Source organism: Malus sylvestris, chromosome 7 (genome assembly GCF_916048215.2).
Source record: "Malus sylvestris chromosome 7, drMalSylv7.2, whole genome shotgun sequence".
NCBI classification, from domain to species: domain Eukaryota; kingdom Viridiplantae; phylum Streptophyta; class Magnoliopsida; order Rosales; family Rosaceae; genus Malus; species Malus sylvestris.
Window position 1 is genome coordinate 7,940,989 of NC_062266.1, and position 71,211 is coordinate 8,012,199.

At 36.7% G+C, this 71,211-nt stretch overlaps 4 protein-coding genes, 2 long non-coding RNA genes and 1 pseudogene across 11 annotated transcripts in view; 4 read left to right on the plus strand and 3 right to left on the minus strand.

Annotated features, from left to right (window-relative positions):
- Nucleotides 1-718, plus strand: part of LOC126630032 (uncharacterized) — a 2,180-nt gene extending 1,462 nt beyond the window's left edge. The window contains exon 3 of the long non-coding RNA XR_007625928.1: nt 373-718. This is a non-coding gene — a long non-coding RNA (uncharacterized LOC126630032). The remainder of the gene's footprint in view (nt 1-372) is intronic.
- Nucleotides 719-3,500: 2,782 nt separating this feature from the next.
- On the minus strand, nt 3,501-8,995 carry LOC126630746 (AUGMIN subunit 7-like). The gene is made up of 9 exons (XM_050300909.1): nt 8,738-8,995; nt 8,567-8,643; nt 7,718-7,779; nt 7,258-7,349; nt 6,997-7,122; nt 6,597-6,687; nt 5,784-5,891; nt 5,270-5,368; nt 3,501-3,856 (listed from the first exon to the last, which is right to left on the minus strand). The coding sequence occupies exons 1-9, from the start codon at nt 8,869-8,871 to the stop codon at nt 3,659-3,661; spliced, it is 987 nt and encodes a 328-aa protein (XP_050156866.1). The 5' UTR covers nt 8,872-8,995; the 3' UTR covers nt 3,501-3,658.
- Nucleotides 8,996-20,255: 11,260 nt separating this feature from the next.
- Nucleotides 20,256-21,643, minus strand: LOC126630574 (uncharacterized). The gene is made up of 3 exons (XR_007626041.1): nt 21,231-21,643; nt 21,053-21,149; nt 20,256-20,951 (listed from the first exon to the last, which is right to left on the minus strand). It is a non-coding gene; the product is annotated as an uncharacterized LOC126630574 (long non-coding RNA).
- Nucleotides 21,644-28,365: 6,722 nt separating this feature from the next.
- LOC126630523 (xylulose 5-phosphate/phosphate translocator, chloroplastic-like) lies at nt 28,366-29,955 on the plus strand. The gene has a single exon (XM_050300641.1). It carries the CDS (start codon nt 28,445-28,447, stop codon nt 29,861-29,863), a length of 1,419 nt encoding a protein of 472 aa, XP_050156598.1. The 5' UTR covers nt 28,366-28,444; the 3' UTR covers nt 29,864-29,955.
- Nucleotides 29,956-35,165: 5,210 nt separating this feature from the next.
- On the plus strand, nt 35,166-37,564 carry LOC126627706 (B3 domain-containing protein Os04g0386900-like). 4 transcript variants are annotated; one of them, XM_050297218.1, is made up of 4 exons: nt 35,181-35,307; nt 35,908-35,994; nt 36,450-36,613; nt 36,864-37,564. In XM_050297218.1, exons 2-4 carry the CDS (start codon nt 35,919-35,921, stop codon nt 37,167-37,169), a joined length of 546 nt encoding a protein of 181 aa, XP_050153175.1. In that variant the 5' UTR covers nt 35,181-35,307; nt 35,908-35,918; the 3' UTR covers nt 37,170-37,564. The 4 variants fall into 4 exon arrangements, with proteins under 4 accessions (XP_050153178.1, XP_050153175.1, XP_050153176.1 ...); XM_050297219.1 differs by having other exon boundaries at nt 36,456-36,613; XM_050297221.1 differs by lacking the exon at nt 35,908-35,994 and having other exon boundaries at nt 35,166-35,307; nt 36,456-36,613.
- An 853-nt stretch (nt 37,565-38,417) lies between these two features.
- On the minus strand, nt 38,418-42,448 carry LOC126627705 (protein NUCLEAR FUSION DEFECTIVE 4-like; annotated as a pseudogene).
- Nucleotides 42,449-44,441: 1,993 nt separating this feature from the next.
- LOC126629022 (uncharacterized) lies at nt 44,442-60,741 on the plus strand. 3 transcript variants are annotated; one of them, XM_050298916.1, is made up of 26 exons: nt 44,447-44,869; nt 45,014-45,094; nt 45,411-45,548; nt 46,259-46,369; nt 46,462-46,512; nt 46,679-46,779; nt 47,006-47,099; nt 47,689-47,820; nt 47,903-48,160; nt 48,280-48,358; nt 49,367-49,458; nt 49,565-49,648; nt 50,050-50,124; nt 50,244-50,291; nt 50,568-50,663; nt 50,783-51,012; nt 51,437-54,933; nt 55,068-55,147; nt 55,299-55,379; nt 56,375-56,446; nt 56,525-56,630; nt 56,735-56,789; nt 57,626-57,754; nt 57,840-57,957; nt 59,510-59,589; nt 59,958-60,741. In XM_050298916.1, the coding sequence occupies exons 1-26, from the start codon at nt 44,705-44,707 to the stop codon at nt 60,376-60,378; spliced, it is 6,474 nt and encodes a 2,157-aa protein (XP_050154873.1). In that variant the 5' UTR covers nt 44,447-44,704; the 3' UTR covers nt 60,379-60,741. The 3 variants fall into 3 exon arrangements, with proteins under 3 accessions (XP_050154875.1, XP_050154873.1, XP_050154874.1); XM_050298917.1 differs by lacking the exons at nt 44,447-44,869; nt 45,014-45,094; nt 45,411-45,548 and having other exon boundaries at nt 46,472-46,512; XM_050298918.1 differs by lacking the exons at nt 57,626-57,754; nt 57,840-57,957; nt 59,510-59,589; nt 59,958-60,741 and having other exon boundaries at nt 44,442-44,869; nt 56,710-56,789.
- Nucleotides 60,742-71,211: the final 10,470 nt, after the last annotated feature.

Consider the following 71,211-nt stretch of genomic DNA (forward strand, 5'->3'; position numbering starts at 1 on the left):
ATTCCGTTGAGTGGTGGTCCGGGATCGTACTCACCTTGGGATTTATTGAATTTGAATTGTGATGACTTCAAAGGTGTAGGCTTCGGCCAAACTGTGTCGCTCTAACTCTACTTTTCATTGTGTTGTATGAGAAGATGGTTGTGAGATGTTGTGATTGGTTTTAGACGAACCGTTGGATGTCTAGGTGACTCCTTCGGGGTTTACAAAAGTTGGTATTGATTTCTTATGAATGATTTATATTCAAGATATGTAAATTGTGTTTGATGGTTGTCATTAGCATTATTCTCACATACTTGATGTTATTGTCACTCTCCTAAGCTTCGCAATTTATCTAGGTTGTTGTTTGCCCGGTGCACCATTCCGATGGTGTAGGCACTGATCGTACAGGTGACAGGTTTGAGTAGACTCTGAGAAGTTTGTAGGTGGGGGTAGCAGTGCAGTTATTAGAGACTTGGAGCATTAGGTTACCCTTGTTTCACTCTTGTACTTTATCTTTTGGGACTTTGTTTTGAGCACCTCATACTTGTTCTTAGTAAAGCAAAGTTTATGCTTCTTTTTGGGATGTAGATATTTGTAAATATTTTGTGGAGAACTTAGCCACCTTCACATTATTTTGGGTTATCAGTTAAAGTATTTCATTCCGTAACTTATACCGTATTCAACGAACGTTATTTTCCTTGTCACGTGTCGATTCTCGACGTATGTTGGGATCGGGACGTGACAATCATTGTATACAATTATATTACTTTTATATTAAAATTTACCAAACACCTTTACACTGTTTTTCTTACTCACAACACTTTTAAATTACAGTTAACCAAACACTCATCTACTATATTTTATAGTTGATTATTCTTAAAGCACAGCAAAAGCAGTTTTTTTTTTTTTAAAACACAACAATGCCAAACTGGCCCTAATAAATCCTTTATCCTCTGCTCCCTTCCATTCTCACTTTCCATTTTGTCTTTCTCTCTCTATAAAGAAGTCAACACAAGATGTTGACATGGCTTAATTATGATAGATTAAATAAGAGGGGACCAAAAGGGAGAGAATCTTACTCCCAAGTTTCCAAGGGTGCAGTAAGGCGAATTGAAATATGCGTCCGCCAGAAATCCGACCATGAACTCAACAGCTCCAATCAAATTGAGCTGCTTAAACAAACCAATGCTACCACATCCTGCTGTACCCAGTACGGTAGGCAAAGTCTGCAAACTTTGCTGAGATCGACCATTTCGTAAGTAATCACCCTCCTAAGGAAACAATATCTAATCCTATATATTCTCTTAGATTCTCCCAATTTGATACAAATTCCATTTTCTGAAGGGTCTCTCACTCGACTAGTATAAACACCCTCATCTAGGGCATAACTTTGGTAACACATATAGCACAATCTACACATACTCTTTGCTTATTATCTTGCCCACTGCTTAAGTCTTAATATTGCTTATTAACTTAACCTTTGGAGACCCTTTGGCCGATATCACATCGATGCCCAAGATTTGAATATGGTTGTTTGGTTTCTTCTAGGTGGTCGGACTTGCGTAGTTCCTCCGTCAATGGTGATGTGAGAATTTGGTTCCAACAGTCTTTAAATTAAATTCAATAGACCTAACATTAGTAGCCCGCCCCAACCCTGGCGATGATAACCCTTCCCTTCTTCTCTATCTCCACCTCCATTTATCTTCCTCCATCCAAGTAGATTAAATCACTTTTTTGGGGCCATATTCATTTGATGTATCAATTTTGTTAAGATTTTTGTTAATAAATAAAAAAAATATTATGAAGCATCAGCCTGCAGCCGCACCAGCCTACTCGTACCATCGAATCATCCACTCTACACCACCACTGTTCTTCCACTGCACCTCTGCACATCTGCACCCCTGCACCACTCGCAAGACCCAGGAGATCCCAACCCACAATCTGCTTGACTCGAACCCACTTGCTCATTCCCCACCACCACCGCGATTTGACCCACCACCAATCACTAGACTATCACCATCTGTCACCCGCTTGAAAGTCACTGAAGTCGCTGCTGCACCCCCAGACCAGGATCCTATCTCCATGAAATAGCAGCAGCACAACCTGATGCCAAACTCGGTTTACCGCCACGAATTCAATACCATTTTCGTAATTTCAGAATTTTTTTGGTTGTTTGTACACATGGAACAAATTTGACATCACATCAGTAAAATATGGTGACCTATAGTGGGCAAACCATCATTTACTGGTCAAATTAACTGATTGACTAATGGAGCTATGACATTGGAACAAGTGCGTAAGTTTTTGTAGAGAAAATTGTAGCAATGGTTCATTAACTTTAACCCAATTGGAGCAAATGTCCTTTAACTAATCAAAACGTACAACTATGGTCCATTTTGTCAACTTCGTTAGAATTCCTTCCAACATGACTCATTTTGACGGATCTGACGAAGTTGACAAAAGGGACCATAGATGTACGTTTTGATGAGTTATGGAACCTTACTCCAATTGGATTAAAGTTGAAGGATTATTGCTCCAATTGGATTAAAGTTAAGGGTTATTGCTCCAATTCAATTAAAATTGAGGGCCCATTGCTACAATTTTTCTCATTTGGTTTTCCATATTTGTCCATTGATTCAGTCTCACGTGTGTGGCACGTGACTTATTTTGACGAAAGTTCAAACGGAGTTGACAAAAATGACCATAATTGCGCATGTTAATGAGTTAAGGGGACTAATGGTCACAGATGTTTAGTTGAGGACCATTACTACAGTTGGGGTAAAGTTGAGAGACTATTACTACAATTTCCAAGTTTATCTATGACATCATAATGTTCAAAAGATGAGGTATGAATTTATTATGTGGGCTAAAGTTAATTTGATAAAATATAATTTAATTACAAAGTTGATTATTATTTAGTCAGATTGACCAGATTATTAGTTCATGATCGGTTTGGTAAGGTTGTCATAATCTGGAGTCTCGACCAAATGCTACCTAGGAAAAGTTGTATATGAAGGAAAATCAGTTTTGCCAACAGGTATCATAACTTTCACAATTACCGGTAGGAAGCATTTTTCCTCACCACTATAATTATGGTGTATGCTCACCATACACTTAATCATCTGTTACGTGTCATTTCACCTAAATCTAATTAACTTTCACATTAAATGTTACTTTTTTAATTTTGTAAAAAATTAACCAAAGTTAAGTAAAAAAAACACGAGTCAGATAATTAGGAGTATTATGAGCATACAACATAGTTTATGGTGAAGAACAAAAATACTTTCAATTACCATATGAAGTCTTGGTCATCAAAGAGAACTTTCTCAATTAACTTCTCTCTTTTATCCATGCCTTAGCTAATCAAGTTTAAAGTAATCGTTTTCCAAACTTGCTAGTATATTTGTTTATAGGAAGCAGATTAATGAAGATTTCCATAATTTTATGTCGAAGCTTCTAAAACTAAACCTAGGGTTAAATCCTAGGTACTTAAAAAGAAAGGTCTAGTCATGTAATCAGTCTGCAAGCCAAACGAACAAGGATGCGTGATAAGAACACAGAATCAGTATTACATTGTACTTCGCTTTCATTCGACATGAAGAAACTACATTTTCCAAACATACATCTGCAGTCCCGAAAGAAGGGGAAGAGACTGAATTCATGGCCCTCAACAATTTCATCATAAACTCACCTCCTCACCTTGCTCGCGAGCAATGGAAGCTGAGAGAATCCCCAGGTCGCGATTTAGGAACGTCAACGCAGATTCACACTCAGAGATTATTCTTGTGACAGATGAGGGCTCGCCAGCAACTGAGTCAGACGATCCAACAGCAAGAGCTGCGTATGAGTCTCTAAGATTCCTCAAGTTCCCCAGGAACTGCAATAAATGTAAGAATTATAAGAAGAAAACACCTTGTTACAAAATTCATGGTCATACGAATAGTTCTGGTTAAAATATGGTATTATTCAGTAATTTGAGCTACACTGCTCCATGCCCAAGTAATCCCACCTTGCATATTTAACTCCTAACCCAACTAGACCTACAGCAACATGAACACACTTACAAAATGCAATGGGGGAAGTAATACCATGTTTGGGAGCAAGAGAGAATGGGAGAATCCCACCAGACGATTTTGGTTATGGTTCTCTCCTACTGTTCAGTTGAAGAACATGGATTTTCCTCGTCTGATGAAAAGAGAAGGGAAGCAAAGAAATCCAGAAATGGTTGAAGTACACTATTTCCCTTTGCATTCTGTACAAACATTTTGGTACCCATTTTGTTTTTTTAAGATCACAAGGTAAAAATAAGTAACCAGACATTCAGTCTTCCCATTTTTTCTCCCCATGTTGGAGGATAATGCTTGACCGAGCTCGAGAAGAATGCTTTCATAGCTTAAGGATATACGGCCTTTCCCACTTCTTTCCTTCACCTTTTCTCCAAAACAAAAGGTAAAAGGTGAAGTTGACCAAGTGAGCACTGAGTAAGTGCTACAAGAAAACGGCTACTCTTTTACTTAATTTTCCATGCTAACTTAACAGGCCACTATGGACGTTTGAACCAGGGATAGTCCGTGTAAACAAGTGGTGGATTAGCCACCACAGCATTTCCATATGGGCAGCAAACACAAGGCACAAATGTGAAGGGAGAGAAGAGATGGGACAGCATTAAATTTAGAAGATCAAGGTTTCAGAATAAAAAGGCCAATGAAAAATGTGGGGATATGCAGAAGAACGTTCAATTGTTCCCCCCAGCCAGCTTCAACTAAAGCCCATCATGCGTGCCCCACTGTGCTACCAAGATACTTATTATGTGTGATACTTCAAAAGAATAACCAAAGATCAAGATTATATGTAAAACCAAATGAACCATGATAAAAGACAATATCCCCATGAAACCTCGGTAGAGAACAAGCCAAATGTGGCATGTAGCTTACTTTGAACAATTTCAATCCAGACCCCTTCCAACCAATTAACCCCAGATACATATGTTCATCACCTTAAATAAATGAAAACACACTTGTGACATTCAATAGTAAATGAAATTTAGTATAGATTGAATATTGATGAACTGCAGTAGAGATATACTTCACCAGTACATAATTACGTATAACAAGAAAATATGTCACTTTCTAGACAGGTAGTAACACCTGTTGAATAAGTGGAAAATGAGTTCTCCATGAGGTCTTAATACTATATAAAAATCATCACTACACTAGCGGTATATGAACTAGTGAATTGGCATTCAGACTAATGTGCTAGGAAAAAATGTATAGATTAGCAAAAGATATACCTTCAAAAGCATCTTGTATGCCTCCAACAATCGATTGGCAGCCGGCCCAAATCCATGGAGCTGGGGTACCTCCATCATATGTGTCCAGGGACGTATTTCCTACGAAAGGCACAACATTTCAAGGTTACAGAGCATAGATACCTCATACACATGCACACAAAGCAAATCAAATAACAGATGGGTATTTTGGATTCAAGCACATAAATAAATGTCAACATTCCAACTGGAGTAGTAGCTAAAAAGTGAACTTCAATATAAGCAAGGAGCTGAAACGGAAGCATAAATTTCTCCCACGCCAACCAAGCCAGATATGTGACTATGGAATCCATCAAAAAGCACATAGTTCATCATGGTGCACATGTACCAACCGCGCCTCATTTTTTTTTAGCAGATATAAAATTCTAAGTAACATGTCAAAATATTTAAAAGTGGTACAACAAACAGGAAAAGAAAAGAAGAAAAGGGACATCAGATTGTCAGAAGGCAGAGTATAAAAAGACAGAGCAGCTCCAACCTTAGTGTAAATCGTATTGAATGATTTTGCAGTTTCCAGAAAAGACTCCAAATGTGCACGCAATCTTGATTCCACCTCTGCATAATCCTCATCTGGGTTGTAAGCATGCTACATGCAATAGCACATAGAGTGAGAAAAAGAAGGAATTAACTGGGACGAGAGGAACTTTATAAATGGTAAATACATAAGATGGAGATTGACAACCCAAATTCGAGGGAGAACTCATTGCCAGAAGAAATATAGTTGACTTATAGGCATTGGGAAAGATTATTAAAAAAAAAACAGAAAAAAAAAATCCAAAATGCATACGACAATAAGGGAATGTTAATATACCATACTAAATTATATATATATATTAAGAACAACCCTATGAACATATAAATGAATCTTTCAGCAATCTTTGGCACTAGAGAGGGCATTACTATGCATCTGTTCTCTGCATATCAGCATAGGATAGGTCAAGCTCAAAGAGAAATGGAAAAGTAAGGAGGTGGTGTCTTTTGGTGTCAGAGGCAGTCAGAGAAACTGAGAACTTTCATAAACACAATGTTAGAGGGTAATGACAGTAGAATGGCTGTAAAAGAAAAGGAGTAGTGTACTTTTTTTTTTTTTTTTTTTTAAAGAAGAGGTTATTTTCTGGTTTAAGTTGGACGATTTAGTTATTATGCTGAAATAAACAATTGGCATAATTATATAGCACAAAGAGAGCTAGGTGAAGCTGATCAAATAGCTGAATAGTTCCAGGATACAAATCATAAGAAAATATAAGCAACTTCTGTATAAGGCCAGAAGGTCTAAGTAAAGGAATAGAACCTTTGAAGCCAAATCGTCAACCTTCTGTTGAAGACTTAAGAATATCTTTGATTGTTCTGAAAGCTTTTTCTCCAGTTCAGAAACATCAGGCCTGCGAATGAACTTTGATTAAACCAACAGGATGTTATTGTATCTAATGGAATAAGTTGTTCAAATTTACATGATGTGATCATCTCATTTAAGCATTTTATCCTAATTAATTGGGTTGGTTTTCAACGAGGTTTCTTCTTTTTGACAATAAAATTTCAGGGAAGCGGTTATTCTTTTTAATTCAGGGGAGTAGAAACAAAAATGAGGGCTTTTCTTTTTTTGTTAAACAGTACAAGGATAGATTTTCAATGAAGCAATTATCTTTCATTGTGTTACTTCATGGGCGGTGTTGAAAAATAGATAGCCTTACAATGGATATATGGACTGAATCTGAACATCTGCAGGGAACAATTTGCACTCCTCGGAGAATATTTGAGCTTGTTTTTCAGCTATGGAATCAATTAGTTGTATGTCCTTTGCTACCTGCTCATCGGTACTGCAGAAATTACAGGTCTCAGCCTAAAATGATTTTCGAAATCAGAAAACAAATCACATGTTGTAGAAGATGTAAAAGTTATTTTATCAAACAATAACACCTTGCCAAGCCATGTAATACTTAGTACCATCCTACCTCCATTCTTGATTATCAGCATAAATACTCGCCTCCACAAGATCTACAATTAGACGAAGCATTTCAGTGCGATCTTCATAGCTTCCTCGACCCTACAACAAAATTTCTTTGCATTCAACAAAAGTGGAGAAAACTCACACAGTAAAGAGTTGCTACCCAAAGCACTTCAAATAAACAGCAATGAAAAAAGATCGACATGATTTAAGGAGTATCAATTACTAAATTTTACTTAATGGAAACTCAATAGAAATATGAATATATCGATTCGACTCTTGATGCAATTGTCATAAAGATTGGTTGCCTGAGAAACCAACCAAACAATGACTTCCAAATGGGATATGAAATGAAAAGACAACACAAGTAAAAGTGCACTCAATTTGTAAAGCTTGCTAAAGAAAAAAAGAAATTTCCCATATCAGCAGAAAAAATACTCCTAAATCAACACAAATCCACAACTAACTTGGATGGCTTCTGTGTCAATAGTAGTAGTAATACCCAAAAACTTTGCAATCTCTGCCAAATCTGCAAAACAAAAGAATATATGTTATGAGAAACAATAAAAGAGAATATTGTTGCATCAATGACCGAAAACAGGGAAACATAGCAGGTGCATCATATAGAATATCACATACTCAGAAACTTGGAATTCGGAAAGGAAAAAACAATCAACGCCAGATGGCTTTAGAAGAAGGATTAAACAAAATGGAAGCAGCAAGAGAAGGATGATCCCCAAAGTTATCTTAAAAAGTCCATAAGGAGAGAATTTGGGTGCATACAGTACCAAGTTGGATAATTTATAAACTCCCAAGCACAAGGAATATCCTACCCGTGCTTGCTTCGTTAAGGTGACACTGGGTTGAGATTGTGCAATAATAGCTGCAGCAAGCATCCATCTTTTATATAGTAGGATTGATACGTATTCTTATCTTCGTACACTAAATCGTCTTATTCTAGATTTGAGAGATTGGCGATTTTGCCATATCAGTTTGGCATGGCCATGTAGAACATATATGTAGTGCTGATACCAAAAGGTTGTTTTTTGTTAGTGGTCGGAAACTACTGCAGAAGTTCTTTAAAGTCATAATTTTTGTCAATCTTCAATATCATCACGAAAATTTAAGAAGTCTGCAGACGAGTTAAACAAACATAGCGGCCCACATTTCCGTTTATAATTAACATTACAACACATTAATAAACTTTAGATCAACCATACGATAAAATTCAAAAACCAATATAAAGTCTACATTTTCATCAAAATCTCAACAAATTCGGCACGACCCAATTCAACATTCTACAAAAGAGGGCTTACACTGGATTCGAGCGGTCTCTTCGTTGGCGTCCCCTTGAAGCTTTTGTTGAGAGAATGGCGACTTGTCCCCCAGCAAGCTGAAATTACACCACACAATCAGGGCAATCAAAATTGTTACACAGTGAGAACCAGAAAAGGTCAAAGAAGTAGAGGTAACGACATGTGGTGTACCGGAAGAAGAGCCACTCGAGAAGGGCGTAGCGCTCCATGCCGGCGAAGAGGAGGGACTGAGCAGCCGCAGTGGCTCTAGGATAATTCAGAAGCGCCAGCTTCCTCTGTATCTCTTCCATTTGTCTTGCTGCCATTTTCGAACTCGAACACTAAATCAAACACTTGGACTGAGATCCGAAATCGTCACAAAAACTGAAAAATGTTTTGGTGAATTTTGAGGTTTTAGTTGGGGCGTTTGAATCAATCAACAATTTGAGATGTTGGCTTTTGATTTGATAAATTACTTTTGAATTTTGTTTAGAGTAAATTGTAGCAATGGTCCCTGAACTTTAATCAAATTAGAGCAATGGTCCCTCAACTAAAAATCCATTACCATTGGTCCCTCAACTTATCAAAATGTGTAGCTATAGTCCTTTTCAACAATTTCTTCAAAATTTTGTCAAAATATGTTATGTTGGAATAACCATTTATATAATTAGGGTCCCTCAACTCATCAAAGTATGTAATTATGGTCATTTTCGCCAACTACATAAAAAATTTTGTCAAAACGAGTTATGTTGGAATGACCATTGCTACAATTGGGTTAAAGTTAAGGGATCATTTCTCCAGTTGAATTAAAGTTGAGGGACCAAATGTAATGGATTTTTAGTTGAGGGACCATAGCTACACGTTTTGATGAGTTGAAGGACCAATGGTAATGGATTTTTAGTTGAGGGACCATTGCTCCAATTTGATTAAAGTTCAGGGACCATAGCTATAATTTACTCTTTTGTTTAATTAGCGAATGATGGAGGGACTTCTTTTGCCACCGAATTCTCAGAACCAAAATGATTGGGCCAAGATAAAATAAACTGAAAACATATGAGGCCCAAAGCCCAATCTATTAAATCCACATGGGGAACGATTTCTTTAAGCGCTAATTTGATATTGTTGTACTTTAAAAAAAAAAACTTTCTATTGTACTGTAAGAATAAACAGTTGTAAAATCAAGTTGTTAAGTGTTTGGTAAACCTTTTTTTGTAAAAGTGTTTTTAATAAAAAAAAATTCTGATTGTTTGATAAACTTTTTATATGAATTGCTTTGAATATGTTAAATGACTAAAAATAATATAGTATTTACTGTTATATAACAATTATCAAAGACAATAATGTAGCGGTAAAAATTGTAATTTTGTAAAACGTGTAGGGGTATACTTGACATTTGAAAAGTTCATTAAATGAGCATTGATTACTATGTTTTGAAAAAAAAAACATTTTTTTAGAAACATGGTAGACTCTACTTCTGTTTTTCTATGTTTTTCTACTTTCATTGACATCAATTTTATATAAAAAAAAACATTTGTATTTTATTTTACCAAACACATTTAGGGGGGTGTAATTGAATACACCCCTCTTAATGTTCCAAATTTTTTAATAAGCTACTTTTTTTAAAAGCACTACAATCTCAAACCAAACCTAAATCAAGTGCTATTCACAAATCTATCTTTTCTTTCCCCATATGCCCTTATTAATTTTTTTGTCATTGATCTTCTTCAATTCGCTCGATTTGATGACCGAGAATTGAGAGAGGTATGTGTGAAGTAAAAATAAGTGTGACGATAGCATTACTCTTGATTAATTCAACACAAAAGTTCAAAATAAATAGGAGTATGCGTGATTAGAAAATAAATGTGTGAACATCACTTTTCATTTAATATGAAAAAATGAAAGTAATTTTCGCACTTATTTTTCACCCATGCCCTCATTTATTTATTTTTTTAACCTTTGAATTGAATAAAAGGAATAAAAAAGAAACTGAGTAACAAATAAAAGGAATAAAAAAAAATATTCATGTATGCACTAGTTAATAGGGAGGATTCCCCATAAGGACCAAAACTTTGGTCAATTGCCTCTTAAGGATATTTTTTATGCAAAATGACTATAAGGAACAAAGATTTTTCTTTTAACTTTTCTACCATTATTTCCTCATCATAGTAGGTTCTGTAATGATGTTTACATATTTTTTTGTTGATGCTCAAACTCATAATGCATGTCAGTGGAAAGTAGTCTTGATTTGGCATTTAGGATTTCTTCTCTCAGGATTTCATTAGTTACATATCAATTGTTACAGTCCTAAGACAAGTTTTATATTGTTGTTGTATTGTGCTAATTCTAAATATTTGAAACTGGTGTTGCTCCATATCAATATATTTTATTGGCTCAATAGTAATCTCACTTTCTTCTATGAAATTTGGCTTTATTCTTTATCTTTTTTTTTCAACAATAATTTGTGTAAATTGTGATAAAAAGAATATCAATCGGATTTTATTGGGCGACTAGTAAGCTATTATCATTTGGTTTTCAACAGGTGCAAGGATGCACTGGTGGCACATCCCAAGTAGTGTCACCACAATCACAATCTACCAATAAAAGGTACAAATCACCAGCAAAGAGATGCAAGTCATAAAAGCCTTGAGTATGAAGGGAGTTTATAGTTTGGATGTCACTGCACAAATGCAAGAACACAGCCTGTAACCATTTTTGTTCTTTTTTTTTTTAATTTGAACTGCTGGATATTGATTATGCAGTTGAACATTTTTTTTTTAACAAACGATATTATCTATACTAAGGGGTGATGGAGTGGGCTAATTCTCACAATGGGCTAGCAATAATGTGGTTCAAATTCGTCTTTGGTGAGAATCGAACGTAAGATCTCTCACTTACAAGTAAAGAGGCATACCACTAGATCGTAGTATTACGTGGCTGCAATTGAACATTTAAATATTGTGTTTAAATTAGAGCCTAGTGGAGTTGCCATCAAGGTGGGTGGCGCACTTAATTTTAATCTTGATTTCAAATTTTTGTTGGGTCTTATATGGTAAATTAATGAGATAAACCTGGTATTTGTGTCGTGTTTTTTGTGTTTAGGTCGTTTTCGTGATATACCCGATAGCTTAGCGGGTCGTGTCACGTAACACTTATTAAAGTAAATGGCAAATATGATTTGACCCGAAATTGATCAGTTAATATTATCAAGTAATATGACCGACCCGTTACCCATTAAAGAAATTATACTTTAAATCAATAAATAATGAAAATCTAAAAAATGAAATTCAGTTAGTAGAATAAAGTGTAAACAACAATTAACGATTAAATTTAAATATGAGGTTTATGGATTATGGTGTTGGATTTCGGAGTTGATCCCTTCACAAAAGTTGTAAAGCTTGTCATCACGAGTGATTGTGTTTTTTTTTTTTTTTTTTTTTACATTTTCCACAATCCTACAATAATTGTCACAGCCCGTCCTGAAATATTTAGTTTCGACGGTGTGAAATGACGGTTTTATCCTTGGACGTTGAGATTGTGATGTGTGTGACATGCTTTTGGGATGTAGACCAATATGTTGAGTTCCTAAGTTTTGGACTCAGTTAAAAGTTAAACTTTTGTTTGTTTTGGTTGATGACCAAGTGAAGACACACACACACACACAAAAACACCTCGTGCACTCTCTCTCTCTCTCCCTCTCTCTCCTTCTCTCGGCCTTCCTGCCATTTCCACACAAAACGTACGGACGAACACCAAACTCACATTTCAAGCAAGGATCGACGTCAAGAAGGTAAGATTCAAACTCCTTGCAAGTATTTGAGTTCATATATGCCATTTTTAGATCGTGGAACCCTCAAAAACCTGAGAAACCATCACCCCGATTTGAGTATTGTTCATGTGGTCGTAATTATGGATGTTTCAGGCGATTTTAAGCTCATAGGAAGCTTTAGGACGTTCTTACGAAGCTCGGAGAAGAAAAACCAAGCAAATTAGACGTCGAGTTTGGCGAGTTTGAAAGTTGGCCGGAATTATCGTACATTCTCCGATGAGATCCCGTGATTTTTTGAGCTTGAAATTGGTAAGAATGTGTTCAGCTCATTGTAAGCTTCAATTCAGTATAAGTTTCCTGAATTTTGGTGCAAAAATGAAAAAGTTTGAAGGATTTTTAGATTTTCCAGTTTCCGGCGACTACAACGGTCGTCGGAGTTCGAAGGTAGAAGATGACGGAATATTCCTAACTGTTGAAAATGTGCCCTAAAACCAATCATATGATGATACTTTACGGACATTTCACATGTTAAACTAATCTAGTTTAATAGAAAGGGCAAAGATTATTGTTTGAGCCGTCTCATATAAATGTTATATGCTTAAACGATAAAGTCCAAGGAATATGTGATTGGGAGAATGCTATCTAATGAAGTTAGATTCATGAGACCATTCTTTCGTAGACACATCCTAAATGTTCCTGATCATAGGATTGTCAATTAGGCATTGACAGTCCGTTAAGATCGGTACGTGTTGTGTCTTCTCTCAGGGAGAGTGACTAGTCTCGAGTCATTGGTGTGTGTGACATCAAGACAAGTACGTAGGTGCTCAATAGAGAATGAGTTCACTGAACACGATCAACGAAGAGTTCTCATATTCATGTCACATGAGAACTCATGGTTGGGATAATGCAAAGTAGTCCTTTGACCTGAGGCATCGTCGTTGTCTTGTGGTTAAGTCTTGATCTTTGATTATGTCAAACGTCATTCCATTGGAGTGTCCACGGCATCGTTGAGGTTAAGCCACTTAGCCATGGAGGCAAGTGAATGCGCAACAAGGGATCTCTAACCTTCAAACTGTTTGAGGGAGAATACTCTATGATATGATTTAGAATCTCTGGCCAGAGTATGAATGAGATTTAGGAATGCGTTCCAAATCACATTCAAGGTAATCATATAAGCACACGAATCACATTGGATAGTAGACATGAATAAATAAACTATCAAACCAAACAATGTGGTCAAGAGTATTGTATTAGAGAAAGACCGTATTGCATTTGTAATCCTAAACTGAATAGGTTCTCTACCTCTTCTGATTAGCTTGGGTAACCATGATATGCTGCTATGTGTCACTCTTGGTTTGTGGAAGCCCTAAACGTGTATAATCACTAAAGGGAGAATTGAAAGTAAGTTTCGATTCACAATCGATTTGAAAGAGTCCACTGCCTCGCTAAAAGGAACCTAATGGATCGTACACCGTGTAAGGTGGAGATTGAAGAAACAATGGAGATGAGTAAGAATAATTAAATGGTTTAATTATTTATGGCAATGATTAATTAATATGTTAATTAATCAAACGAATAAGTTCGTTAAAGACCTCGGGATAGTTTTGGACCTTAAGGCCCAATGGGCTTCGAACGTCAAGCCCATTGACTTAAGTTGTATGACAACTTAATGACTAAATATTCACAAAGGCCCAAACAACCCAAATACACCCTAAGGCCGGCCATATTGTTAAGGGTAGTGAACTTGGACTTATTTACAAGTTTGCCACTCAAATGAATAAAGGTATAAATATGACTTTATAGCCAAAATTCATTAAGGGTTTCATTAGAGGAAATTGGTGAGAACATTTCTCTCCATTTCTCTCTAAAGAGGCCGGCCCCTTGGAGGGTGCATCTAGCAATCCCACTACTCCAAGGTCACTCATTTCTTCTCCAATCTAACCTTGGTGAAGATACTTAGAGGTTCTCTATTTTGGGAACTTGGAGAATCCTATTCTTCCATCCAAATCCATAGATTTAATATGCAAGGAATGAAGGCCCTCTCTTTGGGTGATTAGCCTTTGCTTATGCAAAGAGGAATCTACAAAGGTACAATTGCAACTCACTTTGTTTTGAGTGGAGTTTTGGTTCACCAATCTACTAGGCTTTGAATTTCATGGTTAATGTTTTGTTTTTAAGTGCATGCAAACATGATTCCGTCTTTAATTGTTAATTGCATGCTTATATATGTTGCTTAAATGAACATGTTTTCACAAAATTATCCTTCACTAACGGTGACTAACGGCGTTAGTTAATTTTAACGAAATATTCCTTACATTTAACGGACTATTCCTAACGGCCGTTAGGCCTCAGTTAAGGTTTGGGGGCGCATAGGGCCGTGCCCTTGCCGGCGCGTGAGGGCTCCCAAAAATTATTTTAAAATTTTGGGCATGTTCATGGAGTTGTGTAGGTCACGTTGGTATATTTACACACCCCATTTGAGCAATATAGAAGAAGTTATTAGCCAGTATTGGTTATGTGCTTTAAATTAACATTTTTATAGTTGTTTCGCATATAGGGGAGACTTATCCCGAGGACGAGCGCAGTCAAGGTCGACTCGGGGGCTACGACCCTTCGACATACCAGTGAGTGGGATTTTGGTTTTAAATATATATGTATATGCTTGGTATCTTTCCCAGAAAATGCATTTAAATGAGTTATGACTTAAATTGTCATGCCAAATGTTTTACATTATATGCATATGATGTTTACATATATATATATATATATATATATATATATATATATATATATATATATATAATTGTGGTGATGTGGACGCTCGCCCCAGGTGAGTTATGAATTATGAATGTGAATAACGGTTGTGATTAATTGAGAAACATAGAGCTTATAAACCTACACCTCGGTGTTAGTGAGTTAGCCAAAGATATGGCATAGGCATGTATATAATGTCACCTCCCACACCATATGCTCACATTAGATCCAATTTAGGTGCACAGTCTTGTCGTACAGACCATTATATGTGGTTCCGACTCGTAGGTGACTAGCGATTTATCTCATAGTTATAATGAGAAAGTAGTAAGGAGCATAGTTATATTACACCCAGTCATGTCGTACAAACCATTACAGTGGTTCCGACTCATGTGCAGTGTAGTGTTGTATAGGTCACTTGCAATCACTCAGGTTAGATTGACTAATGAGCTATGAATTCAGCCGTATAGACCTCTGCAGGGGTTCCGGCTAATATGTTATTTTTTCATGAATTTATTATCACCTGAGTTACTTATTCTATTTTATATTTTGACATGGCATACTTATGAAAATGGATATGTGAAGCATGAATTGAAATATATGTATATATATATATATATATATATATATATATATTTATATATTATATTCCATTTCTGGATAAATTATACATGTTTTACGGCGAGTGATTAGAGCATTTGATAATGAAATGGTTTTGAAAAGCTTTGTTTTTGCCTACTCACACTTTCTGTTTTGCGCCCCTCCAAGTTTTAGATAAGCTTGTTCATTGGTGGCTCACGAGAATTAACTAGAGGTTCTGACAGACTATCACAAATGTAAGGCATCTTTGGGTGTCGTTTAATTAGTGCTTGTTTTCTGGACTGAACTTAGGTTATGCTCTGATTGTGTATTCACACATTTTCTAGCACTTACCTTAGCTAGTACTCTTATGAATTCGTTTTTAATTATTCGTATTCTCTATTATCATTATTGCTTCCGCATTATGCACATGGCTACATCATCCTCACGTGACGGCCAACATGCCTGATTCGGGTCGGGGTGTGTCAATAATTATTATTAAATTTAGCACTCAAATAAAATATACTATTCATGAGATTTGGAGAGTTTCAAAAATCTAAACAACCATGTAATCATCGTCTAAGCGTAGAGGATCCAACCATGAGCATTTTTATATGCTTTCACATTTTTCAAACTTGTACATCAATAATTACGAATTTTATTTATTTTGAAATCCTTGAAAAAATATTATTCATGAGGGTTTGTATGGTTTTAAACATTCAAACAACGATGTGCAATCCTCAGAACGTAGAGGATGCATCACGAGCGTTTGCATATTTTCTTCACATATTTTCGCACTTGTAAATTAATTATTATAATTTTTTCAATTTGTTTGATATTTTTAAATTACTTGATATTTTTAATTTTAGTGTGCTTGATAGTTTTTTAATCCCTCTCTTTACCTATAGTATATTATAAAATAAATAAATAAAACTTAAATCTTTTAAATTTATATAGAACTAGCCTCTTGCCACACGCATACGCGTGTGGAAATTGACCTTTTTTAAATTTTTTTATTTAAATAATTAATTTACATATTTTTAAAAAATTATTTTAAAAAAAAAAGAAATAAATTAAAGACGTGAAACCACCCACTAACGCGGGAATTTTTTTCTTTCTATAATTTTAAATATTAATATCTTTCAAGATGATGCTGCTCCATATCAATATCTTTTATTGGCTCAATAGTAATCTCTCTTTCTTCTATGAAATTTGGCTTTATTCTTTATCTTTTTTTTTCAACAATAATTTGTGTAAATTGTGATAAAAAGAATATCAATTGGATTTTATAAGGTGACTAATTGTAAGTTATCATCATTTAGTTTTCAACAAGTGCAAGGATGCACTGGTGGCACTTCCCAAGTAGTGTCATCACAATCACAATCTACCAACAAAAGTTACAAATCACTAGCAAAGAGAGGCAAGTCATAGAAGCCTTGAGTATGAAGGGAGTTTATATGTCAAGGTGACACTCTACCGTTGAGTTATAACTCTTCCCTTGCCTTGTCTTGCCCCTCATCGAGAAATAGAACTAACTAATCCTAAGGCAAATGGTCGAGAAATTCAACGCCACTATTCTTGAACAACTTGGAGTCGAGCCTTCTTTTCACACTAGTACGGATACAAAAATAATGGGAAAAATTGGATTCAATTGTCAACTGTTCCTATCGGACGACCTTTAATATACTTCACCAAAAGTAAAAGAGAGTCTTTTTGCTAAGACTTTCTCTGTAGCAAGGTCGACACAAAGAAAACAATTCATTCTACTAAAAAGGAATAACCAGAGGAACACCTGGCTATAGCTATACCTCTCCAGCGTGAGGAAGGGACAAAGTAACTCAACTAGAGCAAGGAGCTACAGAACAAAGTATGAACATCCAGGAAGTTGCAAAGGAATTTCCGAACAACCTTGCAATCATACAAGACGTCAAGATAACTGGTAAGGGATTCCATGATTATAGATTATAAGTTTATAACCCTAGCCCATTCCCATTTTGGGCGGAACAAATCTACAAATTCTTTGGACCTAAAAAAGCCATTCAAGTTCTTTATCGATTAGGTATCAGTGGGAACATAAAGATAAAAGAGTTACATAAGTATCAGATCGACCAAATTGAACAAATGATAGGTCAAGATCATGTTGTTCATTGGGAATTGAATAGGGGAGAATGGGCAAAGGGACCTACGACAATCACAGAATGCCCCGAATAATCGACCCGTTTGCCAAGCAGAGTCTCATGAAATCTTCCCTTTTTTCCTTCAATTACATCTGAAAACGACTTGTAAACCTTATTATGATCGTCCCTCATTGGTTGTCTACGGATTCCATTATCAAGAAGTGTATCCACAACCTCTTGTACCAATAAGGGGAAAAATGCGCTCAAGCATGCGAAGAAAGCTCTTCGAGCTTCCCTTATATTATAGAAAGGTTTGTTTTGTAGAAAGGACTTCAAAATATCGCATAAAATAAATAAAATAAGTAGGGGCTTTAAAGCTTGTTGTAGTTTAGGGGTGCGCAGGTTTGGAAACCTATACAGGGAGGCTAGCTCGCAATGACTTTCTCTGAAAGGGGCTCGCTTCAGACTAAGCCCTAAATGAGTAAGGCAACCAGGAAATAAACCTAGTTGATCAAAAAGAATTTTCATTTTTGACGCTGATTGAAGCAGGGATAGCCTCCACGTAACTAACATGGCCGTCTTTAGCAAAACAAACTTAGCTCTACTTAGCCCTACCTAATACGGAGCAGCACCGTTTCTTAAGCACGATCAGAAAAGAAAGGCTTAAATGCATGCTCGATCGAATAGAGGACAAGAACCGGGCCATTACTGGTTAAGTTACACGACCAGTCGGCCTTCTGCTTTCCCGGGATTTCCTTGCGCCCCGGGTAGATAATAATGACCGCACTCCAAACCTAACATGGTAGTGTTATTTTTCATTAAAATACAGTTTTTACAAAAAGACTCTTCTATTCCTATGCCATACCGGGCTTGGACGATGTCTCCCGAACAATCTCAGTACATATGGCGCAAGACGATTCCACATATCGAGGTCGGAATGAGATCGTGTGTTTTCACGTCTATCTTTAAAGAAATGCCCCAAAATCTTACAATCAAAGTTAAGAAACCCGCATGAATTGGCATTTTCCGCTGCTTTCTTGGTTGACCTTTGCGGATCCAACTCCTCTCTGAGGAAGAGAACTTTGGCTGGGACTGGTAACGATAGCCACAGTTCATTTTCATGTTGCTGATGCGAGTCGTGTAATAGGTGAATCAATTCTAGACCGTTCTAATGTCACTACATAAATGGAAGAACACAGCTTGTAACCATTTTTGTTCTTTTCTTTTGTTTTTCTTTTTTTTTTAATTTGAACCGTTGGATATTGATTCTATAGTTGAACATTTTTTTTTTGGGACAAACGATATTATCTATACTAAGGGGTGATGGAGTGGGCTAAGTCTCACAATGGGTTATCAATAATGTGGTTCAAATTTATCTTTGCCGAGAATCAAATGTAAGATTTCTCACTTACAAGTGAAGAGGCATACCACTAGACCGTAGTATTAAGGCCATCTCCAACCGAATGGTCCAGAGGGCAGAAAATAGCCCGAAAACTATCTCCAACCGAGGGCCAGTGACACACCCCGATCCCGATATTCCCCGAATACCAAGAAAGACACGTGCTAGCCGACACCCGAGGGTGACGAAAACGATTTATTGAGTGCAATTGCTGAAAATAAAGGATAAGTAAGACTTATAAATATAAAAGAATAAAGAATAAGCATTTAATGAACGTGTTCAGAGCATACAACTAACTAGAACACTAAAGGAAATAATATAAAATTAGATGAACAAAGGAGTGGGTCCTACACTGAGAGGACTCGAAGATGCCGAAGCAGAAGTGCCTGGATGCCGGGATTGTATACCTTAATTCTAAGTCCTGAATGAGGCGCAAAATAAACATGAGTGGACCAAGTTGATATATATGTATATAGTAAAACAGTTATCAACGTACTAACCCCCAGGTTTTATGAAAACACATATACAATGATAAACATAGGTTTTCTGAAACCTAGCATGTCGTGCAATGTCTCAAATCATAACTTATATATATAATAATCACTAGTGAATTGTCCGATAACCCCCAGGCCTATGCCGGCTCCCCGTCTCTAAGCAGACAGTTAGAGAAAAATACACTTCAGGCCCTATGCCAGCTCCCCATCCTTGTGCTAAATAGTCAGAGGAAACACACTCCAGGCCATATGCCAACACCAAACCGTCGCCCATGATGGACCGGAATCTATCCCTACGTCCCGTAGCAGAAAAGACCACTAGGTAAGTGCAAAACCACTGAACATATATATATTGAAAAGCAACTTCATAGTATAAAGTCAACATCATCTATACTATAAAGATGTGTTCGAAACATGTTCTAAATATCATATCATCATCCATCGGATATTCTATAAGAACATGGGTTATAGGAAAAATAGTAATAATTCAAACTAGCCTTAATAAGCATGTTATTTCAAAGCGTTTCATAAAACGTAATCATTAAATCATGCCTTTCATGTATGCACTTCTACTATTAAAACATGCATTTTTAGAAGGGGTCCACTCACAGTACTTCGGCCGAAGAGCCATGCAACTAGGGAAGACAAAAACGCCACTATAATTGCCCCTAAGCACATAAATGGCTTAATTAATAAAACTATATAATAGCAATTGAATTGGGAAAACGGACATTGGAAACGAATTCAAAACGTCGAATTACTCTAAGAAGGGTCTCGTTTAAACTTCGTAAACGTCAATAGAATATTCCTTGAATATTCCCTGACGGAATATTTCCTAACGAAATATTCCCCAAAAAGGGTTTGGACCAGTTAAGGTTAAGTTCTAGAAGAATGGGTTAATGGGTTAATGGGTTTAGGCTAAGGGCTAAGGGGTTTGGGTTTTTAGATAAAAAGGCTTAGGGCTTTAGCTAATTTGGCCCAAAGGCCTTTAACTTAAAACAATTAATAAAAAATACATAATAAAAACTGAAATGGGTTTTGGGTTGGGCTTGGCAGGAAAGGCCCAAAGGCCTTGGGATTTTTGGGTTGCAGAATTCAAAGGAAGGAGAAGGCCGGATTCGGCCGGAAAACTACACCAACTTTAAACGGCCATAACTTTATCAAAACTCAACAAAAGCGAGTGATTCAAAAATAGAAATTGTATCCCTAGAAGAGACGAAGAGAATGGTACCTTGCACGATGTCTAACTCACCATGGTTTGGCTAGAAAACGCCTCGAAAGCCGTCGGACTCGTTGGAAACTGGGTAAGATTCAAATGAGTATAACTTCTTCAATACTCAACGAAATTAGTTGAAACAAAAAGGAAAGTTGTAGTACTCAGTGAGACGAAGAGATTGATACCTTGTACATGAGCCAAATCATGGTAGTTTGGTAGGAAATTGCCTGGAAAGTGGCGGTGCTTGCCGGAAAATTTGGAAAAGCTTTCCCAAGCTATTTTCTGTGATTCAAATGTACACACAACTTAAAACAAGCTTCGATCTAACCCTAAAACACATCCCAAGGGTTTTTAGAAGCTTACCAACGTTGAAAAATCCAGAAACTCATCGAGGAAGACGATAAACAGTATCAGCCGAATGGAAAAGAGGGGTTTGGGGTGTCCTTTCTTCGATTCTAAGCTCACTAGGGTGCTAATGGAGATGTTGATTTTGTTGTGGTGATGTTTGTTGGTAAGAAAATCCCTTGGAGGGGCTGAGATAGAGAGAGCCGAGAGAGTGTAAGGGAGAGTGAGGGAGGAGAGAGAAAGAGAGACTTTTCAAAAGAAAGAAGAAAGAAAAAAAATAAAAGAAAGGGAAAGGGAACGGGGGACAAAACAGGGGGTGGGCCCTTTGGGCACATCATTTAAGATCCAAAAACAATTTTAAAAGCAAGATAATCTCAAACTTAGTGAAAATACAATTTAAATTAGGGGTGGGTGTAACAATCTACCCCCCTTAAAAGAATTTCGTCCCCAAAATTTAAAATCACTTACTAAACTGAAATACTCGAAAATAGTAAGAAGAATATATGTATAAAGAGAAATTAAGTCAGAGTGGATGCATCAAAGAGAATATGTCACACCGTCGCGAGTGGGTTACAAAATCCTCTATCATGCATCCAAGCTCTTACTTTCTTCCCCATCAGTGTAAAAGTAGAAAACATACTTTAATAAGATATAAAGTCAAAAACATATATTGACGTAAGGTCAAAAATAAGTACACAAAATACTATAGCGTCAAAAATAGATATGTACTAACATATAGGTCGAAAACTCGTGCTGAACTTAAAACTGAAAACGGAAAATACTTCCCCCAAAACATTTGTAATGTCAAAAACAAATAACTAAAGTAAATGAAGTTAAAATACTTATACTGAAAACCAAAACTGAAAAATGAGAGTGGGTCTCGCCTACGCATACGAAACGTCACGCAATTCAAGAACATGAATCTTTGGTTAGAGTCCCAAGAATAACAATTCCGCACAACTGCTAAAGACGGATCTTCCTGCCCACTTGCTTAACGAACTCAACAAATAAGTTATCGATACAACGGTCTGCAGCTCGCAATACTTACAACACATTGTTGTCTCGATAAGCAAGCAGTAATTTCCTGAGGGTGCATAATTTCACACGTCGTAAATTCGATCATCCGAATACTAGTTCACAATACTCCCCGGCCAACTAGTGTTGCATGTAGAAACCCTTGTACCATGTCGCAAAAGTGCCATACTCAAACCGAACAAAATAAGAATTGTCGTCGTAATGATTCCATCTAGCACCAAGTACACCATCCTCCTCGGTTCTTCCAAATGTGACTAACTACTCCAAAATTTTGTCAACAAAGAACCCATTTTAAAATTGTACCTTGGGATTCAAGAGAAACGGCTACCATGTTAGTAGTAGACCCAAAAGCTCGAGCCAAGCAAGTAGAAAACGAGATTCACCTTTCCTAATAAGCAGTATCTCTTGGGAGTTGTTGTAATGCTCAATCCACCTCTCCATTTTTGCTTAGTTGCAGATCTCTAGTAAAATAGGGTCAAAGTTGGTAGAAAGAAGAAGGACTTTTTTGTTGTGAGTATGTTGATGTCGAAACAGTTCTAGCAGGTTTGTTGGTGCACTCTGGAATGGCACCACAGCATGATCGAGTCTTGTACTTTGGATTTAATGGACTTGTTTTGACCCTCAATTTCTTGAGTGTTCTTTCAGCCTTCTCGACATGGTTTCTCGCTCAATCAGTGAGAAATTCACGATTGATCGTTTCCGCGAAAGTGTGCACCCAATTCGTGTCGATTCGGACAGGAACGATAAGAGCATAACCTTTTCACAAGCTTACCAGACTTACCAGAAAGAGTTCCTCGTGGGTGTGAAGTTTGAGTCGTCTTTTGGTAAGAAACCGGTGAAGATTGGGGTACAGATGATTAGCAGATTGCATCACTATCTTCACGCTGAATTGAATGGACACCACTCATTATATATCTTACTTTGGTAGACTTTTTCAATGATGTGATGTGTTCGTCTCAACGCAGCTTTCTACTACCTCTCACCAGGATCCTTTGGTTCGAGAGCACGTGGGCGTGAGGTTTAAGCGGTCTTTTAGTAAGAGTTGGTTGAAGGTTTTAGTACAGAAGGTCAGCAGATTGTATCACCATCTTACTAGAAATCATAGGCATCACATCTGTTATTTTCCAACGATATGTGTTCGTCTCAACACATATTTCCACTGCTTCACTTCTGAACCTTATTGTTGATTGTTACACCCACCCCTAATTTAAATTATATTTTCACTAAGTTTGAGATTATCTTGTTTTTAAAATTGTTTTTGGGTCTTAAATGGTGTGCCCAAAGGGCCCACCCCCTATTTTGTCCCCCGTTCCCTTTCCCTTTCTTTTATTTTTTTTTCTTTCTTCTTTCTTCTGAAAAGTCTCTCTTTCTCTCTTCTCCCTCACTCTCCCTTACACTCTCTCGGCTCTCTCTATCTCAGCCCCTCCAAAGGATTTTCTTACCAACAAACATCACCACAAAAACATCAACATCTCCATTAACACCCCAGTGAGCTTAGAATCGAAGAAAGGATACCCCAAACCCCTCTCTTCCATTCGGTCGGTACTGTTCATCGTCTTCCCCGATGAGTTTCTGGATTTTTCAACGTTGGTAAGCTTCTAAAAACCCTTGGGATGTGTTTTAGGGTTAGATTGAAGCTTGTTTTAAGTTATGTATACGTTTGAATCACAGAAAATAGCTCGGGAAAGCTTTTCCAAATTTTTTGGCGAGCACCACCACTTTCAAGGCAATTTCCGGTCAAACTATGGCGAGTTAGCCGGCGTATGAAGTATCAATCTATTCGCCTCGCTGAGTACTACAACTTTCCTTTTTGTTTCAACCAATTTTGTTGAGTATTGAAGAAGTTATACTCATTTGAATCTTACTCAGTTTCCGGCGAGTCCGACGGCTTTCGAGGCGTTTTCCGGCCAAATCATGACGAGTTAGACATCGTGCGAGGTACCATTCTCTTTGTCTCTTCGAGGGATACAAAGTACCGTTTTCAAATGGGTTTTCGGTTGGGCTCGGCAGGAAAGGTCCAAAGGCCTTGGGATTTTTGGGTTGCAGAATTCAAAGGAAGGAGAAGGTCGGATTCAACTGGAAAACTACACCAACTTTAAACGGCCATAACTTTGTCAAACTCAACGAAATCGAGTGATTCAAAAATGGAAATTGAGTGATTCAAAACTCAACTATTTTTCTAGTGGGCTCGTGGGCCCCACTAGAAAAAAAAGGCCAAAGGACCAACCGACTGGCCCAACCAAGCCATCCAGCCAACCTCGGGGTGGGCCATATGCTGACATCATATTTTATTTATTTTTTCAATTTTTTTTAATTTAAAATTTCTATTTTTTTTCCTATAACTTCCTTAAGTAATTAAATAACATGAAGTAACATGAAACAACATTAAACAATATTAAACAACATTAAATAACATTAAGTAACGTTAAACAAAAAAAAATGTTAACATGAAACTTAAACAACATTTTAAAAAACATTTAACAACATGAAAATTATTGACAATCCATAACATAAAATTATTGAGGTAATTTAATTTAAGTAACCATAGCAATTCAATTAAAATAATAAATTATTTTTGGCCCTTTGGCCCTTGGTTGGAGATGGTAAGAAATATGGTTCTGCATTGTTCATTAAAATATTAATTTCTTGGAGGGCCAGAGGGCTAAAACGAGCTCTCTGACCCTCCTTCGGTTGGAGATGACCTAAGTGGCTGCAATTGAACATTTAAATATTGTGTTTAAATTAGAGCTTAGTGGAGTTGACGTGGAGGTGGGGTGGCGCACGTAATTTTAATCTTGATTTCAAATCGTTGTTAGGTCTTATATGGTAAATTAATGAGGCCATATAAACCTGGCATTTGTGTTGTGTTTTTCGTGTTTGTGTCGTTTTCGTGATATACCCGATAGCTTAATTGATCGTGTCCCGTAACACCTATTAAAGTAAACGGCAAATATGACCTTACCCGAAATTGACCAATTAATATTATCAGGTAATATGACTGACCCGTTACCCGTTAAAGAAAATATATTTTAAATCAATAAATAATGAAAATCTAAAAAAGAATAAAGTTTAAACGATAATTGACAATTAAATTTAAATATGAGGTTTATGGATTATGGTGTCGGATTTCGAAGTTGACCCATTCACGAAAGTTGTAAAGCTTGTCATTACGAGTGATTGTGTATTTTTTTTTTACATTTTTCACAATCCTATAATAATTATTATTAAGTTTAGCACTCAAATAAAATATACTATTCATGAGATTTGGAGAGTTTCAAAAATCTAAACAACCATGTAATCATCGTCTAAGCGTAAAAGATCCAACCACGATCGTTTTTATATGCTTTCACATTTTTCAAACTTGTACATCAATGATTACAAATTTTATTTATTTTGAAATCCTTTAAAAATACTATTCATGAGGGTTTGTATGGTTTTAAAAATTCAAATGACGATGTACACATCATCAAAACGTAGAGGATGCATCATGAGCATTTGCATATTTTCTTCACATTTTTCACACTCGTAAATTAATTAGTATAATTTTTTCAATGTGTTTGATATTTTTTAATTACTTGATATTTTTAATTTTCGTGTGCTTTATAGTTTTTTAATCCCACTCTTTACCTATAGTATACTATAAAATTAAATAAATAAAACTTAAATCTTTTAAATTTATATAGAACTAACCTCTTGCCACACGCATATGCGTGTGGCAATTGACCTTTTAAATTTTTTTTATTTAAATAATTAATTTACATATTTTTAAAAAATTATTTAAAAAAAAGAAATGAATTAAAGACGTGAAACCACCCACTAATGTGGGAGGTTTTTTTATATATTTTTTATATTTTTAAATATTAAATTCATTCAAAATAAAAATATGGTTAAATACTTTAGCTTCTTTTGGTTCAATTGTAATTTATGAAATTCTTAAAGGGCAATGTATGGTATTTTGAATGTTTCACCATTTTAGGGTGCTCACTTTATATATATAGATAGATAATACAATAATACAATTTAATATACAATATGGCTCTTGTATTTTATAGTAAGTTTTTTTTAGTACTTTAAAAAATTAAAATCATCACAATAAATTTTCTCTTAACGTGTCGAAACATGTTACCTGTGTGTCACTCGTGTAAACCTCTTAAGGACCTGTTATTAATGGGTTCTTATTTTGTGATCCAATAACAATCTGATTAGTTATCGTATTGACCCGAAACCCATTATTTTTGTGTCGTTTATATGTCGTGTTAAGGGGTTGTGTAAGAAATGGTCAGGTCTAAGGCCATATGTGGAAACTAAATAATTAGTTTTACAACACATTAAATATTGTGTTTAAAACTGATAGTAGAGTACATATGACAGTTGATGAATGAGGAATGCAAATAAGAAAAGGAAAGTGAAAAAAAGAGGGAAAATTTGGGAATATAACCATTTTGAAAACCATTTAATGAAATATGGTCTATATTTTTCAATTCTTATAAAACTAACCAAAATTGAAGCTAAAAAGACTTAATTACTCTTATGTCAAAAGTCTCTCTTCTTCTCCTACCTCGGGTGTTTGTTTCTTTACTCTTCATCTCTATTCCAATTGTTGAAACACTACAACCACACTTCTCTTTACTCAAATGCAATTGAACCAAGTGATTATTATGTCAAACGCAGAATTGCTGGTTTTTGTGTTGATCTTAAATTTGTTGTTTAGTTTCTTAGGTAGCAGTGAAACATCAGAGTACATCTATCTTAAATGCCCACTCTTTGGAACCGACCTTATGTGCTAGGTTTCTTGAATGTCTCTTTAATTTTGTTTTTAATGATTTTTTTTTTCAAAACAAATATGATTACATCTAAAGCTAATTCGGTGTTTTTCTAAGAGCACTTCCACCGGGGGTAGGATAGGCCGGTACACAGCCAAAAAAATGGCCTAGCACCTAGGGAAGTCTCTCCAGCCCACGGGATTGTTTGGCACCCAGCCTAAGCTGGTCTCCAAGCCAGCCCAAAATTGACAGGCCTTGGGACCGGCCTACATGACGTCATGATCTAAAATCGGTGACGACGAACTTCATCTCTGGTGAGGAAAACGGCTGGACGACGCAACCTTCGAGGACGAGGCCGTCGACCCGGAACTTGCTGTTAAGGACGAGCTGGTCTTGGAAGCTGTTGAGGACAATGACATACAAATTCGACGATGCAGCTGAAGGTCAGGGCGTAGGTCTAGAGGTGGCGGGTTTGGAGCTGGCGAGCCCGGGCGCTGATGTCGACCAGTATGGGGCGGGTCATACCGCGGAGGACGGTGGAGAGGAAGCGGAGAGTGAAGGGGAGGTGGGGATTTGATGGAGGGTGGAGATGGGGGGTGGGTCGGCATGCTCTAGTCTAAGGTGCATTTTTGGGGAGAAACTCAGAAAGTAAAAATCAAATTATTAATTTTTATTATTTTATAATAAAAATTAATAATATTTTAATAAAATTGATTAGGCTATTTAGTTTTAGGGATGAAGATGTTTTGGTCTATTACTGTTCACTGGGGTCTATTACTGTTCACTTGAGTGGATAAATGCGCTGGATGATGTCGCAAAGTCTTTAGGGGTGGAATTGCTCTAAGAAAAAAATAAATGGGTTTGTTGTTCTTATTTTATTTAATTGTATGAATTGCAGGTTAATTAATTTGTTCATTTTATGGACCAAGAATGTAAAAGGTATGGAGCTGGCAAGTTTTCTTACAAATTGAAGAATATAAAAGACATGATTCTGGCAAGTTGTATTAGAAAACGCGAGACTCAGAACCCCATTTCAGGGGAGGAAATGTATTCCTGCATTAGTGTTTAATATTGGTCAAATAGTACATGAATTGTATGGCAAGTATGATGGGAAGTGAAACACAGATGAAATTGGAAAAACTGAAGCTAGCACTGCTACTTCCTAGACAGTTAAGAGCAAAAGAGGAGGATATTAGTAATTAAGAGTATACTAGTACTTTTTATCGATTTTTTGTTATAATTATTTGACATTTTGATTCCATTGGTCGGTCAAGAGTCAAACGCCGCCTCTTACCGAAGCCTCTTCTAGTAAATTGCCTTTTGCCTCAACAAAATATCTTACGCATATTCCAAACTGAAAAGGAATTACAAAATCTCCAACCAGAGAATTAGAAAAATCTCGGGTCCTCAAATCTCCAAACCCTGCGTATTTATATGTACTTGCAGAGTCTCTGTCCTTCTCTCTCTCTCTCTCTCTCTCTCTCTCCACAACGGCACAACCACAACCAATTGCCACAACACCAAATGCTTACCTTGAATCTCAGTTGTCCTTCTTCCCCTGTCACTTTCTCCAAATCCCGCCATCAACTCCCCCCTATTAATGCCTCCTCCTCCCCTTCCTCATCACTTCTCACCAGAATCCAAACGCACTCATATCCTCTGCCCCAAGAACCCACCTCTTTGAAACCCCAAATATCCTCCAAATTCTCAAGCTTTACCAGAATCCATGGCTACCCATTTGGAATTTCTTCAAAAGAAACAAAACCCATGTGCCAGATTCGAGATTTGAGCTCAAAGATCAGCCATTTGAGCAAAACCTGTGGATTCCCATCTGGGTTTGGAACAAAACCCAAATCCCAAATCCCCAAAGCTGCTTCTGAATCAAATCCAGGAGGAGAAAAGGAAGCCGCAGTATCAAAGCCCAAGGCCACCACCGTCCGGCTCGCGCTTATTTTTGGGCTCTGGTACTTCCAAAACATTGTCTTCAACATCTACAACAAGAAGGTACTGAATGTCTTTCCATTTCCATGGCTTCTCGCATCTTTTCAGCTCTTTGCTGGGTCTGTCTGGATGTTCATTCTCTGGTCTTTGAAGCTCCAACCCCGCCCGAAAATTTCAAAACCTTTCATCGTTGCACTCCTTGGACCTGCATTGTTCCACACTGTAGGCCACATTTCAGCATGTGTCTCCTTCTCTAAGGTGGCTGTTTCTTTCACCCATGTAATCAAATCCTCGGAGCCCGTTTTCTCAGTAGTGTTTTCGTCGTTCCTAGGAGATTCGTACCCGTTACAGGTCTGGCTCTCAATTCTCCCTATTGTAATGGGTTGTGCTCTAGCTGCTATCACTGAGGTGTCATTCAATGTGCAAGGCCTTTGGGGTGCTTTGATTAGCAATGTCGGGTTTGTGTTGAGGAACATTTACTCGAAACGTAGTTTACAGAACTTCAAGGAAGTAGATGGGTTGAATTTATATGGTTGGATCAGTATAATTTCGTTCTTCTATCTGTTTCCCGCCGCTATTTTCGTTGAAGGGTCTCAATGGGTTCAAGGATATCACAATGCTCTTGCAGCTGTGGGAAAACCATCCACATTGTACATATGGGTGTTGTTATCCGGAGTGTTTTACCATCTCTATAACCAATCGTCGTATCAAGCACTTGACGAAATTAGTCCCTTGACCTTTTCAGTTGGAAACACAATGAAGAGGGTGGTGGTAATCGTATCGACTGTGTTAGTGTTCAGAAATCCAGTTAGACCTCTTAATGCACTTGGCTCCGCCGTTGCAATATTTGGGACTTTCTTGTATTCGCAGGCAACAGCTAAAAAGAAAAAGGGAGGTGAAAAGAAGGATTGAATATAATTTACTTGGTCTGGTAAAATTTGTGATTTTGCTTTGGTTTATTATACAGCTATCAAGTTTTAATAATGGCTCAGGTTTTGATATCATCATTCCTTCCCTTTGATTTCATACTTGCTTCCGTGTGTGTTATTGGTGAATGTATGCTAGGATTGATGAGGCCTTTATTCTACCTGCTTACTTGTTACCTGCTTGTCGGGCGTGAAGTTTTTGTTCGAAAGTCGAATGATTTAGTTTTGGTGTTTATTTGAGCCTAGAGAGACCTAGGAAGTTCATTGCAGAGCTTTGCCTTTTGGTTAAGCTTACGCATATGGAGAAGGTCATTTTATAGTTAAGTTTCAGATGCATGTTGTCTGGCTTTATAGTTACGCGGCACCTGAGACTATGAAGGTTTGGGGAACATGGTTTACTTGTAAGATAGTAGTTTATAGTGACATGATGAAAACCTACGCTTTAGTAAAATTTTAAGCAAAGCAAAGAAACAAGGATGGCTATAGATGAACCCAAAATTCCAAGGAAGATATGGAGCCCCAAATTCATCCTTCACATTGAGTAGACCAAATTCACATGTTATTGAGTTTCTGTCGTGTTAACCTCTGTTTGTCATTTGCATGATCGATGAACTTTACTTCTCTTCTTTTTCTTTTGCATCTAGTTCCGAGACCGTAAGCGCTGCTTCATTATTTTCAGTTGCAACGTTTAAACTTGTTTGTCCATTTTTCTGTCATATGCAATGCAACGACCGCACTATTTTGTTACGTTCCACTGCTCATCTTTGTAGAGGTAGATTGATACTGCTAACTTGCATTCACAATATTGTAGAAAGATTTGCAGAAAGTCGAAAATATTCGCCAATTATGCTTACGTTAACCTCCCCCAGTATAATTCGTCGATTGCCAGGACGCGATTGTTTATGTACGAAGCACTCATTCGTCACACTAGAGGAGGAGAAACTGTTTTTGAGCCACCGAGCAACGACTGAGATATGGAAATTGGCTCCCATTGAAGTAGAGATGTCAAAACTGCGCGGCACGAGCATGGTGCCGGTACTGTATTGTGGTACTGTAGGGACGACAAAACTAAATAAAAACCAGCAGTGGGGTCTTATTGCTGCCAAACACAAGAAATTCACTTGAACAAAAAATGGGGATACACATGTTTCGTCTACAAACTTAATTCATGTCTGACTGGTGGTGATGAATGGCTCCCCACTATTCCATCTCTCTCTCTCACATACACACATCTGGTTATTGAATAAACCAAATCAAAATGTTGACCAAAAAAAAAAAAAAATGCAAATCAAAATGTGTTGCTCTATTATTTGTATGTTTTCAATTTTTTGTTTTCGTCACTTTGTAAATTCATATGTCATTTCGTCTCAATCACGCTACAAAAAAATGTACACTAACATGCAAATTACAAGCTGAGACAATAGGTGCTAATAAAACCAAGATTTCTACTGTTTAAGTGGGAATGTATTGACTTGACTTAGTAAGAACGTACAATGATGAGGTGCAAATTTGAGATGTAAAAGTCCAATTTACAGACTTATTTTTAATGTTGTGTCACAAGCTTCATAAGTTCCACTACTAAAGTGATCATGCAACAATATTGTCCCCTAAGGCCATCTCCAAGGGTTTGGCTATATTTTAAGAAATACCGCAAAACTATAATTTTTCATCTTCAATGGTGCAGGGATTATATTTTGTTCCTCTCAATATATTATTACTGGTATCAAGCACTGTTGGGAATACAATGGAGAGAGTGGTGGTAATCGTATCCACTGTGTTAGTGTTTAGAAATCCAGTTAGATCCCTAATGCATTCTAATCCGCTTGAGTCCGTGTGTGATATTGGTGAATGTATGCTAGAATTGCTGAGGCCTTTATTCTACCTGTTCACTTGTTACCTGCTTGTTGGGTGTGAAGTTTTTCGAAATTCGAATGATTTAGTTTTGATGTTTGTTTAAGCCTAGAGAGAACTAGGAAGTTGAGTGCAGATTTTTCCTTTTGGTTTTAACCTTTCACATATGGAGAAGGTCATTTTATAGTTAACTTGCCTGAGAGTCTGAGACTGAAGGTTTGGGGGAACATGGATTACTGGTACGGTAGTTTACCGTTCATATCCTTCTTGAGCTTCCCTACCTTGTAAGAAGAAGCTACAACGTGTAGAATATTGGCAACCGATGAGTTGTATGTACACCCTGATTCATCTAAACTATTGAGTACCAAGTTTTTCTCAACTCAAAAAACTGTTTTTGAGCCACCGAGCACCGACTGAGATATGGAACTTGGCTCCCATTGAAGTAGAGGTGTCAAACCGGCACGGCACGAGCACGGTGCCGGTACTGTAGGGACGACAAAACTTAATAAAAACCAGCAGCGGGGTCTTATTCCTGCCTTAGCAAAGACAAGAAATTCACTTCAACAAAACATGGGGATATATATCCTTCGTGTTTTACTCTATTATTTGCATGTTTTCACTTTTTTGTTTTTGTCACTTTTCAATTCGTATGTCATTTCGTCTTAATTACGTTACAAAAAAATGTACATTAATATGCAAATTACAAGCTGAGACAATAGGTGCCAATAAAACCAAAATTTCTACTGTTTAAGTGAGAATGTATTGACTTGACTTAATGAGAGCGTACAATTAAGAGGTGCAAATTTGAGATGCAAAAGTCAAATTTACGGATTTGTTTTTAGTGTTGTGTCACAAGATTCTTAAGCTCCACTACTAAAGTGGTCATGCAACGATATTGTCCCCTAAGGCCATCTTTAATGGTTTGCCCATACTTTAAGGAATAGTGCAAAGCTATAATTTTTCATCTTCAATGGTTTTGGGATTACATTTTGTTCTTCTTAATATTTTATTGCTTTTTAGCATAAATATTAAGGAAAACTAATGAAAAATGCTTAAAAACTATGAGTTTTAATGATAAGGACAAAATAAAGGGTAAAGTGAATAGTACCAGGATTGACTTTTTAGTGTAAAAATGTGGTTTTTCGTTAAAGTGAACAGTACCAGGTGTTTTTCGTTAAAGTTCCCATAATATTATGATACAAAACTCACACATCAACTATTATTTGTTGTTTAAATTACTATTTATACCTATTTAAATATAATTTTTGGAACATATTTTTTTTATAAAGAAAAAGTATATCAAAAATATCTATCTTTAGAGATAAATATTTCGAATATGACAGGTGTAAAATTGAGAACTATAGCAAAATAATTTTTGGTTTAAAAATCTGTTTTTACGTTTTCAAAGTAGAAAAAAATCTTGGCCTTTGGATTTAACAGCAACGTCATCTTGTGGACAAAAGGCCACGAGTGCATGATAAAACATGTAAACCGCACCACATGATTGCTGCCATATGCTGTTCCACACAGCTTTTTCACTTCATGGGGCCGGAATTTTGTTTGTGTAGATTTTTTTGCCCTTCATTGGAACTGAATTTTGAGAAAGAAAAAAAAAGCTACTAAATCCACTTTATTGTCTTATTTTCTCATCCACGTTATAATTCTACTCATCTTAAAAAATTAAAATGTTATTTTCCCACCCACTATTATTCTCAAAATAACCTTTAATATATACATACATATGAAATTATAAATTGTCTCTTAAAAAATATAACAAATAATATGTAAATGAAACGCACTAATGTCTACAAATTCAAATGGAAATGACAAAGGTATCCAAATTCAAATGAATTTGACAACCTAAAAATACGATGGACAAATTCAAATGGTCTACACATAAATTATTCTTCTACATTTTCAATGGAAACATAATCTTCTACCTCTTCCGTAGAAGTGTCATCTTCCACCTGTTCAATGAAAAAGTCATCTTCTAAGTCCATTGATATTTTTTTTACTTTCTCTAAATGAAAGGAGATGAAAATATGAGTTAGAATTTAAGGTAGACAAATAGTCTCCCACGCCCAATTTTTTTTTTTAAATTAAGCAAAGCAAGATAATTAATGTCCTTATCAATCTTTTTGCAAATGGACAAAATTGTAATAAAAAAAATCATTAAAAGGTGGGTAGGAAGACAAGACATTGGAGTGTGATCACTAAAAAAAAGGTTAATTTTGGGTTTTAGCTTTTTATTGGAGATGACCTAAAACCTAGGCCTAATACTCTTGGTATTACGCGTAATGAACCTCAAGTGGGGAGATATTTTTTTATGGAGAAAGCTTTGCTGCTGAAAAAATTAGCTACTACTAGCAAATCATCGGTGGACATTTGTCTAAATTGTGATTATAAAATCAATTATTTGGATACGTGTCCACCCGTGATTCACTAGCAATAGGAGCTACTGCTGATTTTTAAGTAGCCAAGCTCCGTTCTTTTTTTATATACTAGGAACATCAGTTGTTACATCAAATGTCATAATATAATTGGAGAGATTCAGTGTTTCTCAACTTGTATTATAACAAGTATTGTACCGACTCGTGTTCTAAGTAGATTGAAAATTTTCTCCACATTCACTTATGACAATACCTAATGATTAATTTGTGTTTAAAACTTATATATCATAAAACTGTGTGAATGCACACATAATTTGACTAAAGATGAAAGAATGAAAAGTCAACATTGTAGCTTAGTAGTAAAAGTTTGGTTTTCACTATTTTGGAATGTACATTTTCTTCATACATTTAAAAAGGTGCCGGATGAAAACCTCTATATATAGAGATGCATTTGTAACTTATACATCACAAGATCAAAAGTAGAAAGTGAATACCAATCTTTTTCTCCTCTTTACTTGCGTTCATTGTCTGATACAATTACAAAAATAAAAAGTGCAATACATTACTCCTCTTTCATTTTGGTCTCTAGCAAATTTCTCACTCACATTTGCCTATTAGTAACATTATGAATAATTTTTGCGTTATATGATGATTATGGAACATCGGTCACAATTCGAACTTAAAGTATAATAAGTATGCCAATTTCAAAATTTAAGATGTCATTCCAATTCCCGCGCTTCTTGCCTTCAGGGTACAATCCAGATTCCAGATTCCTAGATAGAAATTTATAGGTTTTTAAAAAAAAAAAAAAAATCCCTTAAATTAAAATGGGTTGATTGGCCACTTAATACTATGATCAGTGAAAGAGTTTACGATTGATTTTTATCAAAGACGAATTTGAATCAGATTATTGCTAGTTTATTTTGAACTTTAGTCCACCCTTCCACCCATGTAGATAATATTGTTTCTTCGAAAAAAAAAAAAAAGAATTGTTATTAGCATTCCAAAAATCTCATTCTATGCTCTAAACTTTCTACGTTAGAATGAAATTTTTGGAATGTCAATAACATTTCGCCCAAAAAAAAAAGGTTGATTGATTCCCTCTGCCCTTCTCCCCTGCTCGTTCACTGTCATCGGCTACCCTCACCTCAGTGACAGTGACCAACCCACTTCAACCAGGTTCTCCAAGGTATAATTTTTCCTATTAAAATTGGTTTCAAATTTCCTGGTCTTAAGCTTTTATCCTTAATCGTTAATGTGGTATGCCTCATGACTTATGGGTTTTGAATGAATTACGTTGTTCATAGAGCACAAGAGGTGGTTAGTTTGGAAAATACTAGGTTTATGTTTGTTTGTTTATCTTTTTGTTGGATATATCTTTCCTTGGACTCTCAAGAGTTTGAATATATTTTCCATTTGTGGGCAACGTTATGTTGGAGCTCAAAATGGTCTTAAAATCTCATATTTGAAGAAAACCTGTTCACCATTTTTCTTCATTGTTTCGCTCATCAACTTCAATGGCCATTGCTTGCGGAAATATTTGAGATTGCGGCAAGGTTATTTTTTAAAATTATGAATGCTCCTCAATTACTGGCTTCTGATGGCGATCCATGGTTGTTCTCCGATGGACTAATACCTCCACATTTTTTCGATATGGTTGCGGATGTGGATGTGGATGTGGTTGAGGTTAAAATAATTCTTGATATTCATATGTTTTTAGCTTCACTTGTGGTCACTGGTCAGTCTGAATATTTTCAATCTTTTATCCTCATGTTTTTGGAGTTTACAGACAAGCTTTAGATGACTCTGGTGATTCATGGCCAGCATTCCGTACAATTTACTTCCGTTCCACACCCCTGGGATTTGGGGGCTTCAGGTGCAGAAGTTGGTTGACAATAAAATTATAAAAATACTTTCTTTTAAACACGTATATATTCTAGTTTGGCTACTCGCTGTTCGGAATACTTCTTCATATAATCCTGAAGTTTTTAGTCTATTGGCAAACTTTATATCAGTCTCCTTAGTTCATCGTATGTTTTGTAACTGGTTTCCTTGTGTTTCACTTTCACCCTTTCGGATACTTCTGAACAGTTTTATTTTACGTACTAGGTAAAAAAGTTCTCCTTTTGCTCATCATTTGCAATATAATTTATGTTTCCTGCGCCAATGCATGTTTTGTGAAGTTATTTTTGAAGCTGTTAGCAACTTGTCATAACCTTCAAAATTTCTGACTTAGTTTTCGTTGCAAGATGTTTTCTTGTGTTTTGCGCTGTTAGGTATCTTTTCATTAAGAGCATGATCTGTTTCGTTGATAATTTCCTTTTTGTTAAGTTCCAGTTGCTAAAGTAGAAGATCCTCAAATGGGAGACCAACGTCACGAACCCATATCAAATCCCACGATTGAATTGCAAGGGGATGAGTTTTGGCCACTCTCGAAGAAACCCTTTTTTGAAGTCATCATCAGAAAAGCAAATGTCAAGCCCTCTTATCAAATGGTAAGTATCTTATCTTCCCATGATAAAAAGGTGGTGAGGTATCCGACTATGTCAACTTCTTAACTGTTGATACGGTCCACATTAACATTATTGTCAATAGGCCATTGCAATGGAGTAACAATTTGTTGAACCAGCGCAATTAAAGATAATTTGGTTGCTGCTGGAACTTTTTTTTCTTTCTGTCTTTGCATCAATACCGCTTTAAATCCATAAAAGTGTGCAGTACTCATATGCTAATTTGTTGGAATAGGTGATCCCGGCCAAATTTCAACCAACACTACCTTCCTGTTCAATTCCTACAGTTCTCACGTTTGGGGGCAAAAACTGGGAGATGACATATACTGGTGGATCCATTCAGAGAAAGTTCGATATTAACTGGAGAGAATTTGTCAACGACAACAATTTGAAGGTTGGAGATGCATGTGTATTTGAACTTCAGGAGTGCAGCAGCACAAAACTGGCATTCAGAGTCCAAATTCTCAGAGGTGACATCCCATCTGAACTTCTAGGCAATCTCAAGGGTGATATTGTAGATGCACCAATTATTATTGATTAGTATATTCGATATTCCAGAGGTCGCACTTGGTGCGATGGCAAGTGCCTTCGCCCATGAGCGGTAGGTCTCGGGTTCGAGACTTGGGAGCAGCCTCTCCATAAATGGGGGTAAGGCTAGCCGACATTCACCTCTCCCAGACCCTGCGTAAAGCGGGAGCCTTGTGCACTGGGTACGACCTTTTAGTATATTCGATATTCCCTCCCTCTTTCATCAATGCTCTCAGTTTCCCGAGTACATTATTGTCAGGAGCGAATATAATTTGAATTTGTGGAACTCCAGCGGATCCTGTTAAGGATGCTAGATCTGTATACTATTGAGTCCCTTATGTTGTTCCAGTCTAGGCCTTATGGTGTAATCTGACATGATATTTTATATATAAGAATCTATTTTATGCACATTTGGATACGTTTGAAAGAATGTTATTTAGTAAAGTCGGTTTCGATAACTGTCCACTTTAACAAGTTCATACCGTTCAACTGATCTGATGTCTCAAAATGCATCAAAAAACCTGAGGAATGAATTCTGAAGGTCACATAATCCACTACTGTGGCAATACTGTCTATTTCTGATGAGTTGGGAGATTTTCTGTGACTATCACAATTCTCGGTTTGAAGGACTTCGTTGTCCCCAAGGGATTCTTGAATCTGATGTAACTGAAAGAGGATGGCACCGATTTATTAAACCTCTAAGTTGTCTTTGTTTAGTCCTTACGTATGTTTAATAATTTAGGAGACTCTGTAGTTCCGTCATTTGATTTAAGATTGTATCTTTTCATTCTGTTATTTCATTTCTTTTTCTCTCAGAAGTTGAGCAGTTACTGGGAAAAAAAAAAAGAAAAAAAAAAGAGAGCTGTTACCGCTGATTAGCTATTTGATTGCTTCTCCAGCCAACAGTAGACAAGAATGCTTAGACTTTCAAACCCTGATTAAATATATTGAGTAGGATGTTAAAAAGAAAAAGAAAATCTCAATCTGTTGAACTCTCAATCTGTTGAACAGTAGTTGAACTCCTGTAAATCGCAGTAGTTTATGGCGTAAAACCGGTTTATAAGGTTTGGGGCTAGCTCAAGCAGTGAGGGGATAGGAAAAATGATTAGGAATTTGGGATTAGGATAGATGATGAATTTGACCTGGACAAAAATAACCTGGTTCTTACAGTAATGTTTTTGTTGTTTATATGCAACTGTAATTTGTACTTTGAAGCATGTGTGAAAGAATACATAAAGAAAAAAAGGGCACAACAAAAACAGAAGGGTGAAAGATGGTTAGAACCCATCTACAAAAATTTCTAACGTTCTTCCTGACATCTTACCTTCTACTATGTTACAGGTAATCTCTTTATCTTCCCAGTCTGAGTAACAAGCATATACTCATTGCTTACATCTATGTTTTCGTATCTTTGACTCTCTTTGAAATCCTACACATCTTTAAGCTCTTCCCGAAGTTAACATGATATGAAATGCCACACATCTATTAGCTTTTCCAGAACTTACCATTTATAAAAACAGGCGAATTTGAAGCTAAGAGGAGGTTTGTAAGGAGGATTGTGTGACTTGCGTCTTAGTCCTATTCCTCTCAAACCGATTATAAGCAGTCCTTGTTCGTAGGAATAGTAATAAGCTTGAAGCTAACCCTACTATTGAAATACAGCCCCACCATATGAATGTCTGCCTATAGCATGAGCTTCCCATGCACAATGTTGCTTCCTTTAACAAGCTCACTGAGGTTGTTGAGCTTCCGTCATTGGAATCATACACCAAAGCTGCAAGAAGGCCGTATAGGAGTGAGCCAATTGGGATGTTGGTGATGAGGATGTTGTGGTTTACGCCAGCGCTGTTTGGGCCGAAAAGCTCTGATGTAACTGACACAGCTGCAGAGAACACAAAGCCGGAGCTTATCCCAATCAAGCCTGTTCCAGCACGCAGCATTGCCTCACTGCCTGATGTAGCAAGCAGAATGAAGGCAATTGGTGTTGGCACCAGAGCAACTAGTAGCCATCCAGTCCTCGCAAAATAAACCTTGCTGCATTAGCAAGACGCAGGTTAGTTTTTATTGCATCAGGTTTTTTTTCTCATTCTCCAATTGATAAAAGCATTAGTTTTTTAGATACTTACTCACGCAGGAAATCTGGTGCAGCTGAGAGCAAACGGCCGAAGAAGGAGCATGAAGAATATAGTGTGACAAGAGAAGTAGTCAGGGAACTGTATCCAAGTGATTGTGAAATCTGGCCAAGATTGTTGCTGTAGACCAACCCAATAGTTCCCCCACAAAAGTATGCAGCATAGTATAGCCAAAAATCCCATCGACGTACAAGCAGCCTAGCTGAGTGCTCTTCACCTAGCACTGTCAACCTATCTTTTTCCATCACCTTCCCAAAACACGCAAAACACCCAAAAAAGCGTTCCTTGTCTACCAGCCCATATGAATTGGAGTTCGTGGAATTTGTGGCATTTGTGGCCTTCGTGGCATTAGCATTTTCACTTACATCAATGAGTTCCTTATGAAGCTCAAAATCATCAGTGTCAACCAGATTGAAGGTTGATGAGTTTTCAGAACGTAGGCTTGAGGGGAAGTTCCTACGAGCCCACTCACGTGCGTATGCCATGCCAGGCAGACACAGAGGTAGGGTTAGGAGACAAATCGCACCAACTAAGAGTGTCCGAGCTTTTGACACATCAGAGGATAGTGAGTTAAGGAGGAGGAGATATATGCCTGTGACCACAGCTAGGATGTTTAGGAAAAGAAAAATCATGGAGTCACGACGAGTGGCCTCAGCAGGAAGTGATTGAACTGGGGGCTGACGGAGCACAGGGATGAGTGCTAAGCCGGATGTGAAGAGAGGAACTAGAGCATTAAGGAAGAGGTAGATGGTATCGTCGCTCGGGTTTATTGCATTGGCAATGAGGGTGTAGAGGGCGGCACTTACCCCATTGAAACTGACTGTGAGAGACAACGCAAGTGCCCGGTTGGCTTGGAAGTGTCTGATGCATAGAACATAGCAGACTGTGTTGAACCAGCAGATGCTGCATCCAGCCAACAAGCATAGAAGGAATACCTGCCAAGCCAAAATACTTAACATTAATCATCTGGTTAGTTGTTTTTTGATCCTCAATCTTCCTTTGGTTTTTATTTTGTTCTCAATTGTTTTTGCTACTTTTTCATTAATAGGTTCTTATGAAGTGATGATCACTTGGCCTAAACATGTATTGTGTCCTTATTCTTATTTCTTTGAAGCTTTTTGTCTTATTTATTCAAAGAAATAAACCTTGATAGAGATTTGTAGCATAAGTAGTTAAGAGCGTTCATTCTTGCATTTGAAGCCATGTGTACTATTCTAATCAATATTGGTTCTTTAGAAACATAAAAAACACAAACCAACCTACCTTAGTTTATCAGAGTAAGAAGTTGATTTATGGAAGGTTAAGAGCGTTTATTCCTGCACCTGACGTCACGTGTACTAATACTTCGTGACTGGTTATTTAGAAAAGAAACATAAACAAACCTTCCTAAGTTTAACAAAACAAATAGTTGATTTATGAAAGGTTAATTTAGTGTATGATCATTTTTTTATTCTGTTTTTTATTTTTTACCACAGTAAATTCATTTTTTTTTACAGAGCTGAGTATTTGTCTAGGTAAAGATGGATGACTCCCATGACCTCATAAACGAAGGGGATATTTGATATCAAATTATAAATCTCGGGAAAAGAAAATGGATTTACTCTAACATTATCCTTTTTTCTGTCTATTTTTGGATCTTTGTCACTGACTTGTAAGTTTCTGGTGTTAATATAATATTAGCCTTACTATAACATTAATTTTGTCCTTTTGAGAACTGATATATTTAGGTCCACAACTTTTTTATTTTCGTTTTTTGAATTACGATTATATAATTACCAAGGGACGAGAATTTTGGCATAGCTACACAATGCACCAGCAAGAATAATGTGGTGTCATACACGCCATTAACGGGAATTAAACTTAGAACTTCTAACTTTTAAATAATGAAAAATACCTCTAAATCGAAATACTAAATGACCTACAACTTTTATTTTGACGGTATTTTTTTTCTCTGTGCCGAAACAAAACCAAAACAAAAAAAGAGAGGGAAATAATTCATCGTCTCCCGGTTTCTAGTTTTTTTTGGGGGTTTAGGGTTTCTAGTTTATGCAACATAAAATGGTTTGGATTTTTCTTTTGGAAAGTGGTAGATGGAGTCCTAACTTACACATCAGCCTGATGCTTTTGTGGTTGTTGTGGTTACTGTGTGGAGCCGTGGAGGTTAGAAGTTCACCAATTTTAGGCCAAACTTCCCCTTGACTTTGCCAAGAAAATACAACAACTAAACAAAAAAAGGAAAACAAGAAAAAGAAAACCCACTCCAACAAAATTAGAAATGAAATATTAAACAAGGGTAGCGATTTTCACTCTCGTTTTCTCTTCTTGAACTCGTTTTTATGTTTTTGTTCATAGATTCTTCGTTGATTTAAAGAAAGAAAATGAGAGAGCGAGAATCACATAATTTCGATAAAAGAATTAAAAGAAAGAAAGATGAGAAGTGACTAACCATAACATAAGGCAGAGAGATGAGTCTTTGAATGACAAACCATTGGAGGCCATAACCAAACAAACCCATGAAGGCAGCCATGAACATAACAACCCACAAGGGAAAATACATGAGAGAAACCCCAGAACACCAACCCAATGCCTTCCCCATATCCGAGGCCACCGATAGATAGTTGAGCTGCACCTGAGAAATCCCCAGCACAGATTTCAGGTCGGATGAATAGGACGCGAAATCAAAGTTCGTTCCTGTGAACGCCTGTATCCATGTCGCCGCCACGAGTATCATCCATTTTCTTGATTGCGCAACCATTCTTTCTCGGACCCCGAAATCTTTGATTTCTAATTCAAATTGTTCTTTGAATCAGAAACCCAATCCGCATAGGATGTAGAAAAAACAAAATGGGTTTGTGGGGTTTGAGGGAGAAAGAAGGGGTTTTAGAGGTAGGTTTTGTTCTGGGTTAGGATTGGATTGATGTTTTGTTATGGTGGTGTAACTATATTCGGCAACTGCTATGTTTGTACATGCTGGTGGTGTTTGTTGTTGCCCTCTTTTTTATGCATCAGTTTCTCTCTCTACAATCTATATATATATATATATATACACACACACATGTAAAGAATCAGATAAGGCAGTAATATTTCTGTGAAAGGAAGGGTTGTTTGGATATTTGTTACGTGCTGGTGGGTGAAAATTGCTTGTGCGTTAAGATATTGATTTGTTGAGCCTTGTTTTGAGGAGTTTATATTATATGTAGATGGTGGTTAGTAGTTCAAACTTGCAAGCATATTATTGCTGGGACTGGACTGGGAGCCTGGGATATTTATTAGTTAATTTAATATGATTTTTGCTCAAAAAGTCTTTGACTTTTGCTCAGGGAGTTTTTTCTTAGACCGTGTTGAAATTCCCCGACAAGAACATTTACCGATATATTTTGTCAAACGATATATTTTGTTAGATTATGTGTTAAATTAACCACTGATGAGTTCGAACTCACGCCGTCATGCAATGACTTAATACCTGTCTTCCAAATTTGCTTAGGGATCTTAAACTCCTCTGTTTTATTGGTTAAGGACAGCAAGACATTCTAAAATGATTTATAAAGGATCTTATGGCTGAATTACTCCTTCCCTTTTGAATTTATAAAAGGAAGCTTATCGTATCGACTTGGATCGTTGGACTCAAGATTTTTAAGTATTTTGATGTAAGAATTTGATCTCCAATGTATGATACTCACATCTGCCATCCAAGACGAAAAGCCCGGTTTCGAAGTTCAAATGGTGGTATCCGATGAGCCACTGCATTGAACACTTGGAGGAATAATACCAAGAAGCAAAATGGCAAGATTTAGTTGTATTTCGTCAAATTTTCAATTATTTGTTGATGTGGCACACATAAGGTTCTACAAGTCTAATTATGTGGTGAAACGTGAAGTATACCGACCGAATAGCCATCAAACTAAGTGTAGAGATGTGCATCACTAAAGAGGTGATAGAGCCAATGTGATAATTAAAAATTGGCTTATTTGTACTAATGGTTCATGAACTTTACCCCTTGTTTAATTTTAGTCAATGAACTCTCATATTAGTTTCTTTAATCCTCGAACTTAACATTGTGTTGTACCATTGATCATTTGTACTAACGTCTTTTTTCCCGTTAAATCTAGGGTATATTAGGAACTACAATTTAAAAATTAAAAACAATAAAAGAAGCAAAAAAACAAATGAAAATTTATAAACTAATATCTAAAACTTAAAACAAAGTGCATTTTGAACTATAAAAATACAAAATGAAAATGGTTGGACTTTAACAACTTGTAAATATTAGGCAATGTGATTTCAAAGTTGGTAGGAGAACAAACTGTGGCTAGACTTAAGCAACTAACAAATCACATAATGAACTTCGAAAAAAAAATCCTATGAATTTTCATACACAAAAATAAAAAAGAAATTTTTTTTGACGGTCCATTTCCTTTCTCATTTTTAATGATGTGAGATGAAGTTCATAATATAGCCCTAAATTTAATGGAAAAATAGACGGCATTAGTGAAAATAACCAATAATATAACACATTATTAAGTTCGAAGACTAGAAAAAACTAGTATAAGAGTTGAGGGACTAAAATTAAACTAGGGGTAACGTTTAGGGATCACTGTTACAACTAAGCCTTAAAGATTTATGTGTGACAATAAGAACCAACGAGTTCAATTTATTAAAAAAACTTACGATTATCCTGCAAGGAAAAGTTCAACTAACAAAACTTACAAGTTATTACAACTACAGAAAGATAAAAGTAAATAACCCTACTCCGCAGAAGAGAGCAAAAAACAAAGTGTGTGTGAACCATAATGATTTATCTAGTCATAATCATTTCTCTATTCCAACATTTGAAAAGAAGTACCACTTAACAGTTAATCATCATTGGTTTAAATTTAAGACAAGAAAAACAACCAAAGGTTAACCAACTCTAGATATGGACTTATTTTTCATAATTTTTTTTCTTTTCAAAAGGGTAATGCTATTCATATACACATTTTTACATTTTATATACCCTTGATAATTTTTGTTAATTGATGTTCTTATATTCTTTCGATCCGATGATTGAAAATTAAAAGAAGTGTGAGAAGTAAAATCGGTTTGTCAAGGCATTATGCTTTAATGGTATTCGTCACAACGTTGAAAGAAATGTGCCATCTCTTCGCCCTTCTTCGCTCTTTGGCGTTGATTAGAGAAATTATATTAAAAAATAATAAAAAAAGAGAAATCAGGACAAAAGAATCAAACACCACCTCAGTATAACCATTTGTCCTTCACGGAGACGACGACCAGCCGCAGCCTCAGCCGCCGGCGCTTCCGCAACCACACAATTGTACTGAATAACAATATTCTTCTTCTTCTTCTTCTTCTCTCCGCTGTCAGTCAGTCTCAGCAGCCCCTCTTCACTGGAAAGCTCGAAAGACAGGAAAAAGAGAAGATGGAGATAGAGTTGGAGCCGAGGGTGAAACCTCTGGAATACAAAGTCAAGGCAATGTCACGCGAGTCGCCGTCCCAGAAGGCCGGTCACGTGCTCGACGCCGACCTCCGCTCCCACTGGTCCACCGCCACCAATACCAAGGAGTGGATTCTTCTCGAACTCAACGTACCTCCTCTCCTTCTCCCTCCCTTTCAATTCTAACCCTAACCCTAATTTAAATTATTTAATATGTTTTTTTGTTCACTTGATTTTGATTTAGTTTAAGTTAATTTTGATTTAGTTTAAGTTTTGTATTCTGGGTTTTGGTAGGAACCTTGCTTGCTATCGCACATACGAATTTACAACAAGTCTGTGCTGGAATGGGAGATTTCTGTTGGCTTACGCTACAAGGTCAGTGTGCTGCTTGGTTTGTATTTGGTTTTTTGGTTTTGTGGCATGGGAAAGTTCACTTCCTTGTCTAATTTGACCTGTGGCATTTTTTGGGGCTCAAATTTTGTTTCATTGATATCCGCTTTAGCTATGTGATGTCTAATGTAAGCAGTGAGCAATTGCACATGAACATCGCATCTTTTGATTGATATGATTTAGGAATACTGGGAAGTGGGAACTACTGATAGAGCATTCATAATCAGTTAGCATGTTTTTGGTGCATTCGGTGCCAAGTTGTTCGCTTCTGTCGCTCTTATTCTGTTTCATTTTTGAACAGCCAGAGGCGTTTGTAAAAGTTCGCCCACGTTGTGAAGCACCGCGACGCGACATGATATATCCAATGAACTATACTCCCTGCCGCTACGTGCGAATTTCTTGTTTGCGGGGAAATCCTATATCTATTTTCTTCATACAGGTATGATATGGGAATTATTTCTGCTACACTATTGGTTAAATCTCCCTTAGAAGATTAATATCCCGATGGATTTGTTTTGCGATAAATTTCATTTTATCAAGCTCTGAGTTATTGCCCCCAATGCCACAACACCTCCCTCTTCTACAAAATAATGTCCATACCCAACCTTGGTACCGACCACTTTTCACCCATAAGACCAAGGGTCATATGGTTCTAGACAATAATACATCAAAATTCTATAGCTCCTGCACATAAATTTCTTCTGCTTGCTTACTCAGAACATAGAGAATTTCTCTCGCGGTTAGTTTCTTTTTAAAATTTGACTCCTTGTTCAATGCTATTGTGCAGCCGACCCCACTTAGTGGGATAAGGCTTCTTTGTTATTGTTCTTCTTGTTGTTTTTGTTCAATGCTATTGTGCAGCCGACCCCACTTAGTGGGATAAGGCTTCTTTGTTGTTTTTGTTCAATGCTATTGTGATTCAACATGATTCTTTAGTAAAGTATGTGTCTTCTTTTAATAAAAAGGCTTTGTACATGGAGAGATCTCACCTTGATCTCTTAAAAGTCCTATCTTTTCCACGGTTTTGAATATATATATATATATTTGTGGATTTATTTCCTGCCTAAAACGATCCCATAATTTGATTGTCAATCACATCTTGCCTCAGACTTTTTGGCACTGAAAATTCTAATATTTCTACCTTTTCAGCTTATTGGGGTTTCAGTGGTTGGCCTGGAGCCAGAGTTTCAACCTGTGGTTAACCACCTGTTGCCATCTATTACATCTCACAAACAAGATGCTCAGGATATGCATCTTCAGGTGGATCCCACTGTGCTATCTATAATGCTTACTGTCTACCATGTTCTTGTATTTTCAAATCTTTCTGTCTTCTGATGCCCACTAGTTTGTAGTTGCTTAAAGACATGACAAGTCGGTTGGTTGTGTTCCTTCCCCAACTTGAGGTATATACACGTTTGTCTCAAATTAGTATATATTTTCTTTTCCTTCTGCGTTTGTCCCTATTTTTCTTACTGTTTTTCCCCTTATCTTCTATTTTTTTCCTTCTCTTTTTTCTATTGCATTGATGGCCTTTTTTAATGCAATATTTTTTTTTTCCAAATTGTGCAGGCAGACCTTAGCAGTTTTGTGGATTCTGCTGAATCTAACTTACGCTTTCTTGCTATGCTTGCTGGTCCTTTGTATCCGATACTTAATCTTGGGAATGAAAGGCATGTACCTCCTTAACATCTTTCACACATGCTATTTCAAAGTTTGCATAGTCGTTAATAACTGCTAAGTTATTAAGTTTTCGGTTAGCCATAAATTTGATTTTTTTCTATAAAGTTGGCCTTTCAGTCATCATTGCTCCTGTAGATCTCTCATTTTTGCACGCTTTCACATTTTGGTCTCTTAGCTATGCCAATGTACTAAAAGTTGTTTGTATTGATAATGTAGGACAGCTGCAAAGTCTTCGGGCAATATCTCAGATTCTGAAGTTTCTAAAAATAGCCAGCCGTCATCATCCCTAACCGTGTCTTCTAATTTTGAGGTTGCTTTTGTGTTTTTTCTTTTATAATTTTTCTCATTTCCTTTTTTGTTTGACTAGACATGCATAACTTAGTGGGATAAGGCTTTTTTGTTGTTGTTTTAGACATGCATAACTATCCTCAAATGTTCCCCCTATGGACTGTGGGAATGGGGGTGGCATGCTCTACATATTCGATTTGTTTGACTTACAACTTTATTGGAATCATTTCATATTTATATATTCATATGTATAGGTAATATTGAGTAAAATTTTTCCAACTCTTGAGTTTTGTACTGTCCAAATACAGCGGACAAGAAAAAACAATATCTTGTGATTTTATGTGTTCCTTAAATGTAAATTATACATAAAGTAACTCAAGAATATGCTTTTACTTTTGTTTTATAAATTATGTTAAATACGTTTTTAATATCTTAATCTCTTTTACAGTGTTATATTTTTACTTATTTTTATCACCGAATTTCTTGTTGTTCTTGAATTTTTTTTTCTTTCTGTTTCTTGCCATAGCCTGCTGCATTATATTCTGGAACTTCTCATTATTTGTTTTCTTAGATAACTGTATAAGCCCTCTTGCTCCTTTTATCGTATGCAGCCACGGAGATCACGCAGCACTTTACCTTTTGTCCTATCGACATCCAGTTCTATAGTATTCAGGGCAGATGCAATTTTTCTGCTGTTGAGAAAGGCATATAAAGATTCTGATCTAGGAATCGTTTGCAGAATGGTAATGCATCGGTCTCTGCACTTTTGCCTTTTGTTGGTCATTGACAAGCTTTTGATTTTACTACATCTTCTGTTCATCTCAGGCTGCAAGATTTTTACATAAGCTTATAGAGCCTGTTCCAGCACATGAAGGATCGGCATCTCCTCGTGAAGTGACATCTGAAGATGAAGCAGCAAAGTCTGAAATAACTAATCCCGCTCCTTTAGTTGATTACTCAAACTTGTTTGGGGAAGAATTCCAGTTGCCGGATGATCACTGGGACTCAAGCTCTCTTAACATCTTGGATATAGGAGCAGTGGAGGAAGGGATTTTACACGTTCTTTATGCGTGTGCGTCACAGGTTGATTAGAGCAATTGGAACATAATACTCAATACGCATCTTCTGCTATTCTGATGTCTGATTTGTTTTGCTGCTGTTCGGATCCATCTGCTTACAATTTAATCTGTGGTATTTTTCAGCCTCTTCTCTGCAGCAAATTAGCTGATAGGACTTCTGACTTCTGGTCTGCGTTACCGCTAGTTCAAGCGTTACTTCCAGGTTGATTATCACACCTAATCGCTCTTCCTTGTATTGTCATGTCATGTCAAATGTTTTAAAAGGCTCGCCTTAGGGCGTGCCTAGGCATCCTCTGAGGCTTGGCTGTGAGGGTTGCCGCCGATGTTTTGAGGGAGTGGGCGGAAGGCGTTGTCGGAGCCGCCTAGGCGTGCCTCAGGGCTTTTTTTTTAATATTTTTTTATGTTTTTTTTACTCCCAAACCCAAATTTTGGGTAGGTTTTAACTGCCTCATACCTCTACCTTGCACTATCGTCTCTTTGCCTTTTTTTCTGTTTTTAATTTTTTTATATAATGGATGTGTGTGCTGTCTGTGTGCATTGTTATATATATGCTCATTGTGCTTTTCATCCTCTATTTTATATATATATATATATATATATATATATGTGTGTGTGTGTGTGTGTGTGTGTGTGTGTGTGTATTTATAATATATGTGTGTGCTCAGGGTGATTATTGATTAATAATCTTTTTTCTTTTAATATAATATATGTGTGCGCACTGTGTATATATTAAAAAATTTAGGTCCTGTGAGGCTTCACCTCACGCCTAGGCTAGGCTATCCCTCGGATGCCTCGCCCATGCCTCACGCTTTTAATACATTGCTGTCATACAGAAGTCCTTAAAATATATTGTTCCACTCTCATCCTTAAAATTTTGTTGATGGTGGTTTAAGTTTGGTTGTAATGTTTTTTGGGCAAAAAGTTTAGTTGTAATTTCTGTTTTGTACTTTGGCTGTTTAACTTTATAATTTGAAAAGTTAATTCAGACTTAAATTGAGAATGTAAGAGGTATGGGACCGTTTAGAAACAGTAGTCAATTGAAAAGTTGAGCTATATATGAAGTTATGAACATGATGTGATTTCTAACAGTGTATTTGTTGTTTTTCGTATAGCCAAAAGTTCAGCATATGTAAAATGTCGTATCCATTATTTACTCAAATATCTTGGAGCGTTTGATCAATTTGTTTCACATGTTCTTTGCATTTTACAGCACTTCGTCCCTCTGTTAGCCGTCCTTCCGACATTGTTGATGACAGTTTCTCTCCATGGAAACAACCAATTGTGCAACAAGCCCTCTCTCAGGTTAACATTAATGTTAATGCAAATTATTCATTTCAGCTGGTATTTATGATTTTGGTTTTTTGTCTGTGTGATCATAATAAGTCTGATCATGGTGTTATTATTGCAGATTGTAGCAACATCGTCCTCATCATTATACCGTCCACTTCTTCATGCCTGTGCTGGCTATTTATCTTCATATTCACCATCACATGTTAGTCACTCTGTTCATTCTTATTATCCTGCTCAGAATACTATCCTCTCTTCATATTATATGTAAGAAATAAGAATGAGATAATTTTTCTATACATTTAAGAAATGACCTTTTAGATGATTTCATCAACTACAATTTCAATGATTGAATGACAGTCTTTTGATGCGGAAAAAGATGATATTGTTTTGTTCAAATTGTGTCAATGTAAAAAAAAAAAAATTTGAAGTTACGTGTGAGAGTGTTAGATATTTCGTTGATACTTACTCTCATATTAATACATAACCCATAAATATAAGTTCTAATATGCACAAACTAATACACTATAGTTTGAAGCATTATTTATCAACAAATCTATTGTTCTCATCTGGGAACAATCTGTGTTGACCTATTTTGTTTTGCAGGCTAAGGCTGCATGTGTTTTAATTGATCTGTGTTGTGGTGTGCTAGCACCTTGGCTAAGTCAAGTTGTTGCAAAGGTTTGTCAGAGGCAGATTTCTTTTGTGTTACTTTCTATAGTGTGGTTGAATTTTCCCTTCTTTTCAAACTTTTTCTCTTTGGTGTGAATTCTAAGCATCCAATTTTCACTTCAATACAGGTTGATCTGGCTGTAGAGCTTCTAGAGGACCTTTTGGGTGTAATTCAGGTATCCTTGTCAGTTATGTGAGCTACAAATGTTAATGGTATAATGTTCTTATAAATCAAACTTTGTATAACTGCCAGTGCCAACTGGGCAGCTGTTAAAGTCTCTTTGTTTTTGTACATAGTTGGGATTAAATGGTTCCTGGGTTCAAAATTGAAATATATAATGGAACTTCATCCATGATATTGTACTAGGTTTACATAACTATGAATGTTATTTACCTTTTGATAGCTAGCTTTTGTTTTCAATATGTAAACACTGTTGTTGCTTTTGTTTTAGGGTGCTCGCCATTCCCTGCCTTGTGCTCGTGCTGCCTTAAAATACTTTGTTCTGGCTCTCTCTGGTCATTTGGATGATATGCTAGGAAAGTATAAGGTATAGCAATGTGTTTTTGTTTTCTTTTCATCATGATTAGTAGTTTAAATTTGATATGTTTGTGGAGTTAAAAGAATATTTCTAATAGCTTCTTTATGCTGTACTTTCAACGTTTTCAGGAAGTCAAGCACAGGATACTCTTTCTTGTGGAGATGCTAGAGCCTTTCCTTGATCCTGCTGTAGGCAGATTGAAGGGGAAAATAGCCTTTGGAGATCTATCTTCTGCATATCCAGAAAAGCAGGAAGAGAATTGTGTTATTGCCCTCAATGTTATTCGTACAGCAGTGCAGAAACCAGCAGTTCTCCCTTCATTGGAATCTGAATGGAGGCGTGGAACAGTTGCTCCTAGGTAATAATACATGTGCCTGTCATAAGGTTTTTACTTTATTTTTTTTTTACTTTTTATAATTACTTGGGTTAAATGGGACTGGGGGATATTTTTAATTTTTAACGCTATTATGACTTGTTGGCTTTACCTACTGAACTCTCGTTTTAATTCGAATTCAGCTTGCCCAAATGTATATGAATTTCCATATGGCTCTGAGGAAAAAAAGTAACGGATCTTCTATTTATGGTTATCACAGTTCAAGCTTCTATTTACTGTTATCAGACCTCGAATATACAAGTTAATGCTATCCTGTTGTTTCACACATATCACTTTTCATTTAGTGAAATCTGTAGTGTTTCAAATTAACATTATTGTTTTTGCCCCTGCAAACAAATTTTATTGCGATATATTGGATTTGGTGATTGACATACAATTCTTGATGCAGTGTGTTACTCTCGGTATTGGAACCTCACATGCAGTTGCCTCCTGAAATTGATCTTCGTACGTCTCCTGCCTCCAGACCACTGCAACCTGAATTTTCATCTAGTTTATCCCATTCTTCAGTTTCTCACCATGGGGTAGCATCTTCAAAATCAAACAGCCACGATGAATTTGATGGGAAGACAGATGTTTCTGATACAGCCGTAAAAATTGACATTTCAGAAGACGTCAATCTTCTTTTTTCTCCTCCGGAACTGCATAACATTGTACTGACAAATATATCCAGTGGTCCCAATGAGAACAGCTCTGTCTCTAAGCATGGGGATGGTGGATCTGAACCAAAACATGTTGGGAAAAATTTTCCACACCAGTTTCAAACTGACTTAAAACTAGATTCTGGTTTCTCAGCGGAATATTTCAACGTGCAGGCCGATTATTTTCAACTTATAAGCTATCAAGACTGCGAGCTCAGGGCTTCTGAATTCCGTCGTTTGGCCTTAGATTTGCATTCACAGAACGAGATTACTGTTGAGAGTCATGATGCTGCTATAGATGCTTTGCTCTTGGCAGCAGAGTGCTATGTCAATCCCTTTTTTATGATGTCTTTCAGAGGCAGTCCAAAGTTAATGAAGGAAATAAACACTAATGGGACTAGGACTCCACAAAATCATGAAACGGGGATGCAAATGCTCGCTGAAAAGTCTAAGAGTGAATTAGAAACCATAGCTCTTCTTGAAAGGAAAAGAGACAAAACTGTTCTTCAAATTCTGCTTGAGGCTGCAGAGTTAGACAGGAAATATCGAGAACAAGTTTCAGATGCAGGAATTAATCCGTACTGCACTGCAGGATTTGATGAACAAGTTATTATGGTGTCTGCCCTTGATGTACAATCTGCAGATGCTATCACCTTGGTTCGACAAAATCAAGCTTTGGTGTGCTGCTTTCTGGTCCAACGATTGCAAAGGGAGCAGCACTCAATGCATGAAATTCTTATGCAGTGCATGATATTTTTGTTGAATTCTGCTACCAAGCTATGCTGTGCTCCAGAACATGTGATTGACATTGCATTAGGATCCGCTGAGTACTTAAATGGGATGCTCAGATCCCTGTATTACCAGTTCAAAGATGGCAATCTCCAGTTGGAGCCAGAAACAATACATGGGATACAACGACGGTGGATACTTCTTCAAAGATTGGTTATTTCTTCAAGTGGTGGTGATGAGGAAGCAGACTTTGCAATCAATAAAAGTTGTTTTCGTTATGGAAATCTGATTCCACCTTCAGCCTGGATGCAGAGGATATCTACGTTTTCCAGATCCACATCCCCTCTTGTTCGATTTCTTGGTTGGATGGCAGTATCTCGTAATGCAAGACAGTACATGAATGATCAGCTTTTTCTTGCTTCAGATCTACCACAGCTGACGTACTTATTATCTGTATTTTCAGATGAACTTTCTTTAGTGGATAATGTTGTCAATCGAAAATATGAAGAATCAGGAGACAACATTGTTTCTGCATCCATTAAAGGATTTAAATTTGATGATCAGCAACATCGGGACCAATCTTTTCGTGTCATCTATCCTGACCTCTCTAAGTTCTTTCCCAATATGAAAAAGCAATTTGAAGCTTTTGGAGAAACCATTTTGGAGGCTGTTGCACTGCAGTTGAGGTCCCTTTCTTCGAGTATGGTGCCTGATATTTTATGTTGGTTCTCTGAGTTGTGTTCATGGCCATTTCTTTATACAGAGCAGCTTTCTGCACGAAACAGTCATGACAATTTGAAAGGTTATGTTTCAAAGAATGCCAAAGCAATCATCCTTTATACACTTGAAGCCATCATAACTGAGCACATGGAGGCAATGGTGCCTGAGATACCTAGAGTGGTGCAAGTGCTGGCATCCCTTTGTAGGGCATCTTACTGCGATGTATCATTTCTGGATTCTGTATTGCGTTTGTTGAAACCAATTATCTCGTATTCTTTATGTAAGGTGTGCGATGAGGAAAGGTCATTGGTTGATGATTCATGTGTTAATTTTGAGTCATTATGCTTTGATGAGCTTTTCAATGACATCAAGCAGGCAGCAAATGAAGATAATTCTACAGAAAAAGTGTACAACAGAGGATTGACAATTTTCATTTTGGCGTCTGTCTTTCCTGATTTATCTGGTCAGAGTAGGAGGGAAATGCTGCAGTCCCTGATTTTTTGGGCTGATTTTACTGCCTTTGAGCCAACTTCTTCTTTCCACAATTACCTTTGTGCATTTCAGAGTGTTCTGGAGAGTTGCAAACTTCTGTTAGTTCAGACTTTACGATTCTTTGGTGCCATCCCACTGGAGCTGCCCACTGATGTATCAAATGGTAGTAGTTTGGAGTCACATTTGTGGTTTGTCAGTGATGTCTACCCGAGTGCTGGTCAATATAAGGTTTCCGAGAAGTTGAATGGTAATAATGTTGATGCTGATATTGCGAACAAAAGGGTCTATCATTTATTTCCCACGGAGATAGAAGAATTCTCAAAACACTTGGAGGTTCTCATTGGTAAGCTTTACTCAACGACTGAGCTGTGTTGGAATCTTCATCATCAACTATCTAAGAAGATGACTATTATATCAACAGAGTGTCTTATGTACTCAAGATGCTTGGCATCAATTGCAAAAGGAGTCAACAACGCTCAAGAAAATGACTCTGAAATTTCTTTCCCAGCTACTTCAGCTGACCAGTTCCTTGATCATTGGAGGTATGGCTTAGAAGTAATTTCTGAGACCATTCTGACCCTTCAGAAAAACAGCTGCTGGGAAGTTGCATCTGTCATGCTTGATTGCCTACTTGCTGTGCCCCATAAGTTTGCCCTTAATAGTGTGATTGGCTCCATCTGTTCTGCAATAAAGAACAGTTCTTGCGATGCACCGAAAATTGCTTGGCGATTACAAAGTGATAAATGGTTATTGATTATGCTTACTAGAGGTGTCCATTCCCTTAAGGAATGTGAGGCTCCTCTTGTTGATTTGTTCTGTACAATGCTGGGTCATCCTGAACCTGAGCAACGATCTATAGTGCTTAAGCTCTTGGGAAAGCTTGCTGGCCAAGATTTGAGTGGGGCAAGTGACCTTCAATCTTCCATGCTCTACAAAAATTTAGTTTCACCTGGTTTAGTTACATCTGTTCCCGAGTCAATAATCTCTCATTTGGTTTCAAGTACATGGGATCTGGTGGTTGTGCTGGCATCATCTGATGCATCGTTACTTGTAAGGACTCGTGCGATGGCACTTCTTGTTGATTATATCCCATTTGCTGAGCGACGTCTGTTACAGTCTTTTCTCGCGGCAACTGATAGTATTCATGGTTTGGGAGAGCTTTCCCGTTCTACTTGTGAGGGCCCATCGCTGAGGCTTTCATTGGCACTGATTGCTGGTGCTTGTCTATACTGTCCAGATGAAGATATCTCTCTGATTCCTCAAAATGTTTGGAAGAATATTGAGACTCTAGCATTGTCAAAAACTGGTATCCACCTGCCATAATCTCTCTACTTTTTTTAATATCATCCCGGAGGTGTTTGGAGTGATATTTGTCTTTCCTTTTTATATTATGTATTTTATTTAATTTTTATCTTTATTTTCCTATTGCTCCTTCATTAGATGGCAGGTCTGGGGGTGTCGAGAAAAGGGCTTGCCAAGTCTTATGTAGATTAAGAAATGAAGGGGATGAAGCTAAAGAGGTAGGTAATAGGAAAGTCTTGTTTATTGTTGTCACAGAAACATCTCAAAAACTTGGACTACCTGGCCAACATTTTCCTTGGACATGGTTTTGTTTTATCAGTGATTTAAAATTATATTCATTTATTGATTGAAAATCATTTTACATGTAAGGTCCTGAGAGAAGTGTTATCTTCAAGCTCTTCAAAACAATTTGACCCAGATTTTGAAAGTACTCGTGAGTCTGTTCTTCAGGTAAGGAACATTTTAGAGATGATATGGTAAAATATAATTGACTTGCGCATAGTGATTGTTTGATGTTATTGTAATTTTGTTTGTATTGAAAAATCTTTGTTTGATCCCGCCCTCCTGAAAAGCTTAATCTAATAGGACACATACTTATTCTAATAGGATGCATAAAAGATCCTGTAAAGGTTAAGTTCTTCTTGAATAGTCATAAATATTTACTGTTTTAAGTACATCCAGAAATTTTGCGTCGTAACCAAAATGCTATACTATTCATTTATGGTTGTTGGAATTTAATAAAGCTAGGATTGCTTGTTAGAGGTCCTTGTCTTTCTTATCAAACAGAGCTGCAATGGGGTTGTATTCTGGTTTCAATACAAATGCATAGTATTTCATATTTATATGTGTTGGTGGTATACTTGATCTTGTAGGATGTGTTGTTTTACTGATTTTTACTCAAATTTTTGCTATAAATGTTTTGCTTTTTTTTTTTTTTTATTATCAATTTTAGGTCTAGAGGTCGCACTTGGTGCGATGGCAAGTGCCTTCGCCCATGAGCGGTAGGTCTCGGGTTCGAGACTTGGGAGCAGCCTCTCCATAAATGGGGGTAAGGCTAGCCGACATTCACCTCTCCCAGACCCTGCGTAAAGCGGGAGCCTTGTGCACTGGGTACGACCTTTTTATCAATTTTAGGTCTGACCACCTTTGTTCTTGCAACCACTTTGAGCTTTAAAATCCTAAGTATATACTTTCAAACAGCAGTCGTATCTGTTATGGGTATCTACCTATCCATACATCTCAAATGCTATCTGATAGGCATCCATCTGATATTTACTAAACATATTTGGCATTATCTCTTTACTTTGATAATACAGGAGCACTCGAAACACATATGGGTTATTTTTGTCCTCAAATTAAGAAAAATAGGGCCTAGAATAAGAGGCTCAGTTGACCTACAGCCTTTCCATCTTGTGAAAGCTAATAATAATTGTAATTTATCACAGGTCCTTGCCAGTTTAACTTCTGCAACGTCGTACTTCGACATTTTCTCAAACAAAATTGACCAAGAAGTCATGGTGAGCCTTTATTAGAGTAGATGCCTTTGTTATGTTGCAAACTTATAGATGTGGTTACATTATCTGTATATGTCATAGGAACTAGAGGAGGCTGAATTGGAATTGGATATTCTTCAGAAAGAACATGCATTACAAGAATCACCTAACAATTCTAAAGATGCACACCGGATTCCTTCTTTAAGCTGTAATCCTTTCATTCCCTAGATTTTCCGTTACTTTTTATTGCCTGTTTGAGAACTGTCATGCTCAATTTTTTTCTTCAGAAATAGTTAACTTTCTGTTTTTCAGCTCCTCTGAAAGATGATGCACAGCTTCAGCAAATCAAGGATTGCATTCATTCCTTGTAAGTGATACGAATATTCTTGGTATGTTAGTTATTAGTAAAACTCACTGGAATGAGCAAGCTTCACAACTTTTATTTTTGTCCAAAACATCAGCAATATATCTATGTTTGAGGCATACCAGCACAGAAATGGAAGGATTCCAAAATCTGAATTTGGGCCAGCTCCGTGATATTATGTTTTATCTTAGATTTGTTTTTCCTCATCTTTTTTTCCCTTTCTTGAGAAACCCAACTACCAGCCAACAAACATGCACCAACAAATGAGCACATGACATACCCAAGTCTAGTTACCACTTACAACTTGTGCGCTGCTGAGATCCTCTTTAACCTCTATAGAATCACTATGAAGTGTACAGAAAATGGTTACTTTTGAGTTGCTATTGGCTGGTAACATAGACTAGTTTGCTCATTCAGGAGTCTTCAAGTTTACCTTTTACGCTCAGATTTTCAGTGCCTACTTTTTCTTGTTATTAACCTTTAGTAAAACTAACTGTCAAGTACTTCTACAAGGCCTTTTTGCCGAAACAAATAAGGCTCTTCTCCTAACAAAGGATCCACTAGCTCAAAGTTTGGTTGTCAAGATATTCCGAGTCAGTTTTTGAAATTCTTCAACAGGTGCCATTTGACCTAATCTTTAAGGCACCCAACTTTGATGGACAATGAGCACCAAATTTTAGAACAATCAAATCTTTTACGCATAACAGCTAGGAAATCAGAAATAATCTTGTACCAATTCTTCAACTATCGTCCCTTGGTTTTGGGAAGGTTTTCAGTTTCTTTGGCTGGGAGCTTGTTAGACTTCAAATTCATTTTTTATGGTCTTACTTTGCTATCAGAGAAAAGTCCAAGCTACGTGAAGACATAGTTGCCCGCAGGCAGAAAAAACTTCTCATGAGACGTGACCGGCAGAAGTATTTGGAGGAGGCAGCTTTACGAGAAGCTGAGCTACTTCAAGAACTTGACAGGTGTTGCTTCCTGTCATCTTGTGTTATATTGTAGTTGTTGCATATTCGCCCGTGCTACAACTAACATATGGACTAAATGTACCAGGGAGAGAGCAGCTGAAGTTGAAAAGGATATCGAGAGGCAGAGATTGCTAGAAATTGAGCGTGCAAAAACGAGGGAGCTGCGACAAAACCTCGAGATGGAGAAAGAAAGGCAAACACAGGTAATGCCCTAGCACTATTCAGTACTATGTTGATATGTGATAAAAACCCTTTCATTACTATCTTGATCTGTGAAATTTCAGTCAACATTTTTTTGGCTCTTTTGATATGCGATAAAAATCCTTTCAGTAAAATTGGCATCAGAAATGCTGTTACTCTTTGGGCTGTCTGTTGGATAATTGGCAGACTGGTAAATTCATGTGAAAAATTTGTTAGACCATTGTTCATGGTGGTCCCTGACTCTTAGTTCTATGTTGGCTTGAAAGTATCCTTTGTATTCTCATTACTTGTCTCATTAATTTGACCAAAGGACCATGAGAGCCAGGAGGACTTGGACCTATAACTTTTTCTGCTATACCTATACCCGATTAAATTATTAGCTGATATACATTGGGTGATCATGCTTTCCCCTCTACTCCATATATTTAGGGGTGGTTTGGGAGTGAGGTGCTTAAAAAAAGCACCCATGAAAAAAAGCTGTGAGGGTTTTAGGCGTTTGGTAAATTGAAAAAAAAGGGCTTATTTTGGAAGCTGCTGTGAGAATAAGCTGAAATCAAAGGAAAAAGCTGAAGCTGCTATTTGCAGCTTTGGAAAACTAGCTTTTTTTTCAAAGCACACGAAGCTACAGTGCTCCTTTAATGAAAAGACCCACTATCAGATTGCTTTTTTTTTATTTTTTTCTTTTTCCAAAAGCACTTTTACAAAAAAATTTACCAAACACTCTGCTGATTTATTTCGCAGCCGCTTATTCTCACAGCAGTTTTTTTTCAAAGCACAGCAATACCAAACCAGCCCTTACTGATCTATACCCTGGAGTTCTCTATTAGTGCTTGCATTCCTCCATTTCTTCCCACCTTTACCTATCTTTACATGTTAGATGTCTAAATTTAGAGTCCTTTGGACAGGACGTTTTTTAGGTTTTAAGTCTCAAACTTTGGGTTCGGCCGAGTCTGATACTTAAACGTAATGCTGAAGCTTTAAAGCGCCATCCTAATCCTGTCAATAAATGACATCAAGGTTGAATGAAATTGAGTATTATGTATGATTCTCTCCTAGTCCGTCATTCAAGAAAGAATAGACGCCCTGCAGAGAGAATCTTTGGATCTATTTGTGCATATGTATGTAGCTGTGTATGTAGGCATGAACAAACTCGAGAATGAATTGAGTAAGATCTTTCGAAAGCATCCCTTGGAAATAAATGACTCAAATGAGAATCCATCCACTCTGTTTTTTCTCTTAGGTTTCAAATTCTATTTTTAGAGAGCTGATAATTTGGCATCACTGGAAGTATCTGGTCATTCCAGTTTTCTGCCATCTGCAAGTCCTCTGATAAACATCATTTTTTGATAAATTTGTTAACATGGTGAGGGAACGGTCTTATGATTCAAGTTTATTATATTGATTAAAAGGTGGAAGCACAATATTTGAAAGTAATAGGCCTTTTACTGAAGCAGTTTCTATGGCCTCTTGTTTGTGGGCTTTAGATATGTTTACATATAGTACTTTGGCTAAAAAAGGTTACATGCTAATATCTCGACACTTTCCATTTGGCAGAGAGAGCTTCAGCGTGAACTAGAACAGGCTGAAGCAGGAGTACGACCATCACGACGCGACTTCTCCTCTACTTACAGCAGGTGAGACTTCTGTGCCATTTGTGGGACTGGTTTATGATCCTAAACTTTCATCCATGAATAGCTAGTGTATGTTAAAATATTTATTTAGCCAATATAAAGGTGGAGGGCATGCCACTGAAAGTTTGAATAAAATATGAATTTTCTTTGTATTTTCTGTGTAGCATCCTAAGTTGCATCTGTGGCAAATATCGGGCGTGGTTACTTTCTTTAATTTCCATAATTACCTGCAATTAGTTTTTTGAACTGGCATGTGTTCATTTGTGCTGTTTTCCTTGGTTTATTGTTGTGCATGCATGTTTTGCTGCATCTGTTTTTATATTCTGCATTTACTTTCAGTTTAGACTCAGTTTGGTATTATTCATTTGCAGTCGGCCCCGAGATAGGTATCGTGAAAGAGAAAATGGAAGAGCGGGTAGTGACGGTAGCACAAGATCAAGTACCGGAAACTTGCAGCTCGAAACTTCAACTACCAGTTCTTCCATGGGGACCATGCCAACTGTGGTTCTGTCTGGGTCCCGGCAATTTTCAAGCCAGCCTACGATTTTACAATCACGTGATCGTCTGGATGATGGCGGCAGTGGTTATGAAGAAAATCTGGATGGAAGCAAGGACTCTGGTGACACGGGTAGTGTTGGAGATCCGGACTCAGTATCAGCATTTGACGGACAACCTGGTGGATATGGGTCAGGTCAGAGGCATGGTTCTAGGGGGAGCAAATCCAGGCAGGTAGTGGAGCGGAGGGAACGCGATGGTAGACGAGAAGGAAAATGGGAAAGGAAACATTTATGACTAATAGTTTCAGAACGAGTAAAATTGGGTTCTAGGCTACAATGCTCAAGCGTACGTACAGAAAGACGTGCAGTGTACTAGGTCGTACTCTGATCTCCCTCGGGGAAAAACCATTACAAAGAGATTCTGAACACAGATTTTGAAAGGATGCTCTCGACCGGAATCCCGACATGGTTGCTTGATGTGGTGGTAAAAAGGTGAAATTCTGATGAGGCCTTGTGTAACATTCTTGTACCTTAATTTGAGAACTTGTATTTTGTGTTTAGTGTCTTGCATACTTAGACAGAAATCATCTCAGCTCAGAATATGGCAAAATATTTCCTTTTTGTAATTTAGATGGCTAATCGGATGTGCTCTTTCGTATGCACTTGAGTTCGATTTCACACACATCCCTGCCACTTTAGCAGTGGCTCCTCAATCCATGAATTAACGAGCGAAAACATTTGCATCGTGTTGCTCCCATGAACACCAGAAAGACCTGAAAAGCTGCCAGAGAGCCCAACACACATGCAGATAAATCCAATTCCTCCCCAGTAGAAGCCTGTACTACAGCATTCCGAAGCTCCGTGCTGGAAAGCCGTCCACCACTCCCTACGTTGCTCCAAGATTTTGCAATAAAAAGTGTGTTTTTATTCAAGGGAAAGTTGTATTCATCGACTCGGAGGTTCGATCATAAGGTTATGGTTACATGAGGACTAAAGAAACAATTGGATCTCACACAAACGTTGAGAAGAGATCACTCCACGGTGTTTAAGCATCGAATGACATTAGTTAGCAATGGTAAACCAGATGGAGCATTCCTCCATGCTGCATTATTGACGACATTTCGTAACACTGTTAAGTTTCACATATATCGTGATAATGAAATTAGACTATATCAAAATATGAATACCAGTTGCCACTAATGCTGATCTAATGGCTGTTGGGGACCAATCAGGATGCATTGCTTTGAGTAGAGCCATAATGCCTGAGACTTGAGGAGTCGACAGCGATGTTCCTGAGTACATGGCAGATCCCCCAGCCGCGTAGATGCCAAGAGGAGAAAATGCAGCTAACATGCATATTGAAGGTTTATGGGAAGGTGATGGCAAATGCGTACACGGTTTATGCCGTTGCTCTCCTCCTCCTCCTCAATATAATCAGAAAGAAAAAGAGTTTCATGTTGGAGAAATTTTAAGGTGATAACCGGAATTCCACATGGTGGTATATGGAATGGACTCGCGATGTTAAGCCATTTGGGAGAATTAACATGTCAGTCAAAATAAAGGGCAATATATGTTGTAGTTTTATCAATAAGGAAATGTGAGGCCAATAAAATCCCAACTCTTAGTTCGTTGCAACTTGTTTAGGCTAACATGATTTAAGCAAAGAGAAAAATGCTAAGGAGACTCTTAGTGGAAATCTCTATGGACTCTCTGCCATCTCATAGTTTTGGCACAATGTTTTATAATGTTAACTGTGAAGTGTCACCATGTCAGAGAATCCATAAAAAGTCTTATTTTGAAAGAGTCTTCTTAACATTTCTCTTAAACAAAATCAAGCAACTCTATAATTCATGTTTTCATAAAAGTTGTAGGCAAACAACGAGCTCATTAAAAGTGAATTATTGCAATGAAAAACGCTTGTTGCACCTTACAATTTCTTATTCTCCCAATCTCCCCCACTAGCTTTCATAAAAGTACTTACAATTTGACATGTAACTAAAATTAAAAACAAAACAAAAATTTAGACTCCATATAAAATTATAATCACTCTTTCAAATTTTGATAATTATAACTGAAAAAAAAAAATTCAAATATATCCTTAAATTAGAAATTAAGAGATAATTAAGAAGGATAAAACTTGAAAACAAATCCAACAAACCCAAATCAAATTGAGTAACTTCAATTAAAGTTGAAAAAAAACAAGACTTTTTAGCTAAAATGGTTCCTGAGATTTGTATAATTTCTCACTTTGGTCCCTGAGTTTGTCCACCATCAATCATTTTGATCATTCCTTGAAAAATCTCCATTAAATAAAGATAAAATAACAAAAACACCCTCAATTTTTGTCAAGTCATTTCAGCCCATTGTTTATTAAATTGAGGGTATTTTTGTCATTTGGTCCTTAGTTTTTCAAGGAAGGACCAAAATGATTGATGATGGACAAACTCAGGGATCACTTCTATTGATTTCAAATATCAAGGACCAAAGTGATGAGTTATGCAAATCTTAAGAATCGTTTTGGCTAAAAAGCCAAAAAACAAGTACCCATAACCTAGCAGCAATCCTATACCATTACTCAATCCTCCATCCATCCATCTGGACCATCACACCCGGCGGCTGCAACCTTCTCTCTCCACCTCAGCCCCACATTTGTGTGTACAGTATAAAATTATAAAACTGTATCAAATGGTATTTTAATAATTTCATGTCAACTTTTGGTTATAATTATTATAAATCTTAAATGATGGCTAGAATCCTATATGAGGACTAAATTATGGTTATTTTTCCACATTTCCCTAAAATGTTCTTAACTTAAAAGTCAATTTTAAAGTCAATGGACTTAATTTGGGCTGTAAAAATACCCGACCCCTAGAAGATGTAACAAAATCACATAACTTAATATCAAGCTCAACTCTTGTAAAACTAAGAAGCCAGACTAACGTATATGCACACTGCAATCTTTGCATTATTGAACCCGAGAGTTATGAGGAAGCATGTGAAGTCTAGATTTTTATGTTTGGTTTTCCTTGTCAATATTGTAATTGTACCATACATGCTCAAATTAGTTTTTAGAACATTTCCTTAAGAGTTTTTGTTGTTGGGAGTAAGTCTTCAAGGTTGTGGCACATCACCTCAAAGGTTTGTTCATGCATATGCATTTCATGTTTAACTTACTGATGCATTTCGACTAGTGAGCTAATAAATCTATCTCTGAAAATGCTTGTTTAAATTTTCTTATATGCTCAATTGTTTTGGATAGGAAATTTTACATTTTTAAAGAGTGTTTTTAAAACCTTGGGTTGCCTCTTGTGTTCTTCATTAGAAACTCTAGCCACAAAACCATGTTCATGCATTCAACACACAATCATTGCATAATAGGTTGCATTGTTCTTCATGGTTTTGCATTAAATTTATGGTCAAGTTTTTCAAGTTTCAAATATGCTTATTGACCAGTTTTTGGATTCTCGTCAGTTTCTTCTTTCAACTATTTGGTTGAAGAAATTGACTAGTCATTGAATCCAGATTGCATACTATCCCATCATGTGCATTTTTTGGTGTCGATCTCGGTAACTCAAGGTGAAGAGTTCAAGAGAAGCTGCCATCTTGTGAAGATTAGAAACGACTCTATTTTGGTGCCACAAGGTGAAGAGCTTAGGAGGAGCTGCCACTTTGTGAAGACTGAAGAAATCCTCATCTCGTGTAAGGCAAGGTTGCACAAAGGTATAAGATGCTCCATAGATTAGGATCTAGGAATTGAGCTTGTGTGGATACTTTGCATGAATCTTGTTTACACTAGTGGATTGGACTCATTGGGGAGTCCCTGATTTTTTAACCCAGAGGTGGTTTTTTTGGCCAAAAACTTATGGCGTTCTTTCCCTTAAACTTGTTCACATACCTATTTACTGGTATATGTTTCATGCATCCTGAGTTGTTAATTAATATGTGTTTGTGACTATATTTACACTGCATATTATGAGCGATGAATTGAATTGTTATTGAGTAGAATAACTTGTAGTGAACTAAGTTTGATTCATAGATTTGCATTTGGTTAACTGACAAATCTATAATTAGTTAACTGAAAAGCTTGACTAATCAATCCAGCATACCTGAATTCATAATTGCTTTGTCATTGCTGTTTGCATAATGAACTGATATGTAAATGTGTTTAAGTTTAGGATTTGGTGTTGTGAAACTGATATGGGTAGATTCTGATTAGTTGGATGTATTGGTCGAGAAGCGATGGTATCGGGTTGAGCAGCCAAACTTGTTCGGCAAGTAGCGGTCCTGAGTAGTTCAGTTTAATAAGACTGAAGAAGCAAGGGATGAGGTTCTCCTTCCTCTACTATTTAGTAGTTTGTTGAGGAGTTTCTCCCTTTCCATATGATCAAAAGAACGACACCAGTCGCATAAACACCCTCTTCATGAGCGTAGCCTTTGAATCAATAATTTCTCACACATCCTGGAAAACAAGCTCCTGTTAAGTGAGCGACATCAGCTTACGAGCCAGATGATAGATGATGCAATCAACCATACAATACAGTAAAACCAGGATCTGTTCTTGCAACTGCACTTTCTATCACTGACTAACTTGTAACTAGCTGACCTGCTCATTTGGCTAGTTTATTGTGCAAAGTTAAGTTGTTTATTTGCAGGATATTCCACCTAGTACCAATTTTAATTGGTATTAGATCCTTGCTCTAGATATACATATAATGATCTCTGGGAGTTGTTGGTATTGGGTGGAATCTCATTATGGATCGTGACTGATTTATTGGTTCATCTAACTCTTTTTCTTTATTTGATGTAACAAATTACGCTGCTTAGAGTGAGAAATTTCAAATTTTCTTGGATGCTTAGGGTTTGATTGCCCTTGGTTCTTACTCTTGATATGGTGCATGTAGATTAGAAAAGGGGGAATGATGTTGCTTTCCAAGGGGTTCCAAAAGCTAAAGTTGATTTGAGATCAAAAGATCTATCTCTTGAAGAGGATTTGGCTTTGTTTGTCAAACAATTTAGAAGGACTCTCAAGAACAAAGGAAGAGATGTCAAAAGGACTGGAGACTATTCCAAAAATCCAAAGTTTCTATCACAAGAAAAGAAGTCTTTTGATAGTAAGCAAGCAAAACTTTTCAATCTTAAAGTTACATCATCTTTGAGTGAGCTTCGATCGTGTTACACTTATGGTGGAGCTGATCATCATGCTGATGTATGTGCCAATAGCTTTAAAAAACTAGTTTACAGAAGAGATAAAGCTAAGATGGAGCCTTCAAGTGATTGTGAGAGTAATTACTCTCAACAATCTGACCAGTCATCTGATAATGAAGTACAAATTGTTGCTCTTGTTGCTTTGGTGGAAGAAGGCTAACTCAATGTTAATGAACGTGTGTTGGATGATCTTTTGGAATTGACTTATGATGTTATGTGTATAAAGTATGACTAACTTTTTGATAAGACTTGTGTTGCTAAAGTGGATAATGTTGAACTGTCCAAAAAAGTCTCTAAGGCGCCGAGAGAAAATGAGTCACTCTGACTTGTCAGAATGGAACTGGGTGAAAAAGGTTATTTCTCTTGGGGCTCAAGTCAAGTCTCTAAATGGAAGGGGCCCTGCTTGTGATGATAAAGAAGAAAATGATGAAGTTGCTGCCATTGAAGCTCAAGTTCAGGACTTAAAGAAATCTCAAGAAAACATGCTAAATCAAGTTCATGTATTAAAGGCCAACAATCTAATGTACCATGAGACTAACTTGACGTAGTTAACCAAATTGAATGAACCTAACAACATGGTCATTCAACTGACTATTAAAGCTGAAAAGGTTGAAAAAAATGATGAGTGTTGGGAAGCCATATGTTGATAAAAGTGGTATTGGTTATGTTGAAAGTACTTCAAGCTTTATGGTTACCAAGATAAAGTGTGTAAAGGAATAAAAGCTTGTGGCAACTGAAGTCAGTCCTAGTCCAATGAGAAGATTATTTCCTATATGTCATCATTGTGATGAAGTAGTTCATATTTGACCAAACCATTGGTTGCTTTAAATTGGAAAGAATGACACCTTGAAAGGTTAGGTTGATCAAATGGTCATTGAAGCTAACAGAATTTCACAACTTGTTCAGTCATCTAGTTTGAATCATGTGAAGCCAAACTCTAAATGGATCAAGAAAGTTTCTAATAAATGTCTTGTGATATTCAACGCATGTTACCAAACTGAATGTGTGACATTTTTGACAGTGAGTGTTCTTGTCATATAACTAGAGACAAAGATGTTTTCTTGTCTTTTGCTCCCTTTAATGGTGGTGACATTGTGTTTGGTTGTGGGGACAAGTCTCGATTAATTGAAAATGGTGCTATCAACATTCCTGATTTTCCTTAGTTAAAGAATGTTTGCTATGCAATTGGGTCGAAGTTAAGTCTCATTAGTATTAGTCAGTTGTGTGACAAAGTGGTTGATGAAGTGTGTTCCTCCAAAAGAGACTGCCGAGTTGTTGATAAAATTGGAAATAATATGCTTGTCTTCCTAAGGTTCAGAGACAAATGCTACATCCTTAATGCTTCTAAAATTGGTAAATCTTCTAGTGTTCGACCAAGCAATTGATGAAATGAGTGTGTTGTTTCATAGACAACTTGGTCATGTGAACATTAAGGGTCTACAAAGATTATCCAAGAAAAAGGTTGTTAAGGGGCTGTTACATCATTTTATCTCTGACTCGTGTTTGTGGATCATGGTTTTTGGGGAAACTAACTAAGGTGTCCATTAGGAAATTGTCTAACATTAAAACATCCATGCCTCCTCAAGTAAACACATGAATCTTGTTGGTCCAATTTTGCCTCCATCTTTCAATGGGAATAATTTATGTCTGCTAATTGTGGATGACTACCTTATGTTCACTTGGGTGTACGTTTCGAGAGAGAGAAATGTAACACTTCACATCAATTGCTCACTAAGTACAAAGTTAGCCGAGTAAATCTATGTTCGGTCCTTTTGCTCTAGTCAGAATCAAGACTGGTCATGTGTGATTTGTTTCCTAATATGAGCTAAAGTACATTAAAGTTGCGTTGACTAATAAGAAATGGATCTCAGCTGTGCAGGAAAAGCTAAATCATCTTGAAAGAAATGTTGGCTGGTCCTTTGCCAATCGCCTATCAATCTTTCATATTATTGGCATTAAATAAATATACATCAACAAGTTTGTTGGGTCAGGAAATGTAATCATAAATATAGCCAAACTTGTTACTCAAGATTGCTCTCAACTTGAAGGTGTTGACATTGATGAAACCTTCGCTTTTGTGCACAACTTGAATCTATAAATTTCCTTCGTCCCATTACATTCAAGCTGAAGTTCAAATTCTTCAAAATGGGTGGCAAAACTTTTATTCCTAATGGTCACCTCAATGAAGAAGTCAACATTAATTCACCAAATGATTTTAAGGATTATGGTAATTCCAATGGTGTAACAAACTCCAAGTGCTCGGTGTTTATGAGATTTATGGTTTTAAGGCTCCCGCAATCTCTTGTTTTTGTGTCAACATGTGTACAATTGACATTTTGAAGAACCCTGTCCAACACTTAAGAACTAAACATATTGACATGCGACATCACTTCATTAGAGATATGCGAAATTTTTGCTTTAATCTTTGTGCCAACTGAAAAACAGTTAGCTATCTTTGTGCTAAATTAAATAGGTTGAATAGCTAAGATTCCAAGGTCTTCTAGTATGTCCAGCTTTTGTGCATCTGCCTTGTCAGTTGACTCATCAGATACTTGTATTTATCTCTTTGTATGCATCTCTTAAGTATCATACATTGTTAGTATTTTGTTGATTAACCTTGGATAATTTTTCCAATGTGATGTCAAAGGTTCTCCCTATTACTTCATGTTGCATCTGAAAATCATTTTTCTTACCTCACAAAAGCTTGGGTTGATTTGTGGGTTAAGTTCACTTTGGTCTTGATTAAGTTGTAGTGACTTTTCTTACTCTATAATTTGGACCATGTGTCATTTATCTTCTTCTTGTCATCTCCCCAAATCAAAACAAAAATTCAAATGGGAGTGTTGTATGAGAGGAGTGTCTTAAAAAATAAATCATATATCATAAAAAATGGGAAAATCTCATCAATATGGCATTTCCATGCAATTTCATGAAGTTGTGGTTCAAGATCCCCTCTGTAGGTCATGGATTTGAATTTCTAAAAATCAAATGGTGTGTCATAAATATTCACCTTCATTCAATTGACCTTGGCATATCTCAAATTGCTGTCTCACTCAAAGTTCCACACCAAAGTTCACTTTCTTTCAAGAGTTGTGTCTTACTTTTTGCGAGTCTTATCATTTGTTCATATTATGAAGGAAGTGTTGTTTCTTAAGCTTAATAGGTTATTAAAAGTTTGGTTAGCCTTTTAGTTAACCTTGGGCTTAGTGGCATGGAGCTATGATTTCAAGAAAGCTATCATCAATCCCTCTTCCTATACCTTGGCACATCATTGTTGCATTATGAGCTTGTGTTAATCTATGCTTTATTGCCCATGTATGCCTTTGAAAATTTGTCATTTGAGATGCACTGCATGTCTATTTCTCAAGTTCTTGCATTGCTAATCATTCCTTGGAAGCATAAATATTCAAACTACTTTGTGTTTCAATTCCATTGTGGATTGTCTGGTTAGCTGTAATTTATTGGTGCTAAGATTATGCATATCTTCCTTGATCTCAATTTTTCGTTGTGTGTTGTCCAAATTGTTTGGGTACATTGTTGTGTACTCTTGCATAAAATCAGTTTTAAATGGTCTATCGAGTAACTGGTTCTCGTCAAAAGAGTAAAAAATTTAAGGGTTACTTAGGTCATTTGGGATTGTCAATTTGCAAGGAATGCTCTTATCTATTGTTGATATGGAATCATCTCAGTCACATCTCTTTGGTTTTCATTATATGACTATCTTGTCATTACTTATGCTGACACCACTAAATCTGAGTATCTCTTAAGGGCATATATGTATCATTCTACCACTTTGTGTTGATATTATGCTTTATTCTCCATCTTCACATCTGGGTATTACGGGGGAGTCATGTTGCCTTATCAGATGACTCATTATGTGGGAGTATAGTATTTTGTTTAGAGCTCATGTTATGGGGGAGTTAGATTTTTTTTGTTTTGTTTGTGTACTGTGTGTACTAAATTACTAAATTCATTACCTAACTCTATTCTTTTGTGCTTCTCTCATGTCAAATTGCAATTCTATACTCCATCTCCACCATTCTTTTGAGTTGCCTATGGATCCGGTCCTTTCCATAGAACCTTATTGGTTGTATGCTTTAAATTTTGTGCCTTCAGTATTACTGTGACTACTGTCTATGAATCGAAATAAGCTGTCTTGGATTAGTGTGGGTTGGTTGACTATGTCTCTGACTCTGTTGCTTTTGGTAACGAGTTCCATTCTGGGGAGTTATAAAGCTCCATTATTCCTTTGAGTTTTAGCTAGAAAGTTGTTGGAGTATTTCTTACGAGGGTGTTGGTTTTTAGGAAAGTACTATTTTTGGGGGAGTAGTTCTTCTTTTAGGACTTTGTGCTAAGTTGAATAACTTGTGCTTTACTTGAGATTATTTGTATGATCTATGTTTACTTGTTGCTAATCTAATTGTTACTACACTTTACTTAGGCGAACTTTTATGATCTATTACTATTTATTATTTGATGTGCTTTTGCTATCCTTGCATTGTGTATTTGCTAAAAATTTAGATCTTGAGTGCGATATTCCGCCTTGTCTTTATCTTACTATGATAGAATGAGGGAGAAAATTTTTAGTTGTGTTCTTACGTTGCAAGCTTTTTACCCATGATAAATTTTACTTGTTCTTGTCAAGAGTTGTTATTGTACATGATTCCTTCCTTGGTTCTTTTCTTGAGTGTGGGCAAATGAAATTAGTTTTAGACTTGAGGTATTTTGTTGAGGAAAGTCAAAGAGGGAGATTGTGAAATCTAGAGTTTTATGTTTGACTTTCCTTGTCAAAATTGTAATTGTACCACACATGCTCCAATTAGTTTTAGAATATTTCCTTAAGGGCTTTTGTTGCTAAGAATAAGTGTTTGAGGCTGTGGCACATCACCTCAAAGGTTTGCTCATGCATGTGCATTTCATGTTTAACTTACTGATGCATTTTGACTAGTGACCTTGTCTTGTCAGAATTTCTCACTTGTGTCCAGCTAGCAGGGTACACAATTTAAGACAGCCCACATTTGTGATTGACACCTTTTATACGGGATTAAGCTTTTCACCATTGATATGCTCATATTGCTTGTATATTTGACAAGTGTTTCTTTGTACCTTGTTTGCAACAATCAAAGGTTTTGTTTTAATAGATTTAGAGGATTTAATTTCCTCTTTGGAGAGAAAGTTTACAATTTTCTTATGGTTGGTTTTTCCTCACCAACTAAGATCTTCCTATTAGGATCAAGCATTTTTTTTTCTGGGTAATATTATTCTTTGAATATTTATATATTGATCTTTGAAAATACTTGTTTAAATCTTCTTATATGCTCAACTATTTTGGCTAGGAAAATTTTCATTTTCATAGAGTTTTTAAAACTTTAGGTTGCCTCTTGTGTTCTTCATTAGAAACCCTATCGACAAAACCATGCCCAATCATTGCATAATAGGGTTGCATTGTTCTTCATGGTTTTGCATTAAATTTTTTGGTCAAGTTTTACAAGTTTCAAATCTGCTTATTGACCAGCTTTGGATTCTCGTCAGTTTCTTCTTTCAACTGTTTGATTGAAGAAACTGACTAATCATTGAATCTAGATTACACACTATCATCATTATCACATCATGTGCCATCTTGTGAAGATTAGAGACGACTCCATTTCGGTGTCACAAGGTGAAGAGCCCAGGAAGAGTTGCTACTTCGTGAAGACCGAAGGAATCTTCATCTCGTGTAAGGCAAGGTTACATAAAGGTATAAGTTGCTCCGTATATTAGGATCTAGGAATTGGACTCGTGTGGATACTTTGTATGAATCTTGTTTACACTAGTGGATTGGACTCAGTGGAGAGTCTCCGGTTTTTTAACCTAGAGGTGGTTTTTTTTTTTGGCCAAAAACTTATTGCGTTCTTTTTCTCTTAAACTTGTTCACATAACTTAT

Bases quoted from the DNA above. Each gene is read 5' to 3' on its own strand.
- LOC126630746 (XM_050300909.1), bottom strand. From the start codon at position 8,871: ATGGCAGCAAGACAAATGGAAGAGATACAGAGGAAGCTGGCGCTTCTG. The intron at 7,780-8,566 runs GTAAGCCCTCTT...TTTGTTTTGCAG, and splicing joins AGAGACCGCTCGAATCCAGT to ATTTGGCAGAGATTGCAAAG. The intron at 5,892-6,596 runs GTTCTATTCCTT...TATTGCATGTAG, and splicing joins TTGACGATTTGGCTTCAAAG to CATGCTTACAACCCAGATGA.
- LOC126630523 (XM_050300641.1), top strand. From the start codon at position 28,445: ATGTACTTGCAGAGTCTCTGTCCTTCTCTCTCTCTCTCTCTCTCTCTC.
- LOC126627706 (XM_050297218.1), top strand. From the start codon at position 35,919: ATGACTCTGGTGATTCATGGCCAGCATTCCGTACAATTTACTTCCGTT. The intron at 35,995-36,449 runs GTGCAGAAGTTG...CTTTTTGTTAAG, and splicing joins CTGGGATTTGGGGGCTTCAG to TTCCAGTTGCTAAAGTAGAA. The intron at 36,614-36,863 runs GTAAGTATCTTA...TTGTTGGAATAG, and splicing joins TCAAGCCCTCTTATCAAATG to GTGATCCCGGCCAAATTTCA.
- LOC126629022 (XM_050298916.1), top strand. From the start codon at position 44,705: ATGGAGATAGAGTTGGAGCCGAGGGTGAAACCTCTGGAATACAAAGTC. The intron at 45,095-45,410 runs GTCAGTGTGCTG...ATTTTTGAACAG, and splicing joins CTGTTGGCTTACGCTACAAG to CCAGAGGCGTTTGTAAAAGT. The intron at 46,513-46,678 runs GTATATACACGT...CAAATTGTGCAG, and splicing joins TGTTCCTTCCCCAACTTGAG to GCAGACCTTAGCAGTTTTGT.